Below are 72,089 nucleotides of genomic sequence, written 5' to 3' on the forward strand. Positions count from 1 at the left end.
TTTAGGTGTAAACCTAACTACATATTTCTTCATAGCCTTAGCAATCTATGCCTTATTGAATTCAAGCATCACTTGTGCAAGATATGTCTCTCTAATCTATCTCTCCAAGTTTAGACAATAGTGTCATTTCTTCTCAACTCTATCATATAAGGATTTGGGCATTGAGTTGGAAATCTCTAGTGGGGTAGTCTTGAATTTTACCATCATAGCATATATAGCATCCTCTAGTTGATTCTTCTCCAATTTACCAAGATTATCAAAGTCTATATGTGTAAATCCTAATAAGTCTACACTATTCATGACATTTTCACATAGATTTTCAAGATTTGATAGTGGATTATGACTCACCACTTTGAATTGGATGTTTTCATCTGATTCTATTTTCTCCTCATTTGATTTAGCTTGTGCAATATACTTCCTTCTTAGTCTTTTCTACACTTTTCCTCCCTATTTAGTAGGTTTTGTCTTCTCTTTATCCTTTTGTGCAGTTGCATGTGCACTAGCCCTTGTAGTAGGTGTTGTAGGTTTGGGCTGACTTGGCTTGGTTACTTTGTTGGATTTTGTCACTAGTTGTGCCTTAGGCTTCCTTTTCTTTTGTTCTATTGGAGTAGGTGCTTCCTCAACTTCTTCTCCCTCAACACCTTTAGTAGCTTCAGTCTCTTCTTCATGTTGGTCTTCTCCCATATCTTGAGTAAGTGCAAGTGGTGCTTGTGTTTGAGAATCTTCTTCCTCTCCATCCTGTTCTTCTTCTTCTTCTTGCTCAACACCCTATACAAATTTGGCTTTTAGCTTCTTCATCAATTTATCCTTCTTCTTTATAACAGAAGTAGTCTTTAGTTCCATTTTTATTTTGGACTTTTCCATTTCATAGTTTCCAAATGCCTTAGCAATTTTATCAACCTCTTCTTCAAGTAAAGTTGTTATAGCTACAAAGGCCTCATCTACATTTATTTCATATCCAAGTGGTCTTAACCATCTCACCCTTGGTGTAGCAGCTTGTACAAAAGTTAGTCAACATCTACTAGAAAAAAAACATCATCATAATACTTTATTACTAGAGATACTAGTATTCTCAATCTCTTCTTCATTGACTATTTAGGGTCTTCAAAATAGCTTGTCATCGTAGATTCAAAATTTTCACCCAATTGTTCAATATACTCACCTATCTGAACTGCTACTAATCTGTTGGTTTTCCACGCAACTATGCCAAATGTAGGAAAAGTGTTTTTCACATAAAAGAATATTTATATTAGAATAGAACCAAATTTACATTTTGCACTCTTTGTCTTCCTTATTGCTCCTAAATTCTCAACTAGTTGTTATAGTTGTAGTTCTACTAGATCATATGTGTGATCTCTCTTGAAAATTTTATATCCCACATCCATTTTTATATAGAGAAAATTGTTCAATATGACAGATTGATAAAATTTGTGTGAAATAGACTTTACTACAAATTCTATCAAAGGATCAATAATTGTGTTAATAGTGATGCTTGTGTTGTTCCATACAGCTTCAATGTTCTTCTCAATCACCTCTTTTGAATAACTCCTCAGTGTATTAGGCTGATCTAGGGTTGGATAACTAGTTACCCTATGGATTACCCTCTTGGTTATTTTGATAATTCCATTATCCATCCATAATGAACTATCATGAATCTTGCTAAGCACTATCCTTATCAATTCTATTTTAAATACATTCCAAAAATCTAGGGCTCGTGTTAACCCTTTCCTTTCTATAATTTTGAATTCTTCCTCTAGCACACCATTATCACAAAGTTTGTCATAAGCTTGTCTAATCTCCATATCACCAATGCTACCAATTTTTTAGTTATAACATTTTTTGGCATCTTGCACCATTAAAACATTTAGTGGTATTATGGATAACACACCAAAGGAGTCTTTATTATTGAATATGGGTTTCTTAACTTCATTACGAACTAGTTGAACATTTAAAACCTCCTTACCCTCTACATTTTTTTAACTTGATGCCATTTGTGAAAATAGGGTTTATGGAAATATAAACTACGTAGCTTGGCACTTGATAAATACCTTATAAGATCTATCAAACTAGTGGTGAATTTTTGCTCAAACATTCTACAACTACTTTGAATGGATTTCTAGATCACCTTCTACTCTCCTTGCTTTGTGAAATGAGTCAAAAATTGATAAAATACCCTTCAAAACTCTATAATTAGTGTTGAGTTCTTAGATAGTTGTAAGCTCAACATATAAAAAAATTAGGCTCACTCTGCATCCATTAACATTCCATTCATTTGACCTTCATTACGAGCTCAACATCAACTAGCTAGTTTGTTAACTTGACATCTTCTAGCATTTTACTTAACACAAATAGGAAATATTTCATGCTCGACAAAGTCCTGAAAAAGTTAAAGATTTTTCTCAAATTTCTAACAACATCTTGCATCTTTGTTCATGATTATATGATCTTCCTAGTACCAAATTCTTTTAGAACTGATGTATAATATAACCTTTAAATATTAGTCCCACATACCTCTTGATTGCGGAGTTTGATGAGGTGTGATCACTTGACCCATTAGGTGAAGTTATCCCTTCTCCATTTGATGTGCTACAATCATCTTTCTTCTTCCATGTCCTATTAATTTCATCTCTAGCATCTTTAGCATCTTGCTTGCCTTTGCCTTTATCAAATCCACAATTTGGTGCCTTTGAAGTTGTTGGGAAATATCTATTGATGTGACTAGTCTTCAAATGGCTAAAACATGTGGTTTGACTCAACCACCTTTTGTAGTTACCTTTGAAGTGTGTCCTAATACAATTCTTAGGAACATGTCCATATTCTAGACAATAATGATAGCTATATCTTGTATTATAATCTCAGTTATAAGAGTTTCCATTATTCCTTACCTTTGCTTGCCTGTTTGATGACCACATGGGTTTGGATCTACATTCAAAAGCTCTATGTGCATACTTTTGATAATTGTAGCAATATCCTTCAAATCATTGTGTATGCATGGTCTTGGTTCTACATTCATGTGCTTGATGACCTTTCTTGTTGCACTTATGAAAGTGAACCATTCTCTTTTGCTTGACATTTAGATTTATAGTCTTGCTCATACACACATTAGCAGTATGTCCTTTCTTACCAAAATTATGAAAAATAGGTTTGGAATTCTTACCTTTGTTGTTCATTTCTTTAGCATTTTTGGATGACTGTCCTTCTTGAGTGCTTGTATATCCTAGTCAAGATGTATCACTATTGGATCTTAGTAATCACTCAAAGTATTTGATGGCTTCATTTGGTTTGTTGATGCTTTCAACAGATTCCTTCTCCCTTTTTAGGTCATTTTGCAATTGCTCATTCTACAGCTAGAATTTTGTTATCTCAATGTCCTTGACATTCAATTCATAGTTGGCATTCATCATTTGACTTAGGGTATCCAATTGCATGTTGGAAATATTTGTTAGCTCTGATGACATCTCTTCTAGTCTGTTTGTCAAAACTTTTTTATCTTCTTCAACCATGGTTTTTGTTGGTGTTTGAAAACGTTACCCATTTCCAATTACCCTGATGAGAACAAGATGCATCTAGGGGCAGCTAACTCCCATTATCAACACATCCATTTAGACACCAGGCCAACTATAAGGCATGACCCTTCTTCTACTTTAGGCTCTGCAAAACCTAGGCGGGTAGACCTATAGATTCTTTATATGGTACCAGTTGTCAAAGCATACACTGAATCTAATATGAAGCGGATAAAACCCTTAAATCTTCTACACTCAACCAGGAATCACAAACATGAAATAGCTAAGAACATAACTCATGAAACTGGCAAGCTAAGTGCGGGTTAACATTGAACAGCTTTCAGCATAAAAGAGAAAATTGATTTAATATGTTGATATCAGCAAGACCCAAGTATGAGCAACAGAACTTAATGATCCTATCTTTGACCAGTGCCTTATCTATTGGGCAATTAAATGAGTCATAACCATACATCTCCTGGAATCCTTAGACAAATCTCTACATCAAGATCCCTGATCTATCTTTCACCTTGTGAATAGACATCTGCTACAGAATGAATCTCATACTCAGAAAATCCTATCATGAAATCTGCAAACCCTGTGACAAATATCAAGCAATTACATGGTTCTTTGTTTCATAAGCAAGAAATTTTAACCACATACATTTCAAAATGTAATGCAACCTAATTCATGCTCTTTGATCACAAATTAGAAGAAATAACAGAGCCATAATCAGGAGACAAGATTCAAATTGAACTTCAAACTTTTGCTGCACTTTATTTGTTTTCCTTGAAATCAAATACATGAAATGTACAGAAAATAACTCATAGATCACCTAACAGAAAAGAACTATCTGCATAAAACTTAAAATGCTGTTCAATACAAGAAGAAATGCTGAAGAATGGTTTCTCAGTGCAAAAACTGGAACCCTTACAAAGTATCAGAGAAAGAAAGATATAGACAAGAAAGAAATCCCGGATCTGATCTTTACTTGACAAGTGTCCACTTGAAAATCAATCTTCTAGCAACTGAAAACTTCTTCCTTCCTTCTCCCATCTTGATCTGATTTTGTTTCATCATTTTTTGCAACTGATTTGCAAATGTCTATTTCTGAATGATGAAATTTGCTGAGTCACCAAAATATCTGATTTACCCACTGAAATGCTGGTGAAATTTTGTTTTTTACTGAATGAATTCGCTCAAATTCCAACCCAAACTACATTTCAACTATCTTTTTACTGATATTCAGGTCATTACCTTGACAAAAAATCAAACTGAACTTCCTGGTCTGAATATAGTTGCAATTCAAGTACCTGATAGAAAACCTCGTGTAGCTCAAACTGACTGATACTTGTGCAAAAACTAACTCTAGAATTGGAAAATTCATCTTCTCACGATTTCGGCGATATATGATAAGGCATATTTTGGTTACCGGAAGCGCCTGAAACTGCCATTTGAAAAATAGTCCTCTGGTAGAGACATCAGGTCTGCATATCTTTGAATTTAAAATCCAAAAAATTTATAATAATCTAATGTCTTAACATTAGAATTAAAAGCCTGCTTGATTTTAAAAACTAACGTCAATTTTCAACAAAAATAATAATAAAATATTATTATTTTTAACTCTGCACATTTTCCTGACCCTTTGAATTCGTGGTCAACCTTGGTTTGACCGGTGCCACATGTCACTTGTTGATTGGTCTGCCTGATTTGCCCCATCCGCCACATGTCGTCTTCTCGCTAACTCGCTATGTTAATTCTCACGCATCTTTTGCTTGGCGAGTTAGCAACGACCCTCCGATTTGGACACGTGTCGTCATCTCCTTGCATCCAAGTTTTGGGCGCCAACTCATCATTATTGCATGCTCGTTCAAAATATCTCCATTTGCGCACCAACTGGCAGTCCACGGTGGGCCCCTCCCCTCGAGCTCGTGCCTTCAAAAGGCTCCTGCCTCAATTCACATCTTATTACGTGTGTTTGGGTATTTAAATACATAAAACATACCCACGTTTTATCAATGTGGGATAATTGTTTTTATTGCTCATCGCCTTTTGTTTGACTGTGGTTGGAAACGGCTCGCTGTTCTTTTAAAATTTATTGGAACCCACAGCTCCTTTGTCAAGTTTTCCTCTGTATTGTATGTCATTAATAATAAGAGTGGGTAATATTGTGACATCACCACGAGATCCATGTCCAACCTGTTTATCTTGCTCAGCTTTCAAAATAGAGTTTTCAGTATCGGCAATGGGATCCCCCATGCACTTTTCTACCTTCTTCCTGTCCAGACCAAGAGATTCGATGACACTATCTGCACATTCTTTGTTATATTTTTTGTCCTTCATTGGACACATGATGCGGAAATCAGTAACGTAATCCCACCAAACCCATGGTCTGCTATCCTCTTTAGCAACAGTAAAAACACACAATTGTCTCAAATTTTCAGTCACCACATCTTTCCCATCATACCCCCGATTGAAGTCTTGTTCTGGATCAGGTGAACAGGATCTTCCGTTATTAATGCATTGAGCTTTGCATTGCTTGCTCACTACAAAGGCTTGAGGGCAGTACCACGTGATATAGTGAGGAGTAAATTGTGTGTACCCATTTTTCTTAAGAATTTGAGCAGCTCCTTTGAAATTCTTTAAAAACTCCATCTGCATATCACACTTCAATCCACATTCATCATTGCTATTTGTCCACAACTCATACTCCACACGTTCATCTGTGTGTGGAATAGACTCTCTCCAGTCCAAATTAATATTGACCATATTCCTCTTACTAATAGCATCTTTCAGTTTGTCACCTAAATTCTTCTCAATGAGTGCAGAGGGAATAGTGATATTCTGTTCATAAGCTGAACCACCTTCACCAGGCAAATCCATAGTTATCAAAGATTCATCCTTGTCATCAGCCACAAGGACAGCCGCTGCCCCAGCATTCTGAGCATTCCAGACTTTCAAAGCAAAATAGCAATTTTACCATGCTGCAAATTTTTAGCCCATGACGAATCTCCAGTCAAAAGATTTTAATTGTTGAACATCCATACTTTAAAAATCCTGCAAGCAAACAATGTTAAAAAACATAAACTGGGCTCGGATTCGGCATCATAAACTAGGTTATTGATCACTTGGGCTTCTAAAAACTGGGATATAGGTTCTTTGCCATGAGGAGAATGGAATTCTATAGTTTGGGCTCTTGACGAATCACAGGGCACATTTGGCGAATTTCCGAAAACAGGCACTTGGAAATTTTGACTAAGAAATGTGTCAAAAAGTAATTTTTTGGCAAATGTGCGGACATATGAAACTATGCAAATGGATTTATCATGACTTGGGAACTGGCATACTTGAAGGATTTTTAGAAGACAACACAATGATATAATCCATTTAGGCTCACCAATCACGAGATGAGAGTTATAACGTGCCGAACAAGGATGTGAATCAATCTGGATGCCTTAACCGTAACCAAACAATGCACACTGGGTTTTTGATCATGTTAGCAAACTGATCAAATGGATTCGACATGATCTCAAAATTTGAACATATGAAGTATTTGACCCCTAAAACATAGTGCAAAAAGAAATTCCTCATTTGGATCAACTTGGTCAAAGATATCATTGGTCGAACAGGGCTTCCCAGAACTGTGAACAACTACACAAATGTACAAAACAGTAACCGACCAACTTTGAGGGGTTCGAAACCTAGTCAAACGAATATGAAAAGACTTGAAAGCTGAAACATAGGTTCTTTGTTATGGAAACTAAACACTCCCAAAGTGGTGGGTCATGACACATTCCTGGGTAAAAGATATTCAAATGCAAATTGGGCCTCTGGTCGCTATTTGACACTTGGGCAGAATTGCAAATTTTGACACTAGCTTAAAATGGCACTTCACAGAATGATTCGAGATGGAAAAATAACATTGTGGATCACAGGCATATGTCAAATGAAAGGTGTTAAGCCACTCAAACACCATCTAGGCCTCAAACTGACAATTGGCTACATATGCATAAAAGGCACTTTAGGGCATGATTTTCTCAAAATTTTCTAAATGTGACTGAAAATAGACCATGCAATTTTCAGTCCCAACAGTTTTTTCTTCCATAGCTTTCTTCTTTTGTTTAGTCACCTAACATAGTAGTATGGATTGTGATTCTTGCTCTAACTTGAGATTTATGATTTCCTCAACTTGAGCTTTGTTCTTTTTCATTAGATCTGCAACTGCTACATCAAATTCATTAGAATCTCCATTAGCAAATAGCTTAGTAGTGTCTATCTCTCTTGACATAGGCAAGGGGGGAATAACTAGGGCCAAAGGCTCACCTAGCTATCCAAACCACCCTGCAAGAGTTAACACAATGGAAGCAAACACAAAGAACAAAAACCAAAGGAGGAAGAATAGAGAAATAATTTTATTGATTCATCAAAATATCTTCATACATGCCCAGCTATAAGGTCTTCTAGGTTACAGCCAAATACAAATACATTCACATTCAAAGATCCAATAGAAAATTTGCACTTTTAGTTCTGCTTTGCAATCTTCTTCCAAATTTTTTTTTTTCCAAAAACTTGTCCAACAACTAAGCCTAAACACTCTATATATACTTGCCAAAATGGCTTATAGATCATTCTAGCACATTACATAAGAGGAAAGCTGACCCAACAATGGTTTGGATACATCCCAGGAAAAGGTCTTAGCATTAATGTCATTATCAAAATAAATCTTGCAAGTTGGCTCATAGAAATCACATCCAAATGTCGACACTCAACAAAAACCAGAAAACTTGGCACATGATGGGTCACTCGACATACACTAGGTAACTTGGCACATAAAGAGTCACTCAGCATACACTAGGTAACTTGGCATGTACTAAGTGCTACAATAACTCAACACCAATTGAGTGCTATAGTAACTTGGCACCAACTAAGTGCTACAATAACTTGGCACCAAATGAGTGCTATAGTAACTTAGCTCTAACTGAGTGCTATAGTAACTTGACACCAACTAAGTGCTATAGTAACTTAGCTCCAATTGAGTGCTATAGTAACTCAGCTCCAACTGAGTGCTACAATAACTTGGCTCCAACTTGCAGAATGAACAAAAATGAGCATGATAACAAGGCAACCCAAGATACTCCTGAGTTAGACAACTAGGGTTGAAAGAAATGATTCTCTTGAATCATTGAAATGTCACAACCTGAGTTGAATCCAATTTATATTAAGAAATCCATGAAGCATCTTCAATAGGCCTGTTCTTCCACTTCAACAAATATTCATAGTAATCTTTTCCTCTTGTGCTCTTTCCAACTCTCTAATCCAATATTTGTTTAACTTCTTTAGTCTTCTTCTTAGGATAATCTTTTGATACAACAACTTCATCATCTAACTCATGATACTTATACAAATCAGCAATATTGAATATTGTAGATATATCGATGTCATTAGGTAACTCAACTTCATAAGCATTGCTACTATCAAACTTCTTCAAGATCTTACAAGGTCCAAATTTCTTCATCTTCAGCTTACTATATATTCCAACTGGGAATCTTCCTTTCTTTAGATGAACCATCACCTCATCATCAACTTGAAAAACATGGTATCTTCTAGACTGATCAACATTCTCCTTATACTTTTGATTACTTTGTTCCAACCTCAACTTCACTTCCTTATGAAAAGACTCCATAAAATCAGCAAATTCTTCTCCTGTAGCACTTCTCTTTTCTTCAACAGCAAAATCTCTCAAATTGGATATACCTCTAGGATGCATTCTAGTAACAATCTCAAAAGGTGTCTTCCCTATACTCCTATTCACATAATTGTTATATGAAAATTTAGCTTGTGCCAATACCATCTCCCAATTACTTTTCTTATTCCCAATTAGGAATCTTAGCAAATTACCCAAGCTTCTATTCACAACCTCTATCTATTCATTTTTCTATGGATGGATTGTAGAACTAAACTTTAGCTTAGTACCCATCTTCTTCCACAAAGTCTTTCAAAAATAACCAACAAACTTACTATCTCTGTCAGAAATAATACTTCTTGGTAATCCATGCAGTCTCACAATCTCTTTAAAGAAAAGTTCAACAACATGCTTAGCATCCAATGTCTTCTTACATGGTATGAAATGAACCATCTTAGAAAATCTGTCCACTATAACAAATATGGAATCATACCCTTTCATTGTCTTAGGCAATCCAAGAACAAAATCCATGTTGATGTTAGTCCAAGGTTTCTCAGGAATAGTAATAGGCTTATACAAACCAATATTTTGACTCACCCATTTTGCAACTTGACAAACTCCACAACTCTTTAACAAATTTTGAACATCCATATACATTTTTGGCCAATAATACTTCTCTTTCAGCAAACTCAATGTCTTATAAATTCCAAAATGTCTAGCTAATCCACCACTATGCTTTTCCTTAATCAGATTCAACCTCATAGAACTTCTAGGAATAAACAACTGAATACCTTTGAACAACATAACTTCTTAAATGAAATATTCATCATACTTACTTATGTGATCTATTAGATTCGGTTCTCTACACTTTCTCCATGCCTTAGAAAAATTAGGATTAGTATCATACATCTCTTTCATTTCATCAAGACCAAGAACTTCAGACTTCATTTCAGTCAACACAGAACATCTTCTACTCAACGCATCAACAACTCTATTAGTAACTCCACTCTTATGCTTAATCACAAATGTAAAACTTTTCAAGTACTAAACCCACTTCATATGTCTCTAATTCAATTTATGTTGACTTTCCAAGTATTGTAAAGCTTTATGATTAGTATATAGTGCAAACTCTTTAGAAATCAAATAGTGTCTCCACTTCTTCAATGCTTGGACAATAGCATAAAATTCTTGATCATACATAGAATATTTTCTTTTAGCATCATTCAACTTTTCACTAAAGAAAGAAATAGGTCTATCTTCTTGACTTAATACAGCTCCTATTACTTTACCACTTGCATCACATTCAACTTGAAATACTTTGTTGAAATTAGGTAAAGCCAATATAGGTAATTCAACAATCTTTTATTTCAAAGTCTCAAAACTCTTATTAGCTCCATGTGTCCACTTGAATACCTTTTTATCTCTCTTCATTATTTTAGTCATAGCATTACAAATAACACTAAAATTCTTTATAAGCTTTCTATAAAAATTAGCCAAACCATGAAATGATCTTACCTCACCCACATTCTCAGGTGTAGGCCATTTTGAAATTGCTTTAACCTTCTTAGGATCTATCTTTAATCCATGAGCTAAAATCACAAATCCCAAATACACAATCTCCTCTTACATGAAAGAACACTTTTTCAGATTAAACAACAACTTTTCCTCTTTCAACATCTACAATACTTGTCTAATATGTTCAAGATGTTCTTCCTTAGTCTTACTAAATATAATAATATCATCTAAATAAAAAATCACAAACTTATCCAAGAATCTTTTTATAATTTTATTCATCAACCTCATGAAAGTACTAGGTGCATTAGTCAAACCAAAAGGCATAACCACCCATTCATACAAACTATCTTTTGTCTTGAAAGTAGTCTTCCATTCATCATCGTCCCTAATTCTGATCTAATTATAGCCACTCTTAAAATCAATTTTGGTAAAATACTTTGCTCCACTCAAACAATCTCTTATGTCATCCATCCTTGGCATAGGAAACTTATATTTCATTGTTATCTTGTTAATGGCTTTGGAATCAGTACACATTCTCCATTCTCCATTCTTTTTAGGTGCTAATACAATAGGTACAACACATGGAATTAAGATTTCTTTGATCAAAGCTTTCTGCAACAACTCATGCACTTCTCTATTAAGTTCTTAATCTCTGTAGGTGTCAATCTATATGGTGCTTTGTTTGGAAAACTAGCTCTAGGAGTCAGATCCATACAATGACTTATACTTCTTACTAGAGGTAAATCATTAGGAATATCATCAACAATAATCTCTGTATACTCATTTAGCAATTTTGTAATTTCTATTGGTACTCAACTATCACTATCTATTGTAACTCCATCATTACCAACTTCTGTTGCTCAGTCATTGCTACCAACACTTAGTCCTCTAGGAACTATGGAAAAACAAACTTGATTCTTCTTCACTTCCTTTTCAAATTGTTTCCCATTAACCATGCAAAATTTTATTGTAGTACAACTAACCTCATCTGGACTTTCAATCAAAGGCACCAATGTCTACTTCTTCCTATTCGCCCAAAGAGTATATTGATTCAATCTTCCATCATGTATAGCCTATCTATCATATTGCCAATGTCTACCCAACAAAATATGACAATAATCCATAGGTATAATATCACACAAAAGTTCATCAAAGTAATGTCCAATCTTGAACTTCACAAGGCATTGTTCACTTACTAATATCTTATGGTCATCTTTGATCCATAAAACATGATAAGGTTTGGGATGTTTTAGACTCTGCAATTGTAACTTGGTAACCAGCTCTTCTGATGCTAGATTTGTAGAACTTCCACTATTAATGATCATTTTGCAGCATTTTCCAAACATCTTACATCTTGTCTTGAAAAGACTTCTCCTTAAAATAGGTTCCTTGTCACTTCCCTTATTACATAAGGTTCTTCTCACCATCAAATTTTCTCCAGCCTTAGGTCCACTTTGTAAACCCTCATCATCTCTTTGAATCATAGTATTTTTACTACCTTGCCCACTTTTAGAGGATCTACATTCAAAACATCTATGTCCCTCTTTACCACATCTGAAACAATTACCATGAAATCCACCTCTAGAATAAGAATTACCTCTTCTTTGGTAAGAATTAGTACCTCCTCAATAAGAATTACCACTTTTCCATTTGGTCTTGCTTTTTTCATCATTCTTCCATTCAGATATGCCTTTATCCTACAAAAAATTGTTAGATCTACCACCTTCACCTTAAGGTCTACCTCTGCCTCTCTAGAATCTACCATCTTTACATCTTTGTCTTTTTTCATGCTTCTTTGTCAAGATCTCCTCAGCTTTCAAGGCATATTGATATGCCTCTTCTACACTTTCCAACTTCTCAAAACTTATTTCATCTTGAATTTCAGATCTCAATCCATTAATGTACCTTGTAATTTTCTCAACATCATCATCCACATGTCTAGATTTGATGTCCAATCTATAGAATTCCTCAGTATACTCTTTCCCAGTCATGTCTTTTTGTTTCAAACTTTGCATCTTTCTCAACAAGCTAATTTGGTAATCAGCAAGAAGGAATTTGTTCTTTACCTTGTTCACTATCTTTGGCCAAGTTCTTATCTTCTACTTTCCTCTCCTTTGTCAATCAGTTTGCAGATGTTCCCACCATAGTGATGCATGACCTTTCAACCTAGTGACTACAATCTTCACCTTTCTATTATGAGGAGTGTTTTCATACTCAAAGAAATTCTCCATATTAGAGAACCAATCCACCACAACATTGGTATCCAATTTTTCATCATAAGGGACAACTTCTATAATAGGCTTTGAATTTGGCCTAGATAACACTTTCAACAATCTTTCCTCATCTTGATCTTCTTCAAGTTATAGATTATGGTTTGGTGCTACTACTTCATCATCACTTACATCAACAAGATGTGCTCCTCTCCTTTGGGCTATTTCCACAATATCTAATCTAGCTACAATTTGTCTCAATTGATCCAATATAGCATCATCAACATTTCTTCTACCATGAACCATCTTTACAAATTAGGTTCCTGCAAGATCATAACCCTGTACAAGTTATAGGTCAAATCCATAGATCTACCACCCAACAAAAAAATCCAAATCAAGGTTCTACACAATCCAATCTCCACAAGGATGAACCTCAAACTCTAATACCAACTGATGTAGGCAAGGAGGGAATAACTATGGCCAAAGGCTTATCTAGTTATCCAAACCACCCTACAAGAGTTAACACAATAGAAAAAAAAACAAGGAACAACAACCAAAGGAGGAAGAAGAGAGAAATACTTTTATTGATTCATCAAAATATCTTTATACATGCCTAGCTGTAAGGCTTTTTGGTTTACGACCAAATAAAAATAAATTCACATTGAAAGATCCAACAAAAAATTCACACTTTTAGTTCTGCTCTGCAATCTTCTTCCAAAAACTTCTTTTTTCAAAAACTTGCCTAACAACTAAGCCTAAACACTCTATATATACTTGCCAAAATGGCTTATATATCATTCTAGAATATTAAATAAGAGGAAGGCTTACCCAATAATGGTTTGGACACATTCCAAGAAAAGGTCTTAACATAAATGTCACAATCAAAATAAATCTTGCAAGTCGGCTCATAGAAATCATGTCCAAATGCTGACACTTTAGAAAAAACTAGAAAATATAGCACATGAAGGGTCACTCATCATACACTAGGTAACTCGGCACATGAAGAGTCACTTGGCATACATGGGGTAATTTGGCATCCACTAAGTGCTATAGTAAGTCGACACCAAGTGCTATAGTAAATTGGCACCAACTAAGTGCTATAGTAACTCGATACCAAATGAGTGCTATAGTAACTTGGCACCGAGTGCTATAGTAACTTGGCACCATTTAAGTGCTACAGTAACTTGGATCTAATTGAGTGCTATAGTAACTCGGCTCCAACTGAGTGCTATAGTAACTCGACACAAACTAAGTGCTATAGTAACTTGGCTCCAACTAAGTGCTACAATAACTCGGCTCCAACTAAGTGCTATAGTAACTTAGCTCCAACTGAGTGCTACAATAACTTGGCTCCAACTTGTAGAATGAACAAAAATGAGTAGGATAACAAAGCAACCTAGGATGCTCCTACATCATCTTTGTATTGTGTTTCATTCTCCATAATAGAAATTTCTTTCCTCTTCTTCAAAGATTTCTTTAGTTCTTCTCTTGCTTCATCTAGATGATGTAGAATGAGTTGTATTTCAATTCCCTATTTCTAAATAATCTTTTCCAACTTGTATACTTCTATTTCCAAGATCCTTTCTCAAAGCTGGAAAGCTTCTCTTTTAGAGAACTAGGCTCTGATACCAATTCTTGGAATTACAAAACAAAAGGTAAACTTCTGAGAGGTGGGGTGTGTGCGGGGGGGTTGTTGGGGGGGGGGGGGGGGGGGGTGGGGGGGGGGGGGGGGGGGGTGTGAATCAGTAGTTTAAGCTTGGACCCATAAAACTTTAACTACATAGCCATCTCATACATTTACTAAGTAAACTAAAATACCATGTAATGCATGTATATCTAAAACATGTAAGCAAGTAAACATTCGTACACATATAACACCCGGTATGATTACCTAGAGATCCTCTAATAAGAAGGTAAAAATAGGGTGGGGATGACACCACAAATCTTCACTACTATAGTAATAAAGTGTATTCAATGAAGGTTACAATATTTTGACCATAAGACATGATCTATCCTGTGAAAGGTTTTCCTTGTTAAAGGCTTAAAAAGACTATTAGGTCTCATCCTATTAAAGAATTTCAACACCCTGCTAGAAGTGTACCTTGCTAAAGAACTTCAACTCACAATTAAGTAATCATCTTGTTAGAGGATTTCAATAAAGCTTGTTAGGAATACTCTATTAAGAGATCTGATTGATTCACCTGCTAGAATGATTTAGTAATGATCCTATAGTTAGCACTTCCTTTTCTAATAAAAAATCACCTCTAAAATATTGTCTTCTCAATCCTTCTTGATCAGATGTCTCTTTATTGTATACTCTTCTCTTTCCTCTGTTCTACTCTAATTGATTCTACAATGCAATCTCACTTCATAACTCCTTAGCCACCATGAATGCTCTAGTTTTTGCATGCAAGCTACTATCTTCACTCCTTCATACACCTTACACATGATAGAGAGTTTAGGGTTTATCCTCCTTCAAAAACCTTTGGCAACTTAGGGTTAGGTATAAATCAATGACTATGATTCATCCATTTTTCTTCTTAATCCTTCCCCTTTTCTGATTGGTTGCATTTAATTGCTTTGGGAATACAACATAAGATTCTTTCTTATCTCCAAAATATTGTAATTTATTCTTAAGTCAACTAAAAAAATATTTTACATAGTTGTTTGTGCTATTACAAACAACTATGTCAAAACTGTGTCACTCAGCATCTGAAGTCTTTCATGCTTGACATACACTAAGCTCTATGCTATGAATCATCATCCACTATTTTCTTGGCTCTTGAATCACTTTGTATACACTATCTACTTAGCACTTGAGTGACTTGACACATGAGTGGCTCAACACTCACTATGAGCTTGGCATGCTTTATAATATATATGTTATGCTCAACATATACTACTTTTTTGGCATGAACTAAGTAAACAACTTAAGTGTGTAGACACTTAATTGTCAAAACCAATCTAAGATCAACAATGTTCTCATCCAACCCTTGTGTTATGATCTTCATGATGGTGGTGCACCACACACAAGCATGTTCATGTGTATTTTTAAGGTGACTTGCGAGGCTCGATCTCCCATTTTTATTTCAATGGAACTATGTTCATTTGGGGTTGGATTAGGAATATGCATGCCTATGGAAACTCATCATGTGATGAGCATGGGTATGTAGGGTAAGGTGGTGGAGGGGCTTCTCTCATAACCCATGCGGTGTTCCCAACATGGTGTACATGTAGAAGTTTCTAATAAGTGATAACTTAATTAATTCATAAAAAAAAAAATAAGATAAGAAATGTAAAGTTGACCTCGTAAGGGTTGTGTTGAGGGGAATGGTTAGTGATTCATAGGCCTTGTAGTTTAGCCAAGGAGACATCATGTTAGCCTCTTGAGGGAGTACCAAGAGGAATAGTTTGTTAGCATCTTCACCAACTCTCCAATAGAGTCTATACATAGTTGACACATAGAGTGTCTAACCTGGATTTGTTATACTTGCATTATCTCATGTTCTTGGTTGTAGTATTTTTACTATATGGCATGAGTGTTAGCCATGGACATTTTCTTTATGTGTATTTGTGGTTGGATCATTATCTCCATTAGCATAGCAAGAGAAAACTTATGGGTTCCATGTGGTTGGGAGGCATAGCTACCTTTACAGAAGGAAATTTTCTTGGTCATATTATATCTCAAGAAGGAGTAAAGATTGATCTAGATAAGGTTAAAGTTATTAAATAATTAAGCTTGCTATTTGGAAAAACTAGAGTAAAATCTTTCTTTGGCTAGGTAAATTTCTTGAGAAGATTTGTACTTAAGTTCTCTAAAATAGTTAAATCTATAGTTGATATGATGAAAGGAAATAGAATTTTCAAAAGGAGTGATGTTGGAAAAAAGGCTTTTGAAGAAATTAAAGATGTCATTTCCAAATCCCATGTGCTTGTCCATCCTTACTATACTAAGGAACTCACCATTTACTATTATGCCTTAGAACATACTATGTCAGCTATATTGATGCAAGAAAATAAAAAGAGAATACAAGCCTCAATTTCTTTCTTCAGTATACCATTGAAGAATCAAGAACTAAGATACTCACCAATTAAAAAATATGCATATGCAATGGTGAGAGCCCTTAATTTTTTTAGGTTTTATGTGGTGCATTCTCATTTAGTAATATATTTTCCAAATCCTACAATAAAAAGTATTCTAACACAACAAGAATTTGGTTGTAATAATAGAGGAGTGTGGATAGAAAAAGTCCAAGAATATGGTATATAAATTAAGCCAACTAAACTTGTAGGAGGTAATGCACTTTGTAAAGCCTTGATAGAGGATCAAAAATTTGAAGAAGAAGATACTCCAAAAGTTCTTATGGTAAGTCTTCAGGATCCCTAGTTCTCAAACATTTCTTATTTTCTAACATATGGTGAATGCCCTAATGTAATGACTACTAAGAAAAGGAGAGATCTAAAAACTAAAGACTTGAAATATGTTATTCATGATGATGTCTTGTATAAGAGATCTATTGATGGAACATTTATAAGATGTGTGGATAAGGAAAAATAGGTGAAGTTGTTAAGATCTTTTCATGATGAAGCATGTGGAGGGCATTTTTGTATCATTGTCATTGCATTCAAAATCTTGAGACAATGTTATTATTGGCCTAGTATGTTTAAAGATGCATATATGTGGATGGCTAATTGTGTGAAATGCAAGATGTTTACTAGTAAAACTTAGCTTGATGCCTTACCTCTTAGGCTAGTAGTAATTGAAGCTCCAATCCATCAATGGGTTTTCAATTTTATAGGCCCTATCAATCATCCTTCTAGTCAAGGACACTCATATATATTAATTGCAATAGAGTATTTCAGTAAATGGGTTCAAGCTAAGCCAATGAAGAAGACTTATTAGAAGTAGCATGTGAATCTCTCAAAGAACATATTCTGATCAGGTTTGAAGTTCCTATGAAACTAATAAAGGATAGTGTGTCTTATTTTTCCTCTTTATATATCATTGAGTTTTGCTATGATAATGGTATTCAACTTATATATTTCTCTAATTATTTCCCTCAAGGAAGTGGATAGGCTGAGTCTAGTAATAAGAACTTGATTAGTATTTTGAAGAAATTGGTCTTAGATAATAAAAAAGGTTGGCACAAGAAGATTCATGATGCTTTATGGGCTAATAAGAATACACCTAAAAGAGGTATAATATTTCACCATTTTAAGTATTCTATGGAGTGCACGCTAATATTCCATTACTTTTAGAACTTGATGCATATAAATTAAAGACTATCATTGAAGAAGATGTTTTAAAAGATGGATTAGAGAAGAGAACCATGTATCTTACCAGAGTACAAGAAGAAAGAGAAGAGATGGTTGAAAAAATTACTAAACATCAAGGAAGGATAAAGAAGTTGTTTGATAAAAGGGAAAGGCCTAGAAAATTTATGGAAGGTGATTTGGTGTTGTTATGGAATAAGAGACATAAGCAAAGAGGTATGTATTCCAAGTTTCAATCCTTATGGAAAGGGCCTTTTAAAATTATTCAAGTGAATCAAAATAATTCCTTCAAGTTGGAATATCCCATAGGAGAAACCCCACCATGCTCTTATAATGGGTAGGATCTAAAGCTATATCAAATGAAAAATTGAAAGCAGGTAACCTCTGCATAGTAGCTAGATAGGTAGGTTTTCCTTTCATGTTGTTTTCTTTCATAGGTAGTTTGTTGTTGTTTCCTAGTTTAGTCTATTATTTTTGTCTTCAAGTTGTCATCTTTTGTGTAGAACCAGAGATTGCGAGAATTCTTTCAAGCATTATCATGCTTAAATTCCTAGATAGAGCTAGTCGTTGCCCAAGTTTCGAGTCAAGTCAAGTGTCAATGTCTTGAGCCTGAGTCTAGATTTCCTATACGATGATCTTTGTTCTTACCATTCCTTTGATCTTACCTAATGTAGGAAAGTATGTTAGAAATTCATTAGTCCAAAGCGAAGTGATTAGGGTTTGGAGGGTTTGTTATGCATTATCCTAATGAGAAGAAGGTTTGGATTTTCTACTAATCTATATTTTCTTGTTCTTAATGATGCTCAAGAAAAAGATTCATGTTGAGAGGCAACCCCTCACAAAAGCATTCCTATAAATCTCTAAGAAACCTTAATTCTATGATAAAGTGTTCCAATAAAGGAGTAATGTAGGTAGAATGAAGAAATCACATGATGGGACTCAAAATTGTGCTCCCTATTTTGAATACCATTCCAAACTTTTGAGTAAAATTGAGCCTTATAATTGCTTTTAGTGCTTATGTCCCATTTTTTATTTTAAGGTCTAAGAGGTGTTTAATGTTTCTAACACCTTGTATTCAGTATGTTTATGCATCCTATCATGATAAATTGGCATTCTGAGTCATTCTATGAAGTACCATATTTCTGCTTTGGGAGTATTTTGTATGCATATCAAAGAGCCTAAATTTTAATTTTCATGTCATTTCAATATGTTTTGACTAGGTTTTGAATACCTTGAAGTTGGTTATTTATCTCTATCATGATGATGAATATTGCCCTAAATTCTAGGAGGCCTTGTTTTGATGGAAATATAAGAGGAGTAATTGAGAGGTGAGATGTAAATCAGTTACCAAAATATAAATCCTAGATCCCTTAGATATTACTATGAAATAAACTCTGAAAACTGAACTCTACTGATGCTTGGCAAACACACAAAAAAATGTTGTAACTCAATAAACACTAAAATAGCTTGGAAAATAGTTAAAATGAAAATATTAAGATGTTATCTATGATTAACATTACTTTAATTTAGTTGAAAACACATAAAATAAATAGCATTAATACATATGAAACCAAGATTTAATGTGGAAACCCAATTTGGGAAAACCCACCAATTGTAACTAGTTACTGATTTTTGCTCTTTTAAAGTGGGCCCTATTAGGAGCCAACCTCATTAAAGGTTACAAAGCACACTGTTAGGTGTGACCCTATTAAAGGATTTAATCACCCTATTAGGAGTGGCCTTGCTAGTGGTCTTTAGACACTTCAATAGAAATGCCACCTTGTTAGAGGATTTACAAATTACTATTCAGCCAAATCTATTAAGAGATTTAGATCACTTCTACGATGGTTAGATAGTAATAATCACATGACTTGATTTGGATGCAACTAAATTGCTGATTACAGATCTCAATTCTAGCTTGTATACTTGATCCTTCTTGATCGAATATGTCCTTTCATCTCCTTTAGGATATTCTTCTTATCCTTCTAATTTGGTTTCTCTTAGCATCATCAAATCTTTAATTATCTTCCATGCATTTCACACAAACTCTAAGTCTCAAGTTCACCTTATATTTATATCTTTCCTATAGTCAAGTGGGCTAGAATACAACTTAGAATAATTAATATTCATTTCCACCATTTGGCTAGAACCAACACACAAGTCAATTGAAATTAATATGCCAAACAAGAAAACCCTTTCTTAACTGACCCTACTTGGTAGACACTAACTTAGAAATGATTTTCCCTTGTTAACCGAGTAAACTTAGTCAACACTGCATACTCACAAAGTTACTTTGATAACCAAGTGAGCTCAATTAACACTTGTTCCATCCAGCATTTTCTTCATTAATTGATTGAACTTAGTTAACACTCATCTTCCACAAACTTTCCTTTGGTATCCAAGTGAACTTGGTAGATACTATCATCTAAACTAGGAAAAATTTGGAATGCTCCATAGGCACATAAAACTATCTTCAATGCTTGAGTGAGCTCGGCATACATTGACTAGTAATGATACAATATTTTATGTAACATCAAAGACAATTCACAATTAATCAATTGTTTCAACAATCTCCCTCTTTGGCATTGATGGCAACACAACATGCCATGGCATAATGAAATTTTCAACACAAGAATAAAGTAAGGAACATATCCTTAGTTTCATTTTAATTCTCATCCATGAGAACTCCCTCTATTAGGGTGAATTTTTTCTTCCTTCAATTTCTCCCTTTGTCAAAAAACTTTTGACTACTATAACTTCTTCTGATAGAAAAATCTACCAAGTTCATTTTCCCTCTTTGATATCTCTTTCTCTTTCTATTTACAAAATTTGTATGATAGTAAACTTCTCCAAAAAATTTCTTATGAGATATGACAACAAACTTCTCCCTCTTTGACATCTCATGCCAAAGACAATGTTCATTGAATACCAATGTACCTGGTGTACAGATTCATTTGCAATATGCCCTTGTCAATATTGCACCAACTAACTAATCTTCAATAATGCTCTAGTTGATGCATCACTAAACTTCATTTAGTGAGCTTTAGATAGGGGAATGACCCCTATCTTACCTCTTAGATATAGAAATGCATGCTTAGGTCTTGTATTTACATATTTGAATTTAACTTCTTTATCTTGAACCAATTCTCTCAAGAAATGATATTTTATAGAAATGCATTTTGTTTTGGTATGCATCATTGGATTCTTTGATATATTTATTACACTAGTGTTTTCATAGTATATGACTACTGGATCCTTGATCTTTGTCTTCATACCTAACATAAGTTGTTTAAATGATACAATATTAGAAAAATTGACTACTGCTACCACATATTCTACCTCTACTATGGACTGAGAGATACAGTTTTGTTTCTCCCTTGTCCAAGACATTAGAATTTTACCAAGAAAGAATGCTCCACTACTAGTGCTTTTTGTATCATTAATACTTCTTGTCTAGTCAACGTCTGTGAATACTTTTAAATCTAAATTGCTTCCTATTTTGTACTATAAACCATATTCTTTAGTACCTTTTAGATATCTCACAATTCTTTTGACTTCCATCATGTGATTTTGTTTTGGATTTGATAAGAATCTTGCCACCATACTGACTAATAATGCAATATCAGGCCTTGTATACACTACACAATACAATTTTCAAATCATTGATCTATATATGGTTTGATCTACCTCTTTGAAATCATCATTCTTGGAGAGTTTATGTCTAATAGACATAGGAGTTCCAACTATTCTTGAGTCTTCCATTACAAATTTCTTTAGTATCTCCTTGATATATTTAGATTGAGTAATGTACATACCATCTTTCTTCAATTGAATCTATAATCGAACAAAGAATTTTATCTCACCAAACATATACATCTTAAATTCTTTACTCATTTCTTTTGAAAATGCCTTGCGCAAGTCATCATTTCCTATGAATAAAGTTTCATCAACAAATATTTCTACAAACACAATCTTTTTGTCTGGTCCTTCTTTGATATATAGACTATTGTTATCATTTGTTCTTTGAAAACCAATCTGTACTAAGTAGTTATGAAGTCTTTCATACCAAGCTTTGGGATCTTTATCGAGACCATGTAATGCCTTATGTAATTTGCAAACCATGTCCCTTTTTCTAGGATCTATAAAACCTTCAATTTTTTCAATGTAGACTTCCTCATCAAAAATTCCATTCAAGAATGTAGATTTTACATCCATTTGATAAGCTTTAAATCCTCTATATGTTGTGTATGCTAGTAAAGTTCTAACACCTTCTAATCTTGCAACAAGAGAAAATTTTTTACCATAATCAATACCTTCTTCTTGAGAATAGCCTTTACATACTAACCTTGCTTTGTTTCTAAAAACTTTTCCATCTTCATCTGACTTATTTCTAAATACCCACTTTGTGCCAATTACACTTTTATTCTTGGGTTTAAGAACAAGAGTCCAAGTTTTGTTCTTCTCTATTTGTTCAATTTATTCATTCATTTCTTAAATCCAACTTTTATTATTCAATGCATTAAAAAAATTTTCTAGGTTCAAATTTAGCAAGTAAACATGTATCTTTCAATTTGCTTCTTATCATTGTTTCATTTGATTTGTCTCTAATGATTTGATTAGGTGGATGATGCCTTCTGACATATCTTGCTAACATAGTTTCTTTGGATTTGGAATAAGTTTCACTGATTTCATCATGAACTTTAGTATCAAGCTTAGGTCCCTTTGTCTGTGGCTTCGGTCTTTCAAACTTGATTTGTACTAGCTTGGTAGACTTTGACTATGACTCAGGTTGCACTATTCACAACTCGATAGATGTTGGAGATTTTGGGGACTTAGGATGTGAAGCCTCCTATCTACCAAATAGATTTGGAGGGGCATCAAGTTCATAATAAAAAAAATTCTGTAATCCTCAGGCTCTTTGTTGCTTTCTTCTTCACTCTTTTCTGCAAACTCATGAATTCTTACATTTGCACTTTCTATAATTTTATGAGTAGACAAACTCAAACACTTCTATGCTTTAATTCTATAGAAGTATCCTAGGAATATTCTTTCATTTCCTTTGACATCGAATTTACCATTCCTAGATTCTTTCAAGTAACTTACACTAGGCTTATAGCCATACCGTATGTTGGTGTTTGAAAATGTTGTAGGGTTCGAATTACCCCGATGAGAATATGACACATCTAGGGGCAACTAACTCCCATTTTTGACATATCCTTTTAGACACTAGGCCAACTATAAGGATTGACCCTTCTTCTACTTCAAGCTCTGCAAGACCTAGGCAGGTGGACCTCAGACTCAATCAATATGGTACCAGTGCAAAAACATACTCCTGAATCTATTCAAAAAGATTTAACATTTATTTCTCCTAATAACTCATGTAATGAAACAAATCTTTAATAGCTAAATGCAAATCTATAACATTCATAAGTTTAGTGAGGGCATTCTATTGTAGCTCTTCAACATGAAAGGGGAAAAGCGTTTGATTAATAATGTTAATATCAACAAGACCCAAGTATAAGCAACAAAACCTAATGATCCTATCTCTGATCAGTGCCTTATCTATTGGAAAATTGAATGAATTACAACCATACATCTTCAAGAAATCTCAAATATATTTCTACATCAAGATCCCTGATCTATCTTTCACCTTGTGAATAGACATTTGCATCAACATGAATCCCATACTTAGACTATCCTATCATGAAATTGCAAACCCTGTGATAAACATCAAGCAATTACATGGTTCTTTGTTCCATCAGCAAGACACTTCAATCACATACACTTCTAAATAAAATGCAACTTAGTTTATGCTCTTTGTTCACAAATTAGAAGAGATTACATATCCACAAATAGGAGACATGATTCAAACTGAATTTAAATCCCTTTACTACTCTTTATTTATTCTCCTTGAAACCAAATACATGAAAGATGTATAGAAACTAACTCACAAATCACCTAACAAATCTAAACTATCTGCATTAAAACATAAATGTTACTTAATACAAGAAGAAATTGCTAAAGAATGGTGTCTCAGTAGTGAGTAATTTTCTTCTCAAAACTGGAACCCTTTGGTTTCTCAGTCACAAAAATTGGAACCCTTACAAAGAGAAAGAATGAGAAAGATATAGGAAGAAATAATTCTTAGATCTGCTCTGCATCTGACATGTGTCCACTTGAAATTCCCTCTCTTTGCCATGAAAAGGCTCTCTCTAATCTCTCTCCCCTTTGATCTAATTTGGTTTTCATTAGTATTCTATATCTGACTTGAAAATCTCCTTTTCAATGATGAAAACCATTCTGTTTACCAAAATTCTGAATATCTCATGGGATGCTTGGTAAAATTTGGGTTTAAACCTAAGTATAAGTGATCAAAATTGACCCTACCTACATTTTTTCTATCTTTTACCCACATTTTACTCATTACCATGCCAGAAATCAATTTTGAACTTAAAAAATAGAATACAATTGCAAGTTATGAATCTAGAAGAAAACCTCCTATAGCTTAAACATACTACTTTTTGTGTAGAAACTAACTCCATAATCAGAAAATTCAGTATCTCTTGGTTCTGGCAATATATAACATCACATATTTAGCCTATCAGAAACCCCCAAAGGCCAGTTTGAAAAATGACCCACCTATTACAAAGCTCAAGTTTGCAACTTCAACAATTTAAATTTTGAAAAATTTAAATTAATCTAAAGTTAAAACTTTAGAGAAAATGCCCCTTTTGAATTTAAAAGTCCTAGCGTGCACTTTTGAGAAAATATATTAAATTCAACATTTAAAAAGATATTTTATTTTTCCTTCTACACTTAAAGTTTTGGTCAACCCTCCGTTGACCTCACACAATGGGGCATTGTTTGATTGGCTACTCGATCTACATCATTTTCCATGTCAGCACCACCTCATCACACATGGGACCTGCTTTGCCACATGTCAATATCTCGCATACCCACAATATTTATCTAGCGAGCATCTTTGAAATACAGGTATGTGCTGATTGTTAGATTGGACACATGACAGCATCCTGTGCATCCATCTCGAACTCATCATGTGCGGGACCCTCTTGCCACGTGTAATTTTTTGCATGCCAACACTTTTTATCCTCTAGGCAACTTCATCTTGCAGGCTTGCGCCCGCCGCACGATTGAGACATGTGGCACGATCTCGTTCATTACCTCTAAACCTTCCATGTCATCATTATTGCATTTTCTTTTAAAATTATGCATTTACCTTCCTCCAACTGTCATCATTGATGGGGGCCCCGCCTTGTGACCAGCAACTTTCAAAAAACATTTGTTCTTGAGACAATAAGCTTTGTGTGTGCAATACTATTTAAAAACTAAAAGTACCTCCATCACAACATATGTGGGATAAAAAAATTCCCCTTCTACCTATAAATGTCTCCTTTGTTCACGTGTGGATTGCTCATAGCTTGATCTTCTTCCAATTATTTTCCTGCTTTGATTGTTCTTGGCATGAGTTTCACTTTAAATTGCTTGATGCTTTGACTGTGGTTTACTTTTCATTCCTCACGCCTGGGTCTTCATTTTAACTACCACAAGATGTTTTATAAAAAAGTTGTGGCTTTATGTTATAAGGCGTTGGTAGAGTCCATTTGATGGGCATTCTCTATCCTTGTGTAAACTGCCCTCATGCCTACTTGCACCCTTCTTTTTGGTGTGTTCTTCTTTTCAACATGGACATTTCTGGTAAATTTTCTATGGCTTGCATGCTTCTGTTTTTCACATGCATTGACTATTGTTACAAAAGATGCTTCTATTCACAAAACATGGATGTCCCTCCTTTTCTATGTGCTGACTGTGCTTGCAAATGCCTCTACATGGCATGGGATTGTGGTTTGGTCTTTCCATGAGTTGGGAGGTTTCTTCTTACTTTAAAATGTGTGAATAATCCTTTTAATGCTGCGGGGTTCCTTTTAAACATGGGATCTCTCTTTATTCATGAGGCTTGTTCTTCTCCTAACTTTCATCTTCTTGCCTATTATGTTGTCCCCTTTTATGGCTTTTATGCATGGAGCTACTTTTGGCTTTAATTAGCAACTTCTAAATTTTATTTGGCATTTTCTGGTTGCTTATGCCACTTCCCTTTAAAACCAAAGGTTCTCCTCCTCAAGAACTTGCATGTTTGCTTCGCCTGAACTATCCTTTATTGTTGTGGGCTCTTTTTTTTAAAACATGTTGACTACTTGTCTTTGGTGTTCTACCCTTTTCTAATTGGTATTGTTTGTGGTTTTTTAAAAATTTGTGCAGACCATCTTTTCTTTCAATGTGGAGTTAGGGTTGCTTTGAGATTCCCAACTCCATGTGCTTGATATGAAGACATAGCCATGGGGCCTAAAATGAGCCGCTCCCAAACAAATCTGCCATGAAGACCACTAATAAAAGACTTTGGGTCTAGATAGAGGCAGTGAACACCCAAACTCTCGAGGGGATTGGACAAGAAGAACATGTGTGCATGAATATTCAAACCCATGGTGCCAAATGAATACAACTGTTATCTCACCCATTGCTTTTGACTCGGCCCTCACTTATTTGAGAACACTACTCCATTTTTCTCATAGAATATTTTGATTTCTAAATGGTAATTGGTCCACAATAATTTTTACAAATCATCATTATTATAAACTTCCCCTTAGAACATCATAAAAACCTCACAGTGTTCATGTCAATCTGATGTAATTTAGTCAGACCCTAAAGTGGGTCTAGGTAAATTTTTTTTTTTCATTTCTGGGCAACTGAAATGCTAAACTGATCTATTGATCATCTCAAACTGATTAAAATCAAGTTTGATCATTCAAAAAAAATTTGAAAACTCATTTGACAACATTCAACAAATTGTCCATTTTGCATTAGGAGGTCCTTTGACTGGCCTTAAAAATTGACCCAAACAACTGACCAGGCTTTGAAATCTAACCCACTAATTCTTTGTTCCACACACTTGAACCCTGTCGAATCTTGTCTCATGAAGAATTGAGGGTCAAAAGATATTCACTGTCAAAGTTGCCTTCTCAAAATTATCTAGAAGAAAACATGTCAAAAAACCATAAACTGGGTTTGGATTCAGCTTCAAAAACTAGGTAAATTGACACTTGGGAGAATGAAAAATGGGGCATTGGTACACTATCCTAAGGTGAATATAAATTTGAGATTTGGGCTCATGATGAATGACTGGTTACAAATGGCAAGCGGTCAAAGTAGGGTACTTGGATTTTGTAGATTGAAAACAATGTCTGAAAAGCAATTTTTGCAAATGGAATTGACCTAGAAAAGTGGGCAGACAGATTCGTCAAGACTTGCAAATAGGCACACTTAAAGTATTTTAAGAGGACAACACAGTGGTACAATCCATTTGATGTCACTTATCATGGATTAGGAGTTATAACATCCCGAATAGGGGTGCCAAACATTCTACATTTCTTGACACTAATAAAACTTTAGAAATTGCAATTGGAATCATGTTTGAAAACTAATCAAATGGAGTTTTCATGAGCTTAAACTTGAAACATAACAAGTCTTTGACATCTACAATGCAACGAGAAAGGAAATTTAGCAATTGGGTCAACTGGGTCAAAATTATTATAGGTCAAATAGGGCTTCCCAGAATTATGTGCAAAGTGCATCAGCATGAAAATAGTAAATGACCAAATTTAAGGGATTCAAAACCTAGTCAAACGGATTTGAAAAAACTTAAAATCTAAAACATAGGCTCTCAGATATGGAAACTAGATACTCCCAAAGTGGTGGGTCATGACACATTTCTGGGTGCAAGATTTTTAGATGCAAACATGACCTCCTGTCACTGTTTGACATTTAGGTGAAAATTTAGAAATGACAATTGCTCAAAAGAGGACTTCACAAAATGACTCAAAACATTAGTTTAACTTCATGGAACATGTGGACATGTTGAATTGAAGGTGTTGGAAACATTAAACACCTCACAGGGCTCAAAGGTACAGTCGGGTACATATGCATTTATGGGCATTTATAGGGCTCAATTTCTCAATGGTACTCAAAATTGACCATGCAATTTTTAGTCCCAACAGTGGCTCTATTTGGGGATGCATTTCCTTTGCATACATGACAAGGATTTAGATCTCTAGAAGAAGTAGACCACTCACAAAACTTCAAAAACTCTCCCCAAACAACTTTATTGAAAACAAGAAACAACTACCTCCTACTATGTACACATGATGACCCTGGGCCATCAAACTTTCTCACCTCTGTCAAAAAATTGATTCTCCTTTGAAATTTCATGAGGTAAACTAAAAATATCTCTTCTATTAGTTTTACCAATTAGATCAGCATCTTGAAACAAATTACTTGGCAAAACAAAACAACTTCCTTCATTCTCATAATGCATACATACATCAGAATTAGCTTTTACTTCATGCTCTTTATGAGAAAAAAAATCATTGTGCTTATAATTAGATAATCTAAACTAAGAATCAAAATCCAATAAGGATTCGTGCATGCTGATTGGAAACACAAAAACTTCATATTCTACACCATTCACCAAGTTGCATATACCAAAAACTTGCAACTCACCTTGTGCCTTCAGCTGCAAAGAGTATGTGAAATCTGATTGTTGCCTACTTGAAGTCATGTCATTCATTACATCAAATTTATCATTCACTGAAACCTCTTTACATTCTTCCAATAACTGATTAGTTACCAAGCACAAGAAATCATTTTGAAAGTACTGATCTAAGCTATGCTAATTACAATCATTTTCTTCATCTAATTGAATGTTAGAATGAATCTTGAACTTATCTTTAGAAGACTTATCAGTATATAAAGAGAATCTATAACCTAATTGACAACTTTCATTGTTTTCCTCTTCATCACATGAAACATCAAAAGATATTGCAGCATAACTAGCATGCAGAGAATTTGAAACAACATTACACTTCCCTTCACTAATGTGCTCAGCATCTGACAAATCATCATGTGCAAAAACATTTGAGGTACTGTTATATACACCTCCAAAGTCTAACAAAGATTGTCTAGGTTTTACTTCATTTTCCACATCAAACTTTGGGGAATTGATTTGACTGAATGAGAAAGTAATATGAGAGAAAATATGAAGATCCTAGAAACACTTACATGCTTTTCAAACTCACGAGCCAACAAACCTGAGATTTCATCAGAGCTCAAGAAGATTTCCTCACAAATCTTCTCCCGACTGTGATTACCATCTAGACAACATGAAAAACTTACAACAGCAAGATCATTAGTGTAACAATATGAAAAATCAACATTATTATGACATTCTTTCTTATCATGGAAATCACTAGATCTATTGTTGTTACAACTTTCTTCAACTTCATATTTACTATAACAAAATTTGTTTTCTCTATCATATCCATCTTCCTCATGGTGATTGCTATTACCTAATTCATTAACGTTTGAATCCTTCTCTTCACACTCAGAAGAAAAATCACCTTTATATACGGATTCATTATATTCATTGCTACCTTAGCTTTCAGCACACTCATTATCATTAGAAGAGATAACATGAAACCTATAATCATCATTTTCCATCTCTTCAATAAATCTTTCAATTTGTAAAATCTTTTGTAATCTTATAGGTATTGACCAGTTGATTGAATTAGGCACTAGAACATCAAGGAAAACACGAGGCAAGGAAGATTCCTCAGGTCTACAATGAAAAGACATCTTTTTGATCATTGATTTAAACCTTAAGTACCATTTTTTGACACTTAAACCTTGAATACTTCCTCCCTCAATTCTTATAAGACTGAAAATCCTTTTGTAGATCATTTTATTCAACATAACAATATTATTGCTCACAGTTTCTAAACTTCCAAAATTTGGCAAACTAATCTCAGATCTGAGATCTGACTCCATTATAAAGTAAAACTTCTACCTCTTCTCTCTAGTGTTGAACATCACTGAATAAAGGAAACCCTTTTAAACACTTGACCTTCATGAAAAGAAACATGAAAATCAAAATACCTCAAGTGCTAATGCTGAACTTTGATCTCCTGATTTGGCATAGGTGCAAGACTAAAAATCCTTTTATACCACTGGTTAAACTTCATAGAGCCACCACCTCTTTGAGGAGAACAAAATGAAATCACTACTATGATTCACTTTAACAATTCAAATTTCTTATGAAAACAAATCAATCAACACTTTAAAACTCATTGGTCAAGAATTCATATATCTCTCTTCTTGTCTAAAACTTAACTTTCAGATCTACATTACCAAGCTGAAAAATCTTTGAAAGCACTTATATATTAACTCACCTACACTGGTACAAAGATCCTTTATAGAATCACCACTCACAATTGTGAGAAATATTTTTACAACATGATTTGTAACATGACAAATCTGAATTGAACTTTCAACTTATAGGATGTGCAAATCTTTAAAAACTTCAAAGAGAGAAACATCTTTAAAACAATTATGACTCTGAATTTACAATAGTATTTTGAAAACCAAACTAACTAAAGTGATTGAATCATAAAACTTAGGAGCAACACAATTTGTACTCAATCCTTCAAATATACTACTGTCCTAAACAAAGCATCACTAGGGTGCATGACATTTAAGTAAGAAAACTAGAAAAACACATTAGAGAACTTACTCTTGCAAATTTTTCATGCACTTCTCCTATTGTATTGAATCTCTTTTTAAATTCTCAAGGTTTGTCTATCACTCAAATTCAATATAGTCCCTGGTAGAGTCACCATTTTTTTGGTGATTGAAAATGTTGTAGATTTTCAATTACCCCGATGAGAATATGACACATCTAGGGGTAGCTAACTCCCATTTTTGACATATCCTTTTAGACAGTAGGCCAACTATAAGGCTTGACCCTTCTTCTACTTTAGGCTTTGCAAGACCTAGGCGGGTGGACCTTAGACTCAATCAATATGGTACTAGTGCAAAAACATACTCCTAAATCTATTCAAAGTAGATTTAAACCTTATTTCTCCTGATAACTTATGTAATGAAACAAATCTATAGTAGCTAAATGCAAATGCATGACATTCATAAGCTGAGTGAGGACATTCTATTGAAGCTCTTCAACATGAAATGGGAAAAGTGTTTGATTAATAATGTTGATACTAGTAAGACCAGAGTATAAGCAACAAGACCTTATGATCCTATCTCTGATCAGTGCCTTATCTATTGGGAAATTAAATGAATTACAACCATACATCTTTTGGAAATCTTAGATATATTTCTACATCAAGATCCTTGATCTATCTTTCACCTTATGAAAAGACATCTGCATCAAAATGAATCCCATGCTTAGACTATCCTATCATGAAATCTGCAAACCCTATGATAAACATCAAGCAATTACATGGTTCTTTGTTCCTTCAGCAAGACACTTCAATCACATACACTTCTAAACAAAATGCAACCTAGTTTATGCTCTTTGTTCACAAACTAGAAGAGATTATAGATCCACAAATAGGAGACATGATTCAAACTAAATTTAAATCCCTTTACTACTCTTTATTTGTTTTCCTTGAAACCAAATACATGAAAGATGAAAGATGTATAGAAACTAACTCACAAATCACCTAACAAATCTAAACTATTTGCATTAGAACATAAATGTTTTTCAATATAAGAAGAAATTTTTGAAGAATGGTGTCTCAGTAGTGAGTAATTTTCTTTTCAAAATTGGAACCCTTTGGTTTCTTAGTCACAAAAACTAGAACCCTTACGAAGAGAAAGAATGAGAAAGATATAGGAAGAAAGAATTCCTAGATTTGCTCTGCATTTGACATGTGTCCACTTGAAATTCCCTCTTTTTGCCATGAAAAGGCTCTCTCTAATCTCTCTCCCCTTTGATCTAATTTGGTTTTCATCAGTATTCTATATCTAACTTGAAAATCTCCTTTTCAATGATGAAAACCATTCTATTTGCCAAAATTTTGAATCCCTCATGGGATGCTTGGTAAAATTTGGGTTTAAACTTGAGTATAAGTGATTAAAATTGACCCTACTTTCATTTTTACCATCTTTTACCCACATTTTACTCATTATCGTGCCAGAAAATTAGTTTTGAACTTCAAAACTAGAATACAATTGCAAGTTATGAATCTAAAAGAAACCTCCTATAGCTTGAATACACTACTTCATATGCAGAAAATAACTCCATAATCAAAAAAATTAGTTTCTCCTAGTTCTGGCAATATATAACATCACATATTTAGCCTACTAGAAACCCCCTAAAAGCCAGTTTGAAAAATGCCCTTGTTACAAAGCTTAGGTTTGCAACTTCAATATTTTAAATTTTGAAAAAAAAAAATTAATCTAAAGTTAAAACTTTAGAGAAAATGCCCCTTTTGAATTTAAAAGTCCTGACGTACACTTCTGAGAAAATATATTAAATTCAACATTTAAAAAGATATTTTATCTTTCCTTCTGCACTCAAATTCATGGTCAACCCTCTGTTGACCTCGTGCCATGTGGCATTGTCTGATTGGCTACTCGATCTGCATCATTCACCATGTTAGCACCACCTCATCACACATACAACCCACTTTGCCACATGTCAATATCTCACATACCTGCAATATTTATCTAACGAGCATCTTCAAAATGTGGGCATGCATTAATTGTTAGATTGGACATGTGGCAGCATCCTATGCATCCATCTCAAACTACTCTTGATTTATACCAACTCATTACACATAGGACCCTCTTGCCACATGTCAATTTTCTCCATGCTTGCACTTTTATCCTCTGGGAAACTTCATATTGCGGGCTCGCACCCAGTGCACGATTGAGACACATGGCGCGATCTCGTTCACTATCTCTAAACCTGCCATGTCATCATTATTTCATTTTCATTTAAAATAATGCATTTACCTTCCTCCAACTGTCATCATCGATAGGGGCTCCACCTTGTAACCAACGACTTTCAAAAAGCCTCTGTCCTTGAGACAACAAGCTTTGTGTGTGCATTACTATTTAAAAACTAAAAGTACCTCCATCACAACATATGTGGGATAAAACAAATCCCCTTCTTCTGACGAATGTCTCCTTTGTTAACGAGTAGATTTCTCATGGCTTCCTCTTTCAATTATTTGCCTACTTTGATTGTTCTTGGCGTGAGTTTCACTTTAAATTGCTTGATGCTTTGACTATGGTTTTCTTTTCATTCCTCACACCTAGGTCTTCATTTTAACTATCGTAGGGTGTCCTATAAAAAAGCTGTGGCTTTCTGTTATAAGGCATTGGAAGATTCCATTTGATTCACATTCTCCATCCTTGCACAAACTGCCCTCACCCCTACCTGCACCCTTCTTTTTGGTGTGTTCTTCTTTTCAGCGTGGACATTTCAGTTAAATCTGTTGTGGCTTGCATGCTTCTTTTTTTCACATGCGTTGACTTTTGTTACAAAAGACACGACTATTCACAAAACTTGAATGCCCCTCCTTTTTTATGTGTTGACTCTACTAGCAAATGCCTCTACCTAGCATGGGAAAATGGTCTGGTCTTTCCATGCATTGAGAGGTTGCTTCTTACTTTAAAAGGTGTGAATTCTCCTTTTAATGCTATAGGGTTCCCTTTAAACATGGGATCTTTCTTTATTTATGAGGCGTGTTCTTCTCCTAAATGGCATCTTCTTGCTTGTTATGTTGCCCCCTTTTATGGCTTTTATGTGTGGAGTTGCTTTTGGCTTTAACTGGTGACTTCTAAATTTTATTTGGCATTTTCTAGCTACTCATGTTACTTCCCTTTAAAATCACAGATTCTCCTCCTCAAGAACTTGCATGTTTTCTTTGCCTGAACTATCCTTTATTGTTGTAGGCTCTTTTTTTTTTAAACATGCCAACTGCTTGTCTTTGGCGTTCTGCCCTTTTCTAATTGCTATTGTTTATGGTTTTTTTTATTTGTATAGACCATCTTTTCTTTCAATGTGGAGTCATAGTTGCTTTGAGATTCCCAACTCCATGCACTTGATATGAAGACACATCCATAGGGCCTAAAATGAGCTGCTCCCACACAAATCTGCCATGAAGACCACTGATAAAAGACTTTGAGTCTAGATAAAGGCATTGAACACCCAAACTCTCAAAGGGATTGAACAAGAAGAACATGTGTGCATGAATATTCAAACATGTGATGCCAAATGAATAAAACTGTTATCTCACCCATTGCTTTTGACATGGTCCTCACTTATCTGAGAACACTGCTCCTTCATTTTTCTCATAGAATATTTTGATTTCTAAATGATGATTGGTGCACAATCATTATGTCTTTACCAATCATCATCATTATAAAATTCCCCTTAGAAAATCATAAAAACCTCACAATGTTCATGTCAATCTAGTGTAATTGAGTTGGACCCTAAAGTGGGTCTAGCTTAAAAAAAATTAGTTTTGGGCAATTGAAATGCTAAATTGATCTATTGATCATCTCGAACTAATTAAAATCAAGTTTCATCACTGAAAACAATTTTGAAAACTCATTTGACATCATTTGGAAAATTGTCAATTTTGCATCAGGAGGTCCTTTGACTGACCTTAAAAATTTAACCAAACACCTGACCGGGCTATGAAATCTGACCCACTGATTCTCTATTCTGTACATGTGCACCCTATCAAATCTCATCTCATGAATAATTTTGGGTCAAAATATATTCGCTATCAAACTTGCCTTCTTAGAATTACTTGCAAGAAAACATGTCAGAAATCCATAAACTTGGTTTGGATTCAAATTCAACAACTAGGTAAACTGACACTTGGGAGAACAAAAACTAGGGCATTGGTTCACTATCATGAGGTGAATGTAAATCTAAGATTTGGGCTCATTATGAATAACTGGGCGCAAATGGTGAGCAATCAAAGTAGGCTACTCGAATTTTGCAGATTGAAAACAATGTCTAAAAAGCAATTTTTACAAATGGAATTGACTTGGAAAAGTGGGCAGACGGATTTGTCAAGACTTGCAAACTAGCACACTTAAAGTATTTTTTGAGGACAACATAGTGGTACAATCCATTCGATCTCACGTATCAAAAAATTAGGAGTTATAACATCCCAAACAAGGGTACCAAACAATCTGCATTTATTTATACCAGTAAAACTTTAGAAATTGCATTTGGAATCGTGTTTGAAAACTAATCAAATAGATCTGTCATGAGCTGAAACTTGAAACATAAAAAGTCTCTAATGTCTATAATAAAACACAAAAGGAAATTTAGTAATTGGGTCAACTGGGTCAAAATTATTATAGGTCAAATAAGGCTTCCCAGAATTATGTTGAAAGTGCATCAGTATGAAAATAGTAAATGACCAACTTTGAGGGACTCAAAACCTAGTCAAACAGATTTAAAATGACTCAAAATTTGAAACATAGGCTCTTAGATATGGATGCTAGATACTCCCAAAGTGGTGGGTCATGAAACATTTCTGGATGCAATATTTTTAGATGCAAATATGACCTCCTGTCACTATTTGACACTTAGGTGAAAATGCAAAAATGACAATTGCTCAAAGGAGGACTTCCCCAAATGACTCAAAACATCAATTTAACTTCATGGAACATGTGGACATGCTGAATGAAAGGTGTTAGAAACATTAAACACCTCACGAGGCTCAAAGGTACAACTAGGTACATATGCATTTATGGGCATTTATAGGGCTCAATTTCTCAATGGTACTCAAAATCTACCATGCAATTTTTAGTCCCAACACCATAGTTCATAAGGAGTTTAATTTGAGTCTTTCTTCAGTTTTACTTTATTCAGGTATGCACTCTAGTGCTAATTGTTTCCTTCTAGTATTTGATTGCAACATTCTTTTCTATCATCAATGTTCTTGCACAATCCATGATAGAACTTTTCCTTCTTTCAAGTATACCATTCTACTGAGGTGTACCAAGGGATGATACTTGTCTTTTGATTCCTTTTTCAATGTAGAATTCATTGAATTCCTTGGAGATGAATTCACCACCTCTTTCTAATCTTAAACTTTTCAACTTCTTTATAGTTTCTTTTTCTACTCTTGCCAAATACCACTTGAATTTCTAACAAGCTTCTAATTGTTCTTTTAGATACATTATAGTCATCATTCTAGAATAGTCATCAACAAAAAGAATGAAAAAATTTTCTCCACTATAACTCTCAATTCCAATAGGTCTAAATAAGTCTATGTGCACAAGCTTTAAGACTTCTTCAAAATAATAGTTCTTTCTTTTGAAACTAGTCTTTCCCATCTTACCAATTTGACAATTTTTGTATAGACCCATACCTAGTTTTCTTAAGCTAGGAATACCTCTTACTATTCTATATTTGCTTATCTTAACTAGGTTATCAAAGTTTACATGACATAATTTTTTGTGCCATAACCAACTTTCTTCTACTTGAGCAATAAAACATGAACTTTCACTGAGATCTATATAGAATTGGTTACCTTTTGTTTGCTTGCTAGATCCAACTAGATTTCCTTTTCCATCCACCATTTTGGTTAGTCCATCCATGAATTCTACCTTTAATCCAATGTTATTCAACTATGCCACAGTTAGTAGATTATGCTTTAGTCCTTCAACCCAACAACCATTATCACATATAAGTTCTTTGGTCAAATAGACACATCCTTTTCATTTTATGCAACGAGGTTCATTGTTTCCAAATCTCACACTACCACCATCAGAATATTCCATGTGCTCAACCTCTATTTTGTCTCTAGTCATATGATGAGAGTAGCCATTGTCAATAATCCATGTATCATTTTTGCTAACATGAGAGATAAGTGCCATCTTATCTCCTTCATCATTAGATTCATCTTTTATTGGAATATATACCATTTCATCTTCACTGTTATCATAATCTTTAGCAATAATTTCTTTCCTTTGTCCTTGTAGTTTTTGTAATTTATGAATTCCTTCTTGCCTTTGTAATTATTTCCTTTCTTCTCATCCTTGTTTTCTTTATTTGGGCATCTTTTAACAATGTGACCCAACTTCTTCACAAGAAAAATGTATTAGAGGAATTTTACCTTTGTACTTTCCTCTACCTTTGGAATATTTCCTTGTAAGTAGCACTTCAACAACTTCAAGATCACTATTAGAATTTTCTTTTTCTTCTTCACTTCTTGATTGATTGGCCTTTGATTTCTTATTCTTTTTCTTGAGTGAGAGTTTGGATTCAAATGCAAACTCAATATCTTTGGAGCTAGGAACATAGTTATTATAGTTATCCAAATCAAAAGCTGTCAATCTTCCAACTAGAGCATCCAAAGTTATTTTGTTGTTTGGATCACATCTCATCTCTTGAATATAAAACACTCTAATTACATAAATAGGAAGAAGAGTTTCGAGTCTCTTACTTACAACTATTTTGTCATCAATGCCTCCTCCAAATGCTTTGATTTTGGTCACACTTGCTTTGATTCTTTCCACATATCTTGCAACATTTTCATCTTCTATAATTCATCTAATCAAATTGACCTCTAAGACTTTTTACTTTAGCTCTTCTTACATTTTCATCTCCTCCATAAATGTTTTTCAATTTGATCCACATTACATGAGTTGTAGTGCATTCTTTTACTTCATCAAAATCAACATAACTAAGAGTAGATGCAATATCAATAATCATGATATGATTTTTCTTTTCAACAATGTCTTCAATTGATAATTTTCTAGTAGGAGTCTTGTATTTAGTATCAAGATACTTACAACTTTAATCACTAATAGTTGCCAAATGTAATCTCACAATTTCTTGCTATGCTACAAAGTTGTCTTAGTTTAACCTAGGAATCTCTCTTCTCTAAGACATCTTAATTGATGGGGACACAACCCAAGAATAGAATGGAACCAACAGAAAAATGAAAATTATATTAACTGAGAGAATAAGCTAGTACAAATAGTGCAAAGAAAATAAACTTCAAAACATGACCTAAGGGCTTACAATAGCATAAATCTGGAGAATATTTCTCCTTTTAGCACCTCCTCTCAAACTCCACTCTGAACTGCCTTTTACAATGCCAGAAATCTACTTAAATAGACCTCGGAGGGTTAAGGACTAGGAGTACATTCTAGAAAGTGCTAGTAGGCATCCACCGATGAAATAGAAGGTTCTAGGAGCTACGTTAGAAGTCGGTGCAAATCTAGAAGAATCCAGAAACGATAACTGAACTTTCGAGAGGCATAACTTTTGAACCGTAGCTCTGATTGATGAACCATTTACATTTTTAGAAAGCTCTCAAAGTGCTCTATAGCCCTATGGAAAAGCTTTGCTTGTCTCCCATGTTTTGACCCTTTTTGAGGTCATTTAATGCCCCAAACCTGACTTTGAAGCATTCTTAGGAGGTCTCCAAAACCTGAGAAACTGCAATAACTTTCAAACCGTGGGGCCTATTGACTTGATTCTTTTTCTAGAATGATTTAAATCATGATTACATTCATCTGGCCAATTCACACCTTCTAGTTTACCGAAATGATGGCCCAAATACATGCTCCTATTTTTTTAGGATTTTCAAACGCACTGATAGTTGAACTATGAGAGTTGGAACCTTTATTTGAGCCAAATGGGTATCCAAAAATGTAAAGACATGAAATAGAAATTAAGTCTAAGTATTTTTTTGGGTGACACAGGATTGCCCTTATACCTCTGGATGCTCCTGCATCAGACACCCAGGGTAGATTGAAAAGTGACCCTGTCACTTTATGGATGGTAGAGGAAATCCCAAATGGGAAACCTCAGCTACTGAAATCCAAGTTGAGTCCTCGATCAGCCGTCCTTTCCATTTGACCAAATATTCTTCATACTACCTGTTTCTGGTACTCCTACCCACATGATGGTCTAGAATGTCTTCTATCTCCTCCTTCTTAGAAGCAGGAATTGGACATGGCTCTAAAACCAGCTCCTCATCTGCACCATCATCATGACATTCTGTTAAATATGCAATGTTGAAGATGGGAGAAATGTGAATATGTTCTGGTAGCTCCACCTCATATGCATTTCTTGAGTCATGTTTCTTCAGAATTTTGTAGGGGCCAAATTTCTTCATTTTCAGCTTGTTGTAAGTACCAACTGGAAATCTTTCTTTTCATAAGTGCACCATGACTACATCTCCTACTTGGAATTCCTTATGTCTTCTCCTTTGATCAGCCCTAGCTTTATACTCTTGATTCATCTTGGTAATGTGTGCTTGAACCTCCTCATGTAGACGCTTGATATGTTCAGCAAATTCCTCAGCTTCAGCACTTGTCCTCTCCCCTTGTTCTATCTTCCTCAATTCTGGTGCAGTCCTTGGGCTATTCCCATATAAAATTTGGAATGGTAATTTTCCAGTACTCCTATTTATAGAGTTATTGTAAGAAAACTCTACTTGTGGTAGAATCAAATCCCATCCCTTGGGCTTATCCCCAACTAATCATCTCAACAAATTGTCCAGACTTCTGTTTACCACTTCTGTTTGGCCGTCAGTTTGTGGGTGATGCGTGGAACTGAATTTCAAGTCTGTTCTCAGCTTTTTCCACAATGTCCTCCAGAAATACCCCACAAATTTAGTATCTCTATCAGAAACTATACTCCTTGGAAGACCATGTAGTCTTACCACCTCTTTGAAAAACAAGTCTGCAATATGGACAACATCATGAGTTTTGTGGCATGGAATGAAATGTGCCATTTTGGAGAACCTATCAACCACCACGAATACTAAGTCATTACCCCTTTGTGTCCTTGGCAATCCAAGAACAAAATCCATACTTATGTCCTCCCATGGCTTTGATGGAATAGGCAATGGCTGATATAGACCAGTATTGTGACTAAACCCCTTGGCAACTTGACAAACCTGCCAACTTTGTACAAACTTCTTTACATCCTGTGAAATTTGAGGCCAAAAATAATGTTCTCTAAGAATGGCAATGGTCTTATCTCGACCAAAATGTCCTGCCATCCCTCCACTGTGTTTCTCCTTAATCAGATTTTCTCTCATGGAACTCCTTGGAATGCATAATTGACTACCTTTGAACAACATGCCATCCTGAATCAAATAGTCTAACCACTTGGTTCCATCTACAACAATAGATTCTTTACAAGCTTTCCATGCTTCAGCAAAATCAGGATCCTCAGGGTACAAATTCTTGAGCTCATCAAACCCAACTACTTCAACCTGCATTACTGTAAGTAGTGACTGTCTCCTACTTAGTGCATCTGTAACCCTGTTAGATTTTCTACTTCTATGCTTCAACACAAATATATAACTCTGCAAGAATTCTACCCACTTCATATGCCTCTGATTCAATTTACCTTGGCTATTTAGGTACTGTAATGCTTGATGATCAGTATACAAAACAAATTCCTTTGGCAATAAATAATGCCTCCATTTCTTTAAGGCCTGAACTATTACATAGAATTCTTGATCATAAATAGAATACTTCTTCTTTGCATCATTCAATTTTTCACTAACATATGCAATAGGCTTACCTTCTTGGCTTAATACAGCCCCAATAGCGCTACCACTAGCATCACAATCCACTTGGAACACTTTTCTAAAATTTGGAAGTGCCAACATAGGCTGTTCTGTTACCTTCTTCTTCAGCAATTCAAAACTTCTTGCAACTGCTATAGTCCATTTGAACTCTTTTCTATCCCCTCTTATTGTATCAGTTAGGGGTGCACATATGCCACTAAAATTCTTAATAAACTTTCTGTAAAAAACTAACCAAACCATGAAATCATCTTACCTCAATATCAGACCTTGGAGTAGGCCATTCCAAGATGGCTTTTACCTTTTTCGAATCCATTTTGAGACCTTCAGGTGATATAACAAACCCCAAATAGACTAACTCCCTTTTTGCAAAGTTACACTTCTTCATATTAATTAACAGTTTCTCTTCCCTTAGCCTTTCAAGGACACTATGAATATGCAATAAAGGTTCTTCCAAAGTCTTGCTGAAAATTAAAATATCATCCAAATAGACAATAACAAATTTTCCCAAGAACTTCTTAAGTACCTCATTCATGAGCCGCATGAAGGTGCTTGGGGCGTTCGTCAATCCAAAGGGCATGACTAACCACTCATAAAGACCCTCCTTGGTCTTGAAGGATTTTTTCCACTCATCTCCTTCTTGAATCCGTATCTGGTGATAACCACTCTTCAGATCTATCTTTGTGAAGTACTGAGCTCCACTCAAGCAGTCCATAATATCATCCATCCTTGGCAAAGGAAACTGGTACTTGATGGTGATCCTATTTATAGCTCAAGAATCTGTACACATCCTCCATTCTCCATCCTTCTTTGGTGTGAGTACTGCAGGTACTGAACATGGACTCAGGCTCTCTCAAATCAAGCCCTTCCTCAACAGCTCCTGAACCTGTCTATTTAGCTCCTCTGTTTTAGTAGGAGTCATCTTGTGAGAAGCCTTGCTTGCAAAACTAGCTCCTAGAATCAGATCTATCTGATGACTGATTTGCCTTACTGGTGGAAATCCATCTGGAACATTATCAGAGATAATATCTCCAAACTCCCCTAGTAAATCTGAAACTTCAAATGGTATTTCACTACTACCTTCTTTATCTTTCCTAGGAATCAAAGCATAGCACATATGCTGATGTTTCATGCCATCTAAAAACTTCCTTCCATCAACAACACAAATCCTAGCACTACTAAATACCTTTTCACCTTCCTTTTTCATGGGCTTCAATTTGTGGTGAACTCCATCCTTTGTCAGAGAGTATGTGTTTGCATGTCCATCATGCACTGCATGTCTATCAAACTGCCATGGTCTACCCAACAATAGATGGAAAACATCCATCGAAATAACATCACAGAGAACTTCATCATGGTAACTCCCAATTTTGAATTTTACTAAACATTGTTCACTTACCAGGACCTTATGATCATCTTTTACCCAAGAAATTCAATAGGGCTGGGGATTTTTCTCCCTCTTGAGCTTCAGCTTAGAGACCATCTCTTATGATACCAAGTTATCAGTGCTACCACCATCAATGATCACATCACAACATTTATCCTCACACTTGCATCTGGTACGGAACAAACTCCTCCGCTATCTTGGTTCATTTTCACCACTTAGTAGGACTCTTTCATTTACCAAGGTCTCTCCTCTTTCTGCATCCTCTGAATGTGATGATTATGCATCCTCATCCACATGAGCAACCCTAGCTTGGCCCTCAGTTCTCCTATCTGTCCTTCCTTGTCATTGAGGGCATTCAAAGGCACGATGACCTTCTTCATTACAATGGAAATAGGTACCACAGAAGCCTCCTCTTCCTTTTCCATGTCCTCTACCTCTTCCTCTTTGATTTCCAAAGTCTTGATTATGGGAGCGGTTGAAACCCTCATTCCTCTGGTTTCTGCTAGTACCCACATCTTCATTTTTCTTTTGGGTTTCATTGCAACCTCCAGATGATCTACCGCTTCCCCTTCCTCCTTGACCATGCCCTCTTTGCCTTCCTTCAAACCTTTTATTCAGCTTCTCTTCAACTCGTAGGGAAAACTGGTATGCCTCTTCAACACTAGTCATTCTTACTAGACTTAATTCCTCTTGAATGCTAGGTCTCAATCCACTGATATAACGAGCAACCTTCTCCTTATTTTCTTTGGCATGCCCCGCTCTAATCAAGAGTCAATAAAATTCCTCTGTATATTCTTGGACTGATCGTCCTGCTTGCTTTAACCCATGCATCTTCTTAAACAGATCAAGCTCATAGTCCACAAGAATGAACTGCTTCTTCAATTTTTCCACCATGCGATCCCATCTTGTGATCTTCTCCTTTCCTCTTCTAAGTCTTTCTAGTTGAACCTCTTGCCACCAAATTTTGGCATGGCCTTTCAGTTTGGCCTTTGCAAACTTAACCCTATCTGGGTCCCTTATATCCTCATACTCAAAGTATTCTTCCAGTTCATTGATCCAATCGATCAACTCATCTTGTTTCAGATTTCCTAAAAATATACCCACTTCAATTGTAGGTCTTTTCCCAAACTTAGTAATGGCCCTAAAAATCCTTTCCTCTACAGGATTTAGAACTTCCCCGTCAACTTCCTCTTCTGGTCCCATTACTTCCTCTTCATTGTCATCCTCACTATTGTCACTTGCGGCAACATTTGCTCCTCTACGAAGCTCCTCTTGAAATGCTTGTACCTGCCTCTGGAGGGCTCTAACCTCCTCAGGATTAATAGCTCTAGCCCTTCCACCACGCTCTCTTCGTTGAGGCATCTTCTAACTCGAACCCACAACCACACAGTCCTGGTGCAAACTGCCTCACAGTCGGCGCTCTGTCTACACACTTAGGAAAACCCGCTCTGATACCACTTGATGGGGACACAACCCAAGAACAGAATGGAACCAAAAGAAAAAGGAAAATTATATTAACTGAGAGAATAAGCTAGTACAAAAAGTGCAGAGAAAATAAACTTCAAAACATGCCCTAAGTGCTTACAATAGCAGAAATCTGGAGAATATTTCTCCTTTTAGGACCTCCTCTCAAACTCCTCTCCGAACTGCCTTTTACAATGCCAGAAATCTCCTTAAATAGACCCCGAAGGGTTAAGGACTAGGAGTACATTCTAGAAAGTGCTAGTAGGTATCCATCGACGAAATAGAAGGTTCTGAAAGCTGCGTTAGAAGTCAGTGCAAATCTAGAAGAATCCAAAAATGGTAACCAAACTTCCGGGAGGCATAACTTTTGAACCATAGCTCCGATTGATGAACTGTTTACATTTTCAAAAAGCTCTCAAAGTGCTCTATAGCCCTATGGACCAGCTTCACTCATCCCCCATTTTTTGACCCTTTTTTGAGGTCATTTAATACCCCAAACCTGACTTTGAAGCATTCTTAGGAGGTCTCCAAAACCTGAAAAATTGCAATAACTTTCAAATCATGGGGCCTATTGACCTGATTCTTTTTTTGGAATGCTCTAAATCATGATTACATTCATCTAGCCAATTCACACCTTCTAGTTTATTGAAACGATGGCCCAAATACATGCTCCTATTTTTTTGAGATTTTCAAACGCACTGATAGTTGAACTATGAGAGTTGGAACCTTTATTTGAGCCAAATGGGTATCCAAAAATGTAAAGACATGAAACAAAACTAAGTCTAAGTATTTTTTTGGGTGACACAGGATTGCCCTTATACCTCTGGATGCTCTTGCATCATTAATCTTTAGCTTAGGTCCTTTAAACCTTCTCTCCAAGCACCAAGAGCTCTATTGCCAATTGTTGGAAATATAAGAGGAGTAACTGAGAGGGGAGGGGTGAATCAATTACCACAAAATAAATCCTAGATCCCTAAGATGTCAGTACAAAATAAACTTTGATGATGCTCGACAAACAAACAAAAAATGTTTTAACTCAATAAACACTAAAATAGCTCAGCAAATACTCAACATGAAAATCTTAATATGTTATCTATGATTACCATTACTTTAATTTAGTTGCAAACATATAAAATAAATAGCATGAACACATATGACACCTAGATTTAATGTGGAAACCAAATTTGGAAAAAACCACCAATTGCAACTAGTTACTAATTTTCACTCTTCTAAAGTGAGCCCTATTAGGAGCCAACCATATTAAAGGTTACAAAACACACTATTAGGTGCAACCCTGTTAGAGGATTTAATAACCCTGTTAGGAGTGGCCTTATTAGATGTCTTTAGACACTTCAATAGAAATTCCACCTTGTTAGAGGATTTACAAATAGTTGTTAAGCCAACTCTGTTAAGAGATTTAGATCACTACTACAATGGTTAGAGAGTAACAATGACATGAACTTATTTGGATGCAACTGAATTTTTAATTACATATCTCAATTCTGGCTTGTATACTTGATCCTTCTTGATTGAATATGTCCTTTCAGCTCCTTTAGGATATTTTTCTTATCTTTCTGATTCACTTCCTCTTAGCATAATCAAATCTTCAATTATCTTCTATGCATTTCAAACACACTCTAAGTCTCAACTTGACCTTAAAGTTATATATTTCCTATAGTCAAGTCAGCTAGAAAACAACTTAGAATAATTAATATTCATTTCCACAATTGGCTAGAACCAACACACAAGTCAATTGAACTTAATATGTCAAACAAGAAAATCCTTTGTTAGCCGACCCTGCTTCATAGACACTAACTCAAAAATGATTTTTCCTTGTTAACTAAGTGAACTCTGTCAACACTACATACTTGCAAAGTTCTTTTGTAACCAAGTGAACTCTGTTAGGACTGGTTCTGTCCAACATTTCCATCATTAACTGAGTGATCTTGTTTAACACTCATCTTCCACAAACTTTCCTTTAGTGCCTGAGTGAACTCGATAGATATTATCTTCTGAACTATGAAAACTCTAGAATGCTCGATAAGCATAGAAAATTACCTTCAATGCCAGAGTGAGCTCAACATACATTGAAGGGCAATGATATGACATTTTATGTAACATTGAAGAAAATTTAGAATTAATCAATTGTTTCAACACTCTTTAACTAGTTATAACTTTGACCTAGTTGAATATACTAAGAAATTTCCTTTTTCCATTTCATTCTAGAGATTAGACACTTTCTATGTTTCAGATTTGAGCCTATGATGAATCTATTTGATTAGTTTTCAAATGAAATTCCAAATGTAGTTTATAACTTTTTATTGGTGTCAAGATGTGCAGATTGATTAGTACCACTATTTGGGGTGTCATAACTCTAAATCCATGATTTCTTAGATCAATTGTTTTGTACCATTGTATTAGACTCTAAAAAATATTTAAGTGAACCACTTTGTAAGTCTTGACCAATTTGTTTGCAAACTTTCCAAGGTCCATTTCATTTGCAAAAACAACATTTCTATTGATGTCCCTTGTTCAACAATTTTGAGTACCTAACTTTGTGCATTCACCAAATTCATCTTTTTATTTTTCATGAGCCTAAATCATAGATTTATATTCCCCTCTTGGAAATGAACTATTTCCCTAATTTTTGTATCCTAAAGTTTCTATTTGCCTTATTTTTGAAGCCAAATACAAATGCACTTTCCTTTTTCTAACTTGTTTATTTGTAGATAATTTTAACTGAGCAACTTTGATGGCCAATATATTTTGACCTAGGTGTTGTCATGACATGAGATTTGATAGGGTGTAAGGATGTTGATAAAAGAAGCAAGACATTAGATCCCAAGGCTTAGTTAGGTGTTTTAGTCTATTTTTAAATCTAGCCTTTGGGCTTTCCTATTAGCAAATCAGAATTGGCAGATAAGGGATAAAATGAGTTTTAATGATGTTTCAAGTGGTCAAATTTGATTTTAAATAGTGTCAGATGCTCATTGGATAATTTTGTGAAATAAATTGTTCAAAAATGATTTTTTTAGCTAGACCCACTTTGGTGCCCAATTGATTTCATTAGATTAATACGTTATGGTGTATATGAAGGCATTTTGAGAATTTTTTGAAGGGATGTAGTAAAGATGTAAAGAAGGATGTAGTTTTAAAAATGGGTAAAATATGAATATGGTTGGGTCATGGAAGTTCAATACCCCACATCATCATTTGAATTCAAATGGGCATGTGGGTGTTGGATGATTGGTTTGATGATGATATGTTACATTCATGACTGAGTTTGTCATTGATGTCAACATAAAATATTTGATGTATTTTGTGGTATCTAACAAAAGAACAATAGAAAGATCAAGTTGATAGAGATAACTAGTTGAGCATGATAAAAACTTGAGGTTATGGGAGATACTTCTAAGTATCTGGCATATGCAGTTAATGTTAGAAGTAGAAAGGATAATTTTAGAAGAAGTTATGTAAGTTTTGTTGATATCTATTCTAAGATAGAGTTTATAAGGCATGTTCTGGTAAACTTGTTATATCTCTTAGCAGAGTTAATATCTTGAGGATTAAGGTTGATGACATAGAGAATACATGTTGAGGATGATGCCACTAAGCTTGCTCATCATAATATTGCATGTACAAAAAGTTATTCAAGTTGTAAGGCAGAAGATTTGCGTTATCACTAAGTGTAACATTTTCTTAATGTGGTCCTATAAGAATTAATTGAAGAATAACAAACGACTTGAGAAATTATTTAATGGACTTGGTATAAAGGAAGGATATTCTCCTTTATAATGGTATGGATATATGTGAATATTCAAAAAGTTGCAAAGAGTGTAGAATCCGAAGTTGAGTAGAGCAGTGTGAAAGTGAAGGAAACTTCACTGCTGAGGTTTTGCTGAGTGATCTGAGGTTTGATATTTGAATCCAAGGTTTGTGACCTAGTCTACAAGGTCTGACAGTGGTTGGTTCAGTTGATAGGATGGAGGAATGAGCTAGGAAAGAAAAAAAAATGGTAAACTATTTGTTTGATCAATGAGCTCTTCTTGTAGTTGAAATTGCATGTGTTGGGTAGTGGGCTTTTCTTGCATACATTGTACTACAACTCCTAAAAAGGTTGGCACAACTCCTAATAGGGTCCATCCTCTAACAAGGAATATTCATATTAGTACATTATCTAGTGGGCATCATTCCCATTGGGGTTTTGCCTCTGATGAAGGGTTTTCCTAGTCAACATATTTGGTGTAATTATTTATGTGCATCTTTGTATGGTTTCTATTTACTTTGGTTGAATGGTTAAGTTTGTTTGAAGAAGATAAGTGTTTTAATTGTTGGATAACTACTTCACCCCCCACCCATCTCTGTTATCTTGGTGGACTATTATATCTAACAATTGGTATCATAGCATCAGGTCCTTGAAGAAAAAGATTAATATCTTTGGGAGATCCATGGTGAACATGTTTAAGAGAGATAGTTTGAAGTTTGATGGAACAATTAATGATAGCTAAAAAAAAAAGATGAAGATGCATTTTTTGTGTATGGGTTTGGGATATTGGATCTTGACAAAAATAGTGAAGATAATAATTAAAGAAAAGGACTTGGAAACTTGCACCGAGGAAAAAAGAGATCTTTTCATGTGTGAAATGAGAGCTAGAGAATCACTATTTACTGCACTTCCTAAAATTGAGTATAATTGATGCAGGAGACTCCCCTTAATACCATAAAATCATAATAGAATTTAAACAACAACAAAAAATGCAAGAACAAAATATGGACTTCTCATTATTGCTGCAAATTTGAAATTACAAAATTCTCAATTACAATATGCTAACCCAAATGGGTACCTTCATTATAGTAATCTACAAGATAGTGCTATAAACTATCACCCAGAGTTGTCCTAAACAATGTTTGGGCCTTTCTTAAATAGGCAATTTTATTTTTCTTGGGAAGGTTCTAGACATTGAAACTTAATACTTAGGGCTAACACACCCTAACAAAACATATAAAGTTTGCCAAATACATCTTTGAAAATTATTTTAGATATTTGGGTAGCCAAACTTTGAAAGGCCATAACTCACGAACCATAGGTCTAACTGGATATTATAACTACTTTTTGGAAATGTTAGCTCTTGATCTACAAGTTTGGAATGGTGCTAGTGCCCTTTCGTCAAGTTTTCAGACTTCATTTGGAAAATCTAAGACCTTCAATGGTGAGCCTAAAGATTTTTCTGCAAATTTTTCCATAAAAAATCTACAATAACTTCTTTGATACTTATGCTTGAGCAATGAGATTTTTATGGTAGGCTTACCTCTAAAATGAACCTTCCTATAGAAAATGAGAACATTCTAAGCTCATATAAAAAACTTTAAAAATAGTAAGTTCCCATAAATAGTAACCACCCTTTCTAATAGTCCTTATTAAAATAGAAAAGACTAAAAATAAAATACTTTTGGGTGATGCAAGATTTCCCTAGCACCTAGGATGCATTGACATCAAACACCCAAGGTAATTTGAGAAGTGACCCTGTCACATCTCAGGTGTTTAGAGGAAAACCAAGATGGTTAACCTCCTTCATTACTAGCCATGATGAATCCTCAACTAGCCTCCCTTTTCATTTGACCAGATATTCCTCATAAGTTCTATTTTTGGTACTTTTGTCAATATGACTGTCTAGTATCTCCTCAATCTCTGTTGTAGCTGAGATAGTTGCTAGAATGCTCCACTACACTTATGCAACTTCATCTCCATCACCTCCTTCATAATAATCTATCAAATCTAAAATATTAAATGCTAGTGAAACATTCAATTTAGTGTAGGCAACTCCACTTCATATGCATTTTCAAAATCATGCATCTTCACTATCTTGCATAGTCTAAACTTTTTCATCTTTAGCTTATTATATGTACCCACTAGAAAATGCTCCTTTCTCAAATGAACCATGACTTTATCTCCAATATAAAATTCCTTATATCTCCTTTTCACATATACCTTAGCCTTATAGTATGAATTCATCTTTATGATGTACTTCCTTACCTCCTCATGGATTTTCTTTAAATGTTCAGTAAAATCCTATGCTTCAGCACTGCTTATCTCTCCTTTATCCAACTGCTTCAATTCAGAAGTATTTCTAGGACTACTCCTACATACAATCTGGAATGGTGATTTACTAGTAATCCTATGTATAGAATTATTATATGCAAATTTTTCCTATGATAAAATCATATCCCATCCTTTTGGTTTATCTCCAACCAAGCATCTTAACAAGCTTCCCAAACTATGATTCACAAACTCTATCTATCCATCAGTTTATGGATGAAGTGATGAACTAAACTTCAAATCTATCTTCAACTTCATTCACAACGTATGCTAGAAATACCCAACAAATTTGGCATCTTGATCTGAAACTATACTCTTTAGCAGACCATATAATGTCACCACTTCTTTGAAAAACAACTTTGCTACATGAATAACATCACTAGTCTTCTTGAAAGGAATAAAATGTGCCATCCTGCAAAACCTTGTTGGATACAATTGTCTAATTGTGTGTTAACTAAGTTCTCATGGTTAATGAAGGAAAGTTGGTCAGAGTCAATGTTCATTGAGATGACTCAGTTGCCAAAGGATTTTGCAAGCTCATAGTGTTAACTAATATTTTTTTAGTTAACATAGGAAATTATTTTAGGATTAGTGTTTACTAAGTAGGGTCAACTAAGGAAGGATTTTTTTGATTTGAGAAATGAAGTTTAATTATTTTAAGTATTGATTCCAACTGATTGTGGTAATGTTTATTGGTTGTTGTATGTTGTAATTGAGCCGAAATGATAATTTGTATGGTATAAATATAAGGTTAAGTTGAGATTCTAATGTATGCAAGAGAATGCAAGTGTTTTGATTGATTGAAAAGGAAAGTGTGTGAGTAAACTTGAATGATGGTCAGATATCCTTCTGGAGTAGCAAAGTAATATTCAATCAAGAAGGATCTAGCATGAATCAAAACAAATATCTATAATCAAAAATTTAGTTGCATATTATTTAGGTCATTTCATTGTTACTTTCTTACCATTGTAGCAGTGATTCCAAAATCTCTTAACAAAGTTGGTTTAATAGCTAGTTGTAAATCCTCTAACAAGGTGATAGTTCCATTGAATTATTTTAATACCTCTTGGAAGGCCACTCCTAATAGGGTGATTAAATCATTTAACAAGGCCACACCTAACAGTGTGTTTTGTAACCTTTAACTAGGTTGGCTCCTAATAGGGCTCACTTCAAAAGAGTGAAAAATAGAAACTAGTTACATTGGTTGTTTTTCCCATATTGGGTTTCCACGTTAAATCTTGGTGTCTCATGTGTTCATAATATTTCTTTTATGATTTCAAGTTAATCATTGTGAATTTTTAAGATCAATAATAAGTAAATCACATTGATTTTATTGAGTTAGAACATTTTCTATGTGTCTAGCGAATAACAATAGCAATTAGTTTTATTGTTAACATCCAAGGGATCTAAAATATTTTTGTGGTAATTGATTCACCCCCCCTCTTAGTTACTCCATATATATTTCCAACAATTGGTATCAAAACTTTTGGTGCTTGCAGGAAATGTTTCAATGACTTGACCTAAAGATTGGGATGTCTTACAAGAGAAAAATCCGAAGCTCAACAGAGATAACTTTTCAGCATGGTAGGGACTCATAAAACTTCATCTGGCTTCCATTGGTGATTCAAGATGCAAATATCTTGATAAAAAATACATAACTCCTACTAGTACATTATCTATTGGTGACATATTTGAGAAAAAGAATCATAACACCATAATGATAGATATTGCATCTACTCTTAGCTATGAATAATGTGATGATATCAAGGACTACAAAACTGCCTTTGAAATGTGGGACAAGCTAAAAGACATCTATCATGGTGATGAAAATGTTAGGAGAGCCAAAGCTGAAAGCCTTAGAGGACAATTTGATTAGATGAGAATGAGAGAAGATGAAAACATTGCCAAATATGTTGAAAGAATCAAAGCAAGTGTTAGTGCAATCAAAGCTTCTAGAAGAGATATCATGGAAGAAACTATTGTAAGTAAAGTTCTTAGAATATTGATTCCTATTTATGAAATTAGAGTATTTATTATTCATGAAAAGAAGCGTGAGACAAATCATAAGATAACTTTGGATACCTTAGTAGGAAGATTGATAGCCTTTGAGCTAGATAACTTTGACAATTATGTTGGGGAATTCAAGAATATTGAATCTGTATTTGAGGCTACTATTTCACTTAAGGAGAAAGGAAAGAAAATAAAGAACATTTAATTAGAAAGTGAAGAAGAATCAAAGGAAATTTCTAATAGTGATCTTGAAGTTGTTGAAGCTCTACTTGCAAAAAAATATTCTAGAGGCAAAGGAAAATACAAAGGTAAATTTCTCCTAATCTATTTTTCATGTGAAAAAATTGGTCATATTGCTGCTAGGTATCTAAACAAAGAAAGCAAGGATGAGAAGAAAAGTTACAAGTGCAATGGCAAGAAGGATTTCAAAAATCACAAGTCATTCAAGGAAAAAGGTAAGAAGACATGTTTTATGGTTAAGGATTCTGATAATAGTGAAGATGAAATAGTTTACATCACTTTGAAAGATGAATTTGATGATAATGAAGAAGATAAGATGGCACTTATCTCTCATGTGAGAAAAAATGATACATGGATCATAGATAGTGGATGTTCACACCATATGATTGGTGATAAAAAAAATTTTGAACACTTTGAAGATTATAATGGTGGTAGTGTAAGATTTGGAAACAATGAACCTTGTTGCATAAAAGGGAAAGGTCAAATCTCATTAACTAAAGAACTTGTATTTGATAATGCCTATTGGGTTGAAGGAATAAAACATAATATGTTGAGTGTGGCATAGCTAATCAATATTGGTTTCAAGGTGGAATTCACACATGACAAGGCAAGACTGCTAGATGACAAAGAAAAAATATTTGGATCAGGTAAACAAACAAAAGGTAACCTATTTTATCTTGATCTTGGTGAGTGCTCATGTTTTATTATTCAAGTTGAAGAAAGTTGGTTATTGAATAGAAGGTTATCTCATGTAAATTTTGATAATATGGTGAAAATAAGGAAATTCAAGAAAGTAAGAGGAATTCCTAGTTTGAAGAAACTTGATGTTGGTCTATGCAGGAATTGTCAGATTGGCAAAATGGGAAAGACTAGTTTTAAAAGAAAAAACTGTCAGTCTAAAGATGTCTTGCAAATTATGCATACTGATTTGTGTGGACTTGTTCGAATAGAAAGCTATAGTGGAGAAAAAATCTTTATTCTTTTTGTTGATGACTACTCTAGAATGATGACTGTTATATATCTAAGAGAGAAGTCATAAGCATTTGAGAAATTCAAATGGTATTTAGCAAGAGTAGAGAAGGAAATAGGGAAAAGACTAAAATTCTTAAGATTAGATAGAGGTGGTGAATTCATCTCCAATGAATTCAATAACTTTTTCATTAAAAGAGGAATCAAAAGACAAGTATCAGCCCCTAGAACTCTCGCATAGAATGGAATAGCTAAAAGAAGAAATAGATCTATCATGGATTGTGCAAGGACTCTAATGATTGAAAAGAACATTTCTATCAAATACTGGAAGGATTTTTTGTAAGAAATAAAAAGATAGAGCAAGGAATGAAAACAATCCAAGTAAGTTAAGTGTGAAACAATGTTACCATGAGATAAGCAAAAATCCAAGAGCATACACCAAGATGGCTCAACAATGGAGATAAGGATTTATAAGGAGAAAGCAAAGAAAACCCCTTGTGAGTATTATGAAGGAAGGAAAATTCCTAGAGAAGAGAGAGAGAGAGAGAGAGAGAGAGAGAGAGAGAGAGAGAGAGAGAGAGAGAGAGAGTGGTAGAGAAAAGTAGCTCAGTACAATAACATCAAGGTGATGTGTGTGTTAAGAAGAAAGATAAAGGAGCATCTCTTTTAAAGAGATGAGAAAGGAATTGCATGTGTTCGCATGTGTAACTTCCAATTCTATGAATGCCACATTCATAATAGGTGTATGCAAAGTGTCAAGATCCTCTTAAGGAGGATAAACTAAATTACTTAATAAAAAAATTATATAAAATGAGTTGTCCTTACATGTGGACTAAAGGACAAGTAAATGACATGTCCTCCACATGTGTACAATAAGAAAAACTACATTTAGAGATCCTTAGAATATCCCAAATTAAATACATCCAAGGAAAGATTAATATTTCTAACACCCCCCTTAATCTTTACTTGGGGAGCTTACATCAATGGGAGCTAAACCCAATTTACAATAGTACAACTTGATTTTTTGAAATATCTTCAATCATGCAAGAGGTCTCGTATTAGCATGGATACATTGTTGGAGAGCCAAGAGCAGTGGATAGTCCTTCAAGTGTGATACATCTTCAAGAGGTCTTGTATGTGCCATGATGTATTACCTGAAACATAAAAACAAGAAACAAGGCAACTATCCATGAGGAGAATTTTATCTTATATTCAACTTAGAAAATTTCTAAGTAAACTCTCCTAGAGTAAATTGAAATAGAGTGATAAATATAAATGTAAAGTAATCAAGATAAATCATATTTTTCAAAGAGAAAATATGTTATCAAAGCTCTCAAGAAAGGAATATACAAGGCACAAATGACCATAGACAAGGCCAAATAATGAGCCCAACATCAACAATGCATCAATCATGTGGATATAGACAATCCACTAATAAGTCATTTCACTGCAAGTTAATGGGTGATCAATCCATAACCTGCATGACTCATGATTTAAACAATGAAGTATACATAAGATGACATGATTTCAAAGCTACCAAAGGGAAGGAGTATGAGTATTAACAATAGATTGCCTTCAAATAAGAGAAAAATGCCTTCAAGATGGATTAGATTAACTGAAATTGGAGGGAAACTCCAAGAATAAATGGTATAGACCATAAAGTGCCAATATGGCAAAAGAATTATGGTAGAAAATCATATACTGCACTTATGTGCCAATTAGTAGAACAAAATAAATGATGAAGGAAATAGTGTAAAACAACTCATAATCCCAAGGAATAAGAAAGAGCTCAAAAATTTTTTTTGCAAATGTGAAATATATAAGAATGCACTAATAAGTGACAAGTCACAAAGACACAATAATTTTGTATATTTATCAGGATATATATGTGGGCCCCCATATATACACATGAATAAATATACCTAAAATATCATGGTATGAAATCATGCAAAGACAATTAAGATCATATATAGAACATAATTTCTAGGAAACATACTAAAGAGAAATGCCAAAGATGATGAAAGAGAATCATTAGCATCAAAAAATATTTGCAGTAATTAATCCTCCTAGGTTGAAGTCCACGCATTCTAGGAATTGATCTCATTTATTAAGTAATTGTTGAAACCATTTAGTTTTTCTCTTAAAAGATTTATCACTGGAGGAAGAGTCATGATGTATGAATGTACCATTTGTTTCAACATTAGCTTGATTACCATTATCAACATTAGCATTATTATCATGATCTAAAAATGTATCATTACCATTGTAAGAAAGAATAGGAGGAATAAAGGTAGATATATGAGGAGTAGGGTTTAGAGAAGGAGGTTGGTCCCCCACTAACACAATTTTCCTTTCACTAAATTGTACATTTTGAGCATTAGATGAGTCATGCGGATTATTTTCTGCAATACAAACATTTTGTGCTATTTGCACTTTGTTAGTAACATGATTAATCTTAGATGGAGCAATAAGAGGTAAAATTTTAACCATATTAGATGAGATGTGATCAGTATTCAAATGAGCAAGCTTTTCATGCTCAATATTAAAAACAATATCTTTGTGCATAGAGTTTCTTGAAGAGGTGAACCCAAAAAATTGAAATAAATTATCATGGCCTAGCTTAGTATTAGCAACAACTTCATTAGTGTTAGGATCAATAACATAGCACATATCCTTATAAAATTCAATTTTATAATCTTGACATAATTTAACAACAGAAAGAAGATTGTATTTCAACTCAAGAACATAAAGGACATCATGTAATTTTCCATTTGGAATACTAACATTCCCAAATCCTTCAACTTTACAACTATGATTATCAACTAATTGAATTGGAATATTAGAAAGATCGAGTTTTAAAGAATCAAACACTTCTTTATGATAAGTAAGATGTTGAGACGTGCCAGTATCAATAATCCATTCTAAATTTTTAAGAACATTATAACTAACAATAAAAGCATGATGGGATGGATGAGAGTTTTGATTATTGTTATTGATAGGTTGCTTATCTTTTTGTTTTTTAAAACAATTATTAGTTACATGACCATCTTTCCCACAATAAGTATAGTGGGGTTTGGAATTTGAATGATTCCTTTGATTATTATTATTACGATTGTGATTATGATGATTGTTATGGTTATTGTGATTATTTTTATGTTTGACATTAGATGTATTATTGGAATTATTGAAATTATTATTATAGTGATTGTAATTATTATGATGATGATTATTATTTTTTGAACTAAAGTTATTACTATTTGAATTTCGAGACATAAATGCATGTTCAGTTGATTTAAGAGTACCAAACTGAATTAGCTTAGCTTCTTCCTGTCTTAATAAATTTTGAAAAATAACATAAGTTAACTGAGTAGATAATGTAGGAATAGCAAGCTATGCATGAACATTAGTTATAAACTATTGAAACTATCTAGGAAGACACTTTTTAAGAATAATATGAATTAGATGAATGTCATCTAACTGAAAACCTAAGGCAACAAGTTGAGTTTAAATAGAATCAAATTTTAATAGAAATTCATCCATAGTCTTAAAATCTGTATACCTAAGATCTTCAAGTGGATCTTGCAATTGCATTTTACGAGATTCATTTGCACTGTCATATTTGGTTTGTAAAATTGACCAAGCATCATGGGCTTTAGAACAATGTGCAATTAAAACATACAAATATGGAATAAGGGAAATACCAATTAACTCTAAAGATTCTTCATATTTAAGTTTTCAAGTATCTTTTTCATCTTGCGTAGCTGCTGAACCAGGTTCAATAGAGGGATCAATGGCTATCTCAAACAAGTGTTTAAAATGAAATATAAATGAAATATGTGTTTTCTAGGAGTGATAACTAATATGATTAAGTTTTATATCTGGAATTAAGGTTGACATTTTTATGGAAAAGAAAATGTCCCCCCTAATAGAAATATGACTTAAAAAATTAATTGGAATTAATTTTAAAAAAAATCGCTGAAGAAACTATGATTAAGTTTCTTAAAAAAAAGATACAGCCCTGCAATAAAACGTTAGAAATAATGATTAATCTAAAAATAATAATGTAGAGGTGTTTTAGAATAATTAAAAGAATAAAGTAGAGGCGATGAGAATACTTAAATGATTATAGCCTGAAATGATTATAAGATAAACTGAATAACAGACAGACAAAACCGACTCGCTATATTTAGGATTCTCAATAATTTGAAATGATTAAAAAAACAATTTATAAGAGTCAAGATTTGAAGTTATAAATTAATTTTATAACTTCATTATAGAAGCACTTAATAAATTATAAATAATGAAAGACAAACTAACAAATTCCTTAATAAAGGAATTATAATAATAAAAAATTTAAAGTATTAAATCTTTCTAAAAATGATTTAATAATAATAAGCCTTAATAATGTTTAATACTTTAAAACTTAAGACTTAAGAACTAAAAAGACTTTTTAAGGATTTAAAAAAACTTAATATTTCTTAAAACTTTAAAACTCAAAAAAAGAAACATAATACTACTTTTCAAAAACTTAATACCCTTTTTAAAGGAAAATGTCTCTCTTTTTCAAAAGTTTGAATAAGCCTTCAAATGCTTTTATGAAAAACGTAATACAAATTTTTGAAAAAAAATGACTTAAGAAACGTAATACAATATGTTTTTAATTGTATTAAGAAACGTTTTTATAAAAAAGGTTAGTAATACAATACGTTAAAATAAAAATTTCACCCAAATTTTAATTATAATCAACTTTAGACACAGTTATTAAAAATGTAAAACAATTATTGCAAAACGTCCCAAAAAATGAGAAAAGCATTATTAAAAAAATGTATTCGCAGGATTTAATGCACGTGACTGCTGCAGAATGAAGGATTTGAGTGTTAAAACAAAAGGGAATAGTGGAAGAAACTCCTCGACACATGTCACTATTGAGCGTTAAAAAAAATCCCACATCTGTGAAAGCAATCAATTGTGATGCAGGAGGTCACGGATTTGAATAAGAGTCAGGCCAAAACAATAATGGATCTGCCAACTAAAGGAATAAAATTTGCTAAAAAGCCATCCAGGGCAGCAAAAAAAAAATGAGAATGAGGGAGGAGTAGATTAAAGGCTCATGCAATAAATTACTACTCAAGCAAAAATAAAAATGCAAGTTAGCAGAGGAAGCTCTTCACAATTCCTCAACTACTGTAGAAATTAAAAATGAAATGCAATGGAATACAATGAAACAAATGCTGATGAAGAGAGATAGAAGATAAATTAAAAAATTGATTTGGCAAAAAAAGAAGATAAAAGAGGCGATTCAAAGGAAAGATGCTAAAAAAAATTCAAAAGGAAATCAATAAGGCAGGTTCAGATTTGGAAAAACAAAGAGATACTAAATATTTAAAAAATTAAATATCTAATAAATCTCATAGATTAAAAAATATATATTTTAAATTTCAAAAAAAATATAGATTAGAATGAATTTAAAATTTCAAAAAAATGAATAGATTTTAAACTAATCTAGTGTATGAAGGATTAAAAAAATAATCAAACTTAGAATTATTTAAGTGTTCCCTGCAATGAAAATGTTAGAGAAATATTTTTTATTTTTATTTTTTAAATTAAATGATGATAATTAATCTATAAGATTGCACAAATTAAGTGCTACTATTCCACATACACTATTAAAATATTTAAAAATAAAAAATACACAAATTGGATTAAATGAGTGCTATAATATGAATGATAAATGCTCCTTGTTTTGGTGGCACGCTTTCCAAAACAAGAGCAATTTTTCTTTTGAAATTTTGATAGGAAAACCCTTTGACGGCAAGCCTTCCAAAGAGGGTTAGAAAAGAAATGATAAAAGATGATAAAATAAAACCTACACACAAAAGATGTTAGAATGAGCAAACAACCCCAACACAAACTTCTTTTCTCAATAACATCTCCAAATAAGGTGTGCTCCAATGAATGGCAACCTTCAACACAAAAATTAAAATGAGGATTAGTAACCAAGCTCTGATACCATGTAAGAAATGAAAAGATAGAGTAAAGAACAAAAACAATCCAAGTAAATTAAGTGTGAAACAATGTTACCATGAGATAAGCAAAAATCTAAGAGCATACACCAAGATGGTTCAACAATGGAGACAAGGATTTATAAGGGGAAAGTAAAGAAAACCCCTTGTGAGTATTATGAATGAAGGCAAATGCCTAGAGAGAGAGAGAGAGAGAGAGGTGGAGCAAAGTAGCTCAATACAATAACATCAAGGTGATGTGTGTGTTAAGAAGAAAGAGAAAGGAGCATCTCTTTTAAAGAGATGAGAAATGAGTTGCATGCGTTCACATGTGTAACTCCCATTTCTATGAATGCCACATTCATAATAAGTGTGTGTAAAGTGTCATGATCTTCTTAAGGAGGATAAACTAAATTTCTTAATAAAGGAATTATAAAAAATGAGTTGTCTTCACATGTGGACTAAAGGACAAGTAAATGACATCTCCTTCACATGTGTACAATAGAACAAACTACATTTAGGGATCTTTGGAATATTCCAAATTAAATACATCCAAGGAAAGATTAATATTTCTAACAAAGTTATTAGCACTGTAATTCATACCTTAAATTGAGTACAGTTGAAGAAGGACTCATTCAAGACTCCCTATGAGTTATGGTATGGCTATAAACCCAATGTAAGTTATCTGAAAATATTTGGAAGTAAATGTTATATCTTGAAAGAATTTAGAAAAGGAAAATTTGATGTGAAAGGTGATGAAGATATATATTTAGAATATTCTTGCAAGAGTAAGGCATATAGATGTTTGAATTTGTCTACTCATAAAATCATAGAAAGTGCACATGTGAGAATTGATGAGTTTGCAGAAAGGAATGAAGAATAAAGCAAAAAGAAACTAAAAGATTACAAGAGATTTTGTTACATCAAACTTGATACATTTCTAGATACATCTATCAATAAGGATACTTTTACTCTTGAGTTGCAAGAAGTTTAAACCGAGTCACAAGGACTCGAGTCACATTTTGAAGTGACCAAGCCAATGCCTACTGAGTTAGAGCAACCAAAACCAAAAGTTGAAATCCAAGAGGATGACAATGCAATTCATTCAAAAGGCAATGAACTTGTATTAGCCAAGTATGTTAGGAGGAATCACACACTAGATTAGATTATTGGAGATAAATTAGAAGGTACTATGACAAGAAGTAAGCTAAAAGGTACATGTTTACTAGCTAATTTTGAACCCAAAAATGTTAAAGATGCATTGAAGAATGAAATTTGGATTGAGGCTATAAATGAAGAGATAGAGGAAATAGAGAAGAAGAAAATTTGAACTCTTGTACCTAGGCCTAATGACAAAAATGTGATTGAAACAAAATGGATATTTAGGAATAAGTTGAATGAAGATGGTAAGGTATCAAGAAACAAAGCTAGATTGGTATGTAAAGGCTATTCTCAAGAAAAAGGCATTGATTATGGTGAAATTTTTGCTCCTATTGCAAGATTGGAAGGTGTTAGGACATTACTTACATATACAACAAATAAATGATTTAAAATATATCAGATGGATGTCAAATCTACATTTCTCAAAGGTATTCTTGATGAAGAAGTCTACATTGGAAGGTTTTGTTGATCCAAACAAAAAGGACATGGTCTACAAATTACACAAAGCATTGTATTGTCTGAAACAAGCTTCTAGAGCATGGTATGAGAGGTTTCATAACTACCTTATATAGATTGGTTTCCAGAGAACTAATGATAAGAGTAGTTTTTACATTAAGGAAGGACTAGAAAACAAGATTGTTTTGGCAGAAATATTTGTGGATGATACTTTATTTACAAGGAATGATGATCTATGAAAAGAATTTTCAAAGCAAATGAACAAAGATTTTGAAGTGTCTATATTTGGTGAGACTAATTTCTTCAATGGTCTTCAAATAAAGTAGAGTAAGAATGGTATCTACATCACTCAATCTAAATATATCAAGGAGATACTCAAGAAGTTTGGTATGGAAGATTCAAAACTAGTTGGAACCCCCATGTGTACTAGATGAAAGCTTACCAAAGGTGATGATTCAAAATAAGTAGATCAAACCTTATATAGATCAATGATTGAAAAATTATAGTATGTAGTTCATGCAAGGCCTGATATTGCTCTTTTAGTTGCTATAGTGGCAAGATTCTTGAAAAAACCTAGAGAAAATCATATGATGGCAATCAAAAGAATTTTGAGGTATTTGAAAGGTACTAAAGACTATGGCTTATGGTATAAATTTGGAGGAAATCTAGACTTACAAGTATTTACTAATGTTGATTGGGCAAGAAATATTGATTATAGAAAGAGTACAAGTGGTGGAGCATTCTTTCTTGGTAGAAGGTTGGTATCTTGGACAAGTAAAAAGCAAAACTGCACATCTCAATCCATAGTAGAAGCATAATATGTTGCAATAGTAGTGAACTATTCTAATATTGTTTGGATTAAATAGTTGTTGGAAGGCATGAAGGTTGAGATCAAAGAACTAGTTGTCATATTTTGTGATAATACAAGTGCAATTAACATATCAAAGAATCCAGTGATGCATTACAAAACTAAGCATATTGCTTAAAAATATCATTTTGTCAAAAAATTGGTGCAAGATAAAGAAGCCAGATTGGAATATGTCCATACAAAAGAACAGATTGCAAACATATTTATGAATCCATTACATAAGGATGCATTCTTGTATCTAAGAGATAAGTTAGGGGTAATTCCCCTATCTGAAGCTCACTAAAATAAAGTTTTAGTGATGCATCAATAGCAGCCAAGTTGAAGATCTATCAGTTGATGCAACATAGTCAAAAGAACATTGCATATGAATCAGTACTCAAGGTACATTGATGCTCATTTGGTATGTGTTGTCTTCGGCATGTGTTGTCAAAGAGGGAGAGTTTACTGTCATATCTTTTTGAATTTTTTTTGGAGAAAGAAGCTATGTAATTCCTTCACAGAGGGAGATTACTGCATAAGAGAAACTTGTGGTATAAAAGTCAAAGAGGGAGAAACTTTCTGTTAGAGAAAGTCTTATTTTCAAATTTCATTGTGCTATGACATGTTGTATTGCCATCAATGCCAAAGAGGGAGATTTTTGGATATAATTATCTAATTGTGTGTTGTCTTTGATGTTACACAAATATCATATCAGTTGGAAGTCAGTGCTTATTGAGCTCACTTGGTCAACAAGGCAATTTTCCTTGTCTACCGAGCATTCTTGGAGATTACTCTATGAACATAGTGTCTACCAAGCTCACTCGAGTATCAAAGGAAATTATGGTAGAAAGTAGTGTTAACCAAGCTCTCATAGTTAATAGAGGAAAGTTGGTCAGAGTCAGTGTTTACCAAATTCACTTGGTTGCCAAAGGATTTTGCAAGTTTCTAGTGTTAACCAAGCTTCTATTGGTTAACACATGAAATCATTTTAGGACTAGTGTTTACCAAGTAGGGTTAGCCAATGAAAGATTTTGTTGATTTGAGAAATATAGTTTAATTATTTCAAGTTTTGATTCTAGTTGACTTTGGTAATGTTTATTAGTCATTGTAAGTTGTAATTAAGATGACTTAATAATTTGTATGGTATAAATACAAGGTCAAGTTGAGATTCTAATGTATGTGAGAGAATGTAAGTGTTTTGATTGATTGAAAAGGAAAGTGTGTGAGCGAACTTGAAGGATGGTCATATATCCTTATGGAGTAGAAAAGTAATATTCGATTAGGAAGGATCTAGCATGAAGCAAAATAGAGATTTGTAATCAGCAATTTAGTTGCATCTCATTTCAGTTATTTCATTGTTACATTCTTACCATTGTAGCAGTGATTCCAAAATCTCTTAATAGAGTTGGTTTAATAGTCAGTTGTAAATCCTCTAACAAGTTGACAGTTCCATTGAATTGTTTTAAGAATTCTTGCAAGGCCACTCCTAACAGGGTGATTAAATCCTCTAAACAGGTCACAACTAACAATGTGTTTTGTAACCTTTAACTAGGTTGGTTCCTAATAGGGCTCACTTTAGAAGAGTGAAAAATAGTAACTAGTTACATTGGTGATTTTTCTCATATTGGGTTTCCACGCTAAATCCTAGTGTCTCATATGTTGATGTTATTTCTTTTATGCTTTCAGGTTAATCATTATGAATGTTTAAGATCAATAATAAGTAAATCACCCTATTTTTATCAAGTTACAACATTTTTTGTGTCTATTGAATAACAATAGAAATCAATATTATTGTTAACATCCAAGGGATCTAAAATATTTTTGTGGCAACTGATTCACCCCTCCCCCCCCCCCCTCTTTGTTACTCCATCTATATTTCCAACAAATCTATCAACCACCAAAAAAATAGAATCATGCTCGCATTGTGTCCTCAATAATCCAAGAACAAAATCCATGTTGATATCCTCCCACAGCTTCTCTAGTACAACTAATGGCTGATACAACCCTATATTCTACTTAACTCCTTTTTCCATCTGACATACTCAACAAATTTGTACAAACTTCATCACATCTTGCTATAACTATGGCTAGTAATAATTTTTTAGCAACCAAGGCTATAGTTTTAGCTTTGTAAAAATGTCTAGCCAATCCTCCACTATGCTTCTCCTTAATAAGGTTCTCTCACATTTAACTTCTGGGAATGCACAATTGGCTTCCTTTGAACAACACATTATCCTAGATCATGAAACCCAACCACTTTGTCCTATGAAGTGTAAAAAGTTTTGTAAAATCCTTCCATGCTTCATTAAAATCAAGATCATCTAGATACAAAGTACTGAGTTACTTGAACCCAACCACCTCTATCTGCATTTTTGTCAGAAAACGTTTTCTTCTATTAAGAGAATTTGCCACTTTGTTAGACTTCCCACTTCTATTTTTCAAAACAAATTAATAACTTTGCAAAAACTCAACCCACTTTAAATGCCTTTTGTTCAATTTTCCTTGACTATTGAAATATTGCAAAGCTTGATGATCAGTATACAAAAGAAACTCCTTAGGAAGAAGATAGTGTTTCCACTTCTTCAACTCTTGAAATATAGCATAAAATTCCTAATCATAAATGTAATATTTTCTTTTTACATCATTAAACTTGTCATTGAAATAAGCAACTGGTCTACATTCCTGGCTCAAAACAACTCCTATTACAGTACCACTAGCATCATAGTCTACTTGAAACACCTTGTTAAAATCAGGAAGTGCTAAAATAGGTTGCTCAGTACCCTTCTATTTCAACAAATTGAAACTCTTATCTACTCCTATAGTCCACTTAAACTCTTTCTTATCCCCTCTCATTATTTCAGTCAAGGGTGAAGAAATGCTACTAAAGATTCTTATGAACTTTCTATAAAATATAGCCAATCCATGAAAAGATCTTACCTCTATCTCACTCCTTGGAGTAGGCCATTAAATGATAGCCTTCACTTTCTCTCAGTCCATTTTTAGACCTTCTCTTGAGACTACAAATCTCACGTACACCAACTCTTTCTTTACAAAGCTGTACTTCTTCAAGTTTATCAGCAACTTTTCTTCCCTCAACTTATCAAAAAACCTTGTGAATATGAATCAAATGCTCCTCCAATATCTTACTAAAGATCAATATATCATCTAGATAAACAATGACAAACTTACCCAAAAACTCTTTCACTACCTCATTCATGAGCCTCATGAAAGTGCTTGGTGCATTGGTTAGCCCTAAAGGCATTACTAACCACTCATATAGTCCTTCCCTTGTCTTGAAAGCATTCTTCCATTCATCACCTTCTTTGATATGAATGTGATGGTACCCACTCTTTAGATCTATCTTTGTGAAATACTTAGCTCCACTCAAATAGTCCATAATATCATCCATCTTTGGCAATGGAAATTTGTACTTTATTGTGATCTTGTTGATAGCATGAGAATCTGTGCACATCTTCCATTATCCTTTCTTATTTGGTGCTAGTACTATTGGTATAACACATGGACTCAAACTCTCTCAAATCAATCCCTTCTACAACAACTCATGAACTTGCCTATTCAACTTTTCACTTTTTTCTGGTGTCATTCTATGCACTACTTTATTTGGAAAACTTTCTCTTGGAACCAAGTCCATTTGGTGACTAATCTTTGTTAATAGGGGCAATCCATTAGGTATATTATCTGACACAATATGAAAAAAATCTTCCAACATATCTGCAACTTTTGTAGGTGCCTCCTCTACTTCTTCTTTACTATCTTTAAGAATTATAGTAAAACACATATGCTCATTTTTCACACCTTTAAGAAACTCTTTTCCATCAACAAAACATATTTTGACAACACTAAATACCTTTTCTTCTTTATCCTTCAATGGATTCAACTTATGTTTCACTCCATCCTTGGTCAGAGTGTAGGTATTTTCTCACTCATCAGTACAACATGCCTATCAAACTACCACGACCTACCTAATAACATATGACATATGTCCATAGGTATAATATAAAATAGTATCTCATCCTAGTAGCTTCCAATCTTGAAGTTCACCAAGCACTACTCATTGACCATAACCTTATGGTCATCTAGCACCCAAGCGATATGGTATGGATATAGATGTTTCTATCTTTTTAGCTTCAACTTAGTGACCATCATTACTAACACCAAATTGTTAGTACTTCCAAAATCAATGATCACATCACAAAACTTAGCTTTATATCTTCACCTTGTGCAAAAAAAACTCCTTCTTTGATCAAGTTCATTCTCACCACTCAATAGGAATCTTCTATTAACTAGGACTTCTCCTCTTTTAGCAACTTTATAATGTGAGGATCTGGCATCTTCATCAACATGTGAAACTCTAGCCAAACTTTTAGTTCTTTGATCTGTCATTCCTTGATGTTGAGTACATTAAAATGCTCTATGACCTTCTTCTCCATAGTAAAAACATTTACGATTGAAGGCTCCTCTTCTACATCCTTGTTCTCTACCTCTTCCTCTCTAATCTCTATTTTTTTGATCATGTAAATGATTGGAATAATTTCCCCTTTGGTTTTGATTGCTACTTCCAATCTCATCCTTGTTCTTCTAATCATCATTTTGACCTCCATAAGATTTTCCACCAGATCTTCCACCATGACCTCTTCCACTATTCTTATTGCCAAACTTCTTGCTCAATTCTACCTCAACTTTCAGGGTAAACTGGTATGCCTCCTCAATACGGTTCATTCAAACTAGAGTCAGCTCATCTTGAATGCTTGGCATTAACACATTAAGATAATGGGCAACTTTCTTCTTATCAGCTTCTGCATGGCTAGTTCTAATGAGAACATAGTAGAATTTTTTGGTATGCTCTTGAATAGATTTTCTCACTTACTTCATCCCTTGCAATTTTTTCAATAGATCAAGCTCATAATCCATAGGAATGAACTATCACTTCATTTTAGTTATCATCAAATCTGATATGATGATTTTGTCCTTTCCTTTTCTAATTTCATTCCAACAAAACCTATTGTCACCAGATCTTTGCATATCCCTTCAGTTTTGCCTTCACAAACTTGACCCTATCTAGATCCTCAATATCTTCATACTCAAAGTAGTCCTCTAGTTCATTGATCCAATCAATCATATCTTCTAGTTTAAGATTTCCTAAAAAGTGGGAATCTCAAACTTAGGTTCCAATCTTGGAGAGGGCCCTAAAAAGGCTCTCTTCCTCTGGGTTTAGAACTGCTTCTACTTTGACATTTTCTTCTACTTTGTCCTGATCCTTTCTTTCATCTCTCATAGGAAGATTTATTCCTCTTTTCATTTGTTGTTCCAAAGCTTGCATTTTCCTTTAGAGGGCTTAGAAACCCTCAGGTGTAACACCTACAACTCTTTCACCATGCTCTCTTTGTGGAGGCATTTTTGCACTTCCATTGAAATCATAGTGCAAATTGCCTCACAATCAACGATCTACCTACACGCTTAGCCCAAACTACTATCTTGGTGTGAACTAGCTCATAGTTAGCAATCTATCCACATACTCAAGAACTTTAGTTCTAATACCACTTGATCTCCTTAATACCATAAACTCATAATAGAAACAAAGAAACAATAGCAAATGTTAGAACAAAATATTGACTTCTTATTATCACTACAAATGTAGAATTACAAAATTCTCAATTACAATATGCTAGCCTAAATGGGCACCTTCATTACAATAATCTATAAGATAGTGTTGTGAACTATCACCTAGAGTTGTCCTAGAAAATGTTTGGACCTTTCTTAAATAGACAATTTTATCCCACCCGAGAAGGTTCTAGACATTGAAACTTAATTTCTAGGGTATACAAGCCTTAGCAATACATATAGAGTCTTCCAAATACATCTTTGACAATTATTTTTGATATTTCAAGTAGCCCAACTTTGAAAGGCCATAACTCATGGACCATTGCTCTAGTTGGCTATTATAGCCACTTTTGAAAAATGCTAGCTCCTAATCTACAAATTTGAAATGGTGCTAGTGCCCTTCCATCAAGATTTTAGACCTGATCCAAGAACTCTAAGTCCTCCAATGGTGAGCTTGAAGATTGTTTTACAATTTTTTGCGCCAAAAATCTGCAATAACCTCTCCAATACTTATGCTTGAGCAATGAGATTTTTATGGTAGGCTTACAACTCTAAAATGAACCTTCTTATAGAAAATGAAAACATTCTAAGCTCATATGAAAAACTTATTAAAAATAGTAAGTTTCCATAAATAGTAACCACCATATCTACTATTCCTTATTAAAATAGAAAAGACTAAAAATGAAATATTTTTGGGTGATGCAAGATTGCCCTCGCACCCAAAATACTCCTACATTAGACACTTAGGGTAATCTGGGAAGTGACCCTATCACATCTTAGGTGTTTAAAGGAAAATCAAGATAGTTAACTTCCTTCTTTGCTAGCCATGATGAATCTTCAACTGACCTCCATTTCCATTTGACCAAATATTCCTCATAAGTTTTGTTTTTAATACTTTCTTTTAATACAACTATCTAGTATCTCCTTAATCTCCTTTGTAGCCAAGCTAGCTCCTGGAATGTTGTATTGTGCTTCTACAACTTCATCTCCATCACTTCCTTCATAATACACTATCAAATCTAAAATATTAAATACTTATGAAATATTCAATTCAGTAGGAAACTCCACTTCATATGCATTTCCAAAATCATGCCTCTTCACTATCTTGCATGGTCTAAACTTCTTCATCTTCAACTTATTATATACCCACTAGAAAACACTCCTTTCTAAAATGAACCATGACTTCATCTATAATTTGAAATTCCTTATATCTCCTTTTCACATCTACCTTAGCCTTATACTATGCATTCAACTTTAAGATGTGCTTCCTTACCTCCTCATGGATGTTCTTGAAATGTTCAACAAAATCTTTTGCTTCAACACTACTTATCTCTCCTTTTGTTAACATTAAGTCAAGTTTGTTATTAGTGACAACACTTATTTAGATTTTGTATGGCTATCAAGCTCATTTAATAGTCTACAATGTTTGCCATGTAATTCAGTAGCCACTGAGCTTTATAGTTCTTACTAAGTATCCCAGTGGTTACCAAGTGAAATCAGGTAGTGTAAAGTCCACCAGTTTAGTGATTACCAAGCTTTATAGTTCAAACTAAGCCTGTAATTCATGTGAAGTAAAGCTAGTGTTAACCAAGCTATGTGATGATTAGTGTTTATCGAGTGCAATCATGGTAGATGTGTAATTCAATTTCTATCAAGTTACATAATATCTACCAAGTCACTAGTGCAGACCGAGTTTGAGACTACTCTAAGATGATCAGTATGGACTAAGCTTCTACTTCTATAAAATGCATGAAAATGTCAAGTAATGATAGTGGACGCTATGTATCAAAACTTCAACAAGTCGGTCTTTAGAACCTGAGAGTCTTCATTTGAGCCAACTTTGTAATATTGGTGTTAACTTGTATATTGGCCAACTTTGTAATTTTGTGAATTGGATTGATCTATATATATGTAATGTATTGTATCGTATCCAAATGAATGTATGAATATAAATTGATGAATGTATGTATGCATGTATGAAAAGTGAAAGTGAAGAATATGTAAGAAATATGTGAATGTGAATCAGCAACAAAGTGTATTCCAAGGCCATATTAAAAAAGGAGTAGTAGAGTCATATCTATCACATAAAGGTGATCAGTACTTCAAAGAATCTCTATTAGAAAGTCAATTTGTAAGTCAAAGATCTATTGTTTCATTCTAACAAGCGAACTAGTTCAAATCCTCTAACAAGGTAGACTTAATAGTCTTTTGTCAAATCTCTTTATTGAGTGCATACTTCATTGTATGTTTACAAAACCTCTATGAAGGTGGACCTAGCAGTCCTAATTGCTCCTATTAGAGTAGATCATCAAAAGTGATCATTGTAAGCCTTAACAAGCCAACTTTATGTTGCTGCATTGAAGTTTTGTGGGTATAGTCCCCACACCACTTTTACTTTCTATTTGGAAGGTTTTTGGTCACCAAATTATGGTGTTTATGTTCCATGAACATTTATGTTCTTAGTTTCTCATGCATATAGTTAGATCTAATTTAATGAAGTAAATAGTTATTGGATTATTGCAATTAAGATCTAAATTTGATAAAGTTTTTGAGGTTACTTATTCACCCCTCCCCTCTTAGTAACCTAGCATAGTCTTGAATATTTTCAACACCTTTATCCAATTGCCTCAATTCAGAAGCATTTTTGGGACTACTCCTATATAAAATCTAGAATAGTGATTTACTAGTATTCCTATTGATAAAATTATTATATGCAAATTTCGCCTATGGTAAAATCTTATCCCATCCTTTTGGTCTATCTCTAACCAAGCATCTCAACAAGTTTTCCAAACTTCAATTCATAATCTTTGTTTGCCCATCAGTCTATGGATGATGTGATGAACTAAACTTCAAATCTATCTTCAACCTCTTCCACAATGAATGCCAGAAATACCCAACAAATTTGATATCTAAATTTGAAACCATACTCTTTGGCAGACCATGTAATCTCACTACTTCTCTAGAAAACAACTCTGCTACATGAATAATATCACTAGTCTTTTTGCAAGGAATAAAATATGCCATCTTTGAAAACTAGTCAACCACCACAAAAATAGAATCTTGCCCATGCTATGTCCTCAATAATCTAAGAAAAAAATCCATGTTGATATCCTCCCACAGCTTCTCTGGTAAAGGTGATGTCTGATACAACCCCGTATTCTACTTAACTCATTTCACCATCTGACATACTCAACAACTTTGTATGAACTTCATCACATCTTTCTGTAACTATGGCCAATAATAATTTTCAGCAACCAAGGCTATAGTTTTATCTCTACCAACATGTCCAACCAATCCTCCACTATGCTTCTCCTTAATGAGTTTCTCTCTCATTGAACTTATGGGAATGTACAACTGGCTTCCTTTGAAAAACATATTATCCTAGATGATGAAATCCAATCACTTTTTCCTATCAAGTGTAATAGGTTCTATACAAGCCTTCCATCCTTCACCAAAATCAATATCATCTAGATACAAAGTACTGAGTTCCTTGAACCTAACCACCTCTATCTGCATTTATATTAGAAAAATTTGTCTTCTACTAAGAGACTTTGCAACTTTTTTAGACCTCCCACTTTTGTGTTTCTAAATAAATGTATAATTCTGCAAAAAATCAACCCACTTTAAATGCCTTTGGTTCAATTTTCCTTGACTATTCAAATATTGAAAATCTTGATGATCAATATACAAAACAAACTCCTTAGGAAGAAGATAGTGTCTCCACTTCTTCAATGCTTGAACTATAGCATAAAATTCTTGATCATAAATAGAATATTTTCTTTTTGCATAATTCAACTTCTCATTGAAATAAGCAACTGGTCTACCTTCCTATAAGAGTTGAGCAGGACAAGGCTTGATAGGTTAGCCAAGGGAGCATTTGTGAAGGTTGGAATCATGGCATGGGATGTGTGGATTCATGCTTGTTCACATAGTTTGCTCGGTTGTGACTATGGCCATGAAGGCTTCCATGGTTGTATGGCAATGGTATTTTTTGCTGAATAATATATGGTGATGGATGCTTTTGGAGGCTGGGTTTTTCCCTCAATGAGGGTTTCCCAGGGTGTATCTTGTGTCACAATTTTGTGGGTATGTTGTCTATTCTCTTGCATGTGGATTTTAATTCCGTATTTATTTCAGATCTATTATGGGTTATGTAGAAATGGTTATATTTTTTATTGCCAAGTTTCCTTACAAGTGGTATCAGAGCTATGGTTTTATTATTGTAACCTTAGATTGAATCCATGGGAATGCATGAGAGGATAAAAGAAAGAGCAATATATATGAGTTGTTTATTGCAATTCTAAGGGTTTTGAGTTTGTTGTTATGATGGGATGTTAAAAAATTTTGGCATGTGAAATTTTTTGGACAAAAAGATTTTTCAGATGTTTAATTTAAATGAGTGTTTTTTGGAGGTAGCTTCTAGCAATGATCTCTTGGGTAAAAATAGACCTCACCATTGGATTTGGTTTGACATTTCCATAAATTTTGATATATAATATGCCCTATTTTGGCCATGTTAAGAGGAAATGAAAGAGTTTTTTAGTTTTAGCCCATGATGGCCATTAAATTTAATCCCGTTGGAATTTTTGTCACAGAAAAAGAAATAAAAAATGAAAAATCGCAGTGAAAATGGTAAAAAGATTATCTTAGTAAAATAACCATAACTTTCTCTCAGAATATTGGATTTTAGAGTTCTTATAGGTGTCGGAAAGCTAATTCAGAGCACTACAATATGGTATAGGTTTGGTTCTGATTTTTATATTTTTTCAAATTTTAAGAGCCCTAAAGTGAGATGTTGTTTATTTTGAGCGCGGATTAGGGCATAACTTGGACATATAGAGTCAGATTTTGGACTTCGAGTAGTCAACAAAAAGCTCTTGGAGAGCTCTACAAATTGGTTTAGACTTGGTGTAGGTTTGGCATGATTAATTTGTTGATATATTTATCTGAATAGTTTATGGTATATATTTTGACTATGGTAACATTATGAGTTTATGGCATTGGAGATTTAAGATTTGATGTCATTGTATACTCAGTTTATTATTTAGATTGGTCTCATGGTGATATGGTTATCAGTGTTTAGCTTGAATATGTATGATGACTAATTGGATCTACAAGTTGTGTAGTGTTGTGAGTAGTCTATACTTATAGGTTGCATTTATAGCTTGGTTATAGGTTGTCTTTGCCCATTGATC

At 33.9% G+C, this 72,089-nt stretch overlaps 1 pseudogene; it reads right to left on the bottom strand.

Annotated features, from left to right (window-relative positions):
• Window positions 1-5,588: 5,588 nt before the first annotated feature.
• On the bottom strand, window positions 5,589-41,756 carry LOC149570659 (vacuolar-sorting receptor 1 pseudogene; annotated as a pseudogene).
• Between the last annotated feature and the right edge of the window lie 30,333 nt (window positions 41,757-72,089).

The sequence above is a fragment of the Cupressus sempervirens genome, chromosome 3, assembly GCF_028749045.1.
Source record: "Cupressus sempervirens isolate cs-2001-9-10 chromosome 3, ASM2874904v1, whole genome shotgun sequence".
NCBI lineage: Eukaryota > Viridiplantae > Streptophyta > Pinopsida > Cupressales > Cupressaceae > Cupressus > Cupressus sempervirens.